Source organism: Staurois parvus, unplaced genomic scaffold, assembly GCF_062004578.1.
Source record: "Staurois parvus isolate SC_StPar_1 unplaced genomic scaffold, SC_StPar_1.0 ptg002113l, whole genome shotgun sequence".
In the NCBI taxonomy this organism is placed as follows: domain Eukaryota; kingdom Metazoa; phylum Chordata; class Amphibia; order Anura; family Ranidae; genus Staurois; species Staurois parvus.
This window is the reverse complement of record NW_028319909.1, coordinates 675,963-748,051: the sequence shown is the minus strand read 5'-3', so window position 1 is coordinate 748,051 and position 72,089 is coordinate 675,963. Positions and strand designations below refer to the sequence as shown.

Genomic DNA, 72,089 nt, shown 5'->3' with positions numbered 1-72,089 from the left:
ACACCAGCAGTGTGAAGAGACCTGAAAGTGGCACATGGCAGCAGAGTGTGGCGATGGAGACAGCAGCAATGGGAGGCCGTACAGGGACCCATGAGAGACTCTAGACTTGGCAGCAGCATGAGGAGGCGGTATATAGGGGCCCATGGCAGATTAGGGGCCTGGCAGCAGCTATGTGAGGCCCGTAATCTGCCTGCACCCTATGTCAAAAAATTTAACACACCAGCAGTGTGAAGAGACCTGAAAGTGGCACATGGCAGCAGAGTGTGGCGATGGAGACAGCAGCAATGGGAGGCCGTACAGGGACCCATGAGAGACTCTGGACCTGGCAGCAGCATGAGGAAGCGGTATATAGGGGCCTATGGCAGATTAGGGGCCTGGCAGCAGCTATAGGAGGCCCATAATCTGCCAGCACCCTATGTCAAAAAATTCAACACACCAGCAGTGTGTGAGGAGACCTCAAAGTGGCACATGTTTGAGGCATGATTCATGGCGGATTTAGTCAGTTGTGTCAGGAACTGGTGGTTTGAAATCCAGACTAATCCACGCCTGATTCATTTTCACAAACGTGAGTCTCTCCACACTTTGGGTGGACAGTCGTGTCCTCCGCGGAGTTACAATACCTCCTGCCGCACTAAACACGCGCTCCGATGCCACGCTACTGGCCGGGCATGACAGCCTTTCAAGGGCAAATTCAGCTAGTTGGGGCCAAAGGTCAAGTTTCGTTGCCCAGTAGTCAAGGGGATTGTCTACCTCGGTTGGCAGGGTGCTGTCCAAGTAGGCCCAAGCCTGTTGTTTGAGCTCCTGCTCCAGGTCCACCTGATGCTGCTGCTGCTGCTGCGGCTGGTTAGTAGTTTCCTCACTGCGCTGGTGAAGAAAGCTACTCATCATCGACTGCAGACTGAGGCAGCCACTGCTGGTGGAGCTGCCACTGCTCCTACCACCCCACCCCTCCCCTGCTGCCATGCCAGCGGAACGCGAGCGCACAGGGCCCACAGTGTCTGAGGATGGACGTTGGCGCACAAAGGCAGAGACCAACTGACTACATAGGTGGTTTTTATAGTACGTAATTTTGGCCTCCCTCTCAGCAGGTGTGAAAAAGGCCACCATTTTGGACCGGTAGCGAGGGTCCAACAAGGTGGACAGCCAAAAGTCATCCCTCTGTCTGATGGTTATTATTCGGCTGTCGCTACGCAAGCAACCGAGCATGCTATGGGCCATTTGTGCCAAGGAATGCGAGGGACTCCCTGCCTCCATCTCCACAGCATACTGCCACGGTGCGTCTGGGTCCTCTGTCTCCTCCTCCTCCTCCTCTACCAGATGCTCCTGCTCCTCCACTCCTGTCCGCTGAGTGGAAAAACCACCCATTTCACTCAATAATTCCTGAGCACAAATGTCCTCCTCTACCTCCTCCTCTTCTTCCTGTCCTGCCCCCACAGGGGTCATGTGGCGTTGAGATCTGTGCGCCACGTCTACCGCACCCTGACCAGCCATTGTTAACAGCATTTGTTCCAGGACGTGCAACAGAGGAATGACGTCGTTCATCCCATAGTCCTGCCGACTCACGAATAGCGTGGCCTCCTCAAAGGGCCTGAGCAAGCGGCAGGTGTCACGCATGAGCTGCCAATGGCTGACATCTAAGTTACACAGGGGAGTACCTTTATCCGCTTGTAACATCAGGAAATCGGTGATGGCCTTTCGCTGCTCGTAAAGGCGGTCTAACATGTGTAGGGTTGAATTCCACCTTGTTGCAACGTCGCAGATCAGGCGATGCTGTGGAATTCCGTTCTGCCGCTGCAGCTCAATGAGGGTGTTCTTTGCGGTGTAGGAATGGCTGAAATGCATGCACAGTTTACGTGACATTTTAAGGATGTCTTGCAGTGGGATGGTGGATTTTAGGAACCGCTTGACAACCAGATTGAACACGTGAGCCATGCATGGCGCATGGCACAACCTTCCTTGACGCAGAGCAGACACCATGTTCTTTCCGTTGTCAGTCAACATGGTTCCGATTTTTAGTTTGCGCGGAGACAGCCATCTGTCGATTTCTCTGTTCATTACACTCAGCAGTTCCTCCCCTGTGTGACTACGTTCGCCAAGGCATACCAGGTGCAGCACAGCGTGACACCGTTGCGCCCTGCACATGTGATATGCCGGTCGGGTAATGGGACTTGGCACGGGGGTGGCGGCTGAGGACACGGCGGAAAAAGAGGTGGTAGAGGCGGACATGCTTGCTGGACCAAGGACGTGCAAACGTGGAGGCAAAAGCGTCGTGACCTGTCCAAGTTGCTGGTGCGGCTGTGCCGGCACCACGTTCACCCAGTGGGCCGTAAATGACATGTACTGTCCCTGACCGTAGTTACAGCTCCACACGTCGGCGCTGCCGTGCACTTTGGCAGAGACCGACATGCTCAAAGACTGGCCCACCATCTCTTCTACATGTGAATGCAGGGCTGGCACTGCCTTTTGGGCAAAGAAATGACGGCTTGGCACTCTCCACCGCGGCGCGGCACAAGCCATCATTTCTCGGAAAGGTGCTGAGTCCACCAGTTGGAAAGGGAGGGACTGCAGCACCAGCAACTTGGACAGGAGGACGTTCAGCTTTTGCACCGTCGGGTGCGTGCTCGCAAACTGTTGTCTCTTGGATACGGATTCCAAGAAAGACTGTTGACGGAATCCGAGAAGAGGAGTAGCAGGAGAAGGAGCATCTGAACGAGCGGAAGATGCCAATGAGCGACAACTCCCCTCAGCAGAGGTGTTGGAGCCTTGACTGGCTGATAGAGGGCGATTGACGACGTCGGGTGACGGAGCAAGTAACGGAGCGGGTGATGGAGCGGGGGCTGGGGCAGGCAGAACCGCCGTATGTTTATCACGGTTTTCCCAGGCCACCGAATGGTGACGCTGCATATGCTGACGCAACGCTGTAGTCCCAACATGGGCCCCCTGGCCACGCTTGCATTTCTGGCCACATAGTCGACATACGGCTACGTTTACTTCCTCGGGCGGCTTGAGGAAAAATTGCCACACCACCGAGTAGGAAACTTTGCCCCCGCTACTCTTCACTGGCTGACTGCTACTTCCTCCGTGCGCACCGGCACCACTACTGGCCGTGGTGGTAGGCTGCAGTGGAGCTGGTGCTCTACTCCGTGGACGTTTGGCTCCACTGACACTGATGCGACCCTGCTGCTGTCTCCTGGGCAACCCACCGACTGTTTTGCTCGCTGCCAAGCTGCCACCCTCTTCTCCTGATGATGCGGAAGAAATTGCCTGATGACGACGAGGCTGCCAAGTGCGATCAACCTCCTCATCATCAAGTAGGGTCTCCGCCTCACTACTAGCCCCCTCGGCTGCGTCTGGGTCAGGAGACAGACCTGTCTCTAGACCGGCTACCGAGCCACTCTCCTCGCCAGTACTTGTTCGCTTGGCTGCTGAAAAGGCCGATGTCTCCCCCCGTTCCTGACCGCCCTCTGTTAGCTCTTCCTCACTGTACAGTGGGGCTGAGCCCACAGCATGCGATACTTCGCTTGGTGAGGGAACAGCAAAGGACAGGGGCAGGTAGAGGACACGTGATTTCAGTGGGCTTGCTCCCGGGCCATGCCAACTAACGGTTGTGTCTGACGTACCCACCGACCGTTGGCTGTAGGTGTCAGAGGTGACCTGGGAAGAGGAAGACGACCGAGCCAACCAATCAATGACGGCAGGGTTGTCGGTGGAGACACGACCGCTGGATGACACCGGGAGCACTGGCCTCTGGCTGCGAATACTGCTGCCTCGACCCCTTCCTCTGCTGCCACGTCTGCTCGCTCCTAAAACATTGCCTCCTCTGCCACTCCTCTGCATGTTGTCTGACATACTATTTAATTCAACGATTAGGTGTCCCTGAGTAACAATTCTCTGGCACTCAGTAACAATTCTGTCTGTCCCTGAGTATGAATTCTGTGGCCCTGAGTAACAATTCTGTGTCTGTGCGAGTAACAATTCTGTGTCTGTGCGAGTAACAATTCTGTGTCTGTGCAAGTAACAATTTTGTGTCTGTGCGAGTAACAATTCTCTGGCACTCAGTAACAATTCTGTCTGTCCCTGAGTAACAATTCTCTGGCACTCAGTAACAATTCTGTCTGTCCCTGAGTAACAATTCTCTGGCACTCAGTAACAATTCTGTCTGTCCCTGAGTAACAATTCTCTGGCACTCAGTAACAATTCTGTCTGTCCCTGAGTAACAATTCTCTGGCACTCAGTAACAATTCTGTCTGTCCCTGAGTAACAATTCTCTGGCACTCAGTAACAATTCTGTCTGTCCCTGAGTAACAATTCTCTGGCACTCAGTAACAATTCTGTCTGTCCCTGAGTATGAATTCTGTGGCCCTGAGTAACAATTCTGTGTCTGCGCGAGTAACAATTCTGTGTCTGTGCAAGTAACAATTTTGTGTCTGTGCGAGTAACAATTCTCTGGCACTCAGTAACAATTCTGTCTGTCCCTGAGTATGAATTCTGTGGCCCTGAGTAACAATTCTGTCTCTGTGCGAGTAACAATTCTGTGTCTGTGCAAGTAACAATTTTGTGTCTGTGAGAGTAACAATTCTCTGGCACTCAGTAACAATTCTGTCTGTCCCTGAGTAACAATTCTCTGGCACTCAGTAACAATTCTGTCTGTCCCTGAGTATGAATTCTGTGGCCCTGAGTAACAATTGTGTGTCTGTGCAAGTAACAATTCTGTGTCTGTGCAAGTAACAATTTTGTGTCTGTGAGAGTAACAATTCTCTGGCACTCAGTAACAATTCTGTCTGTCCCTGAGTAACAATTCTCTGGCACTCAGTAACAATTCTGTCTGTCCCTGAGTATGAATTCTGTGGCCCTGAGTAACAATTGTGTGTCTGTGCAAGTAACAATTCTGTGTCTGTGCAAGTAACAATTTTGTGTCTGTGAGAGTAACAATTCTCTGGCACTCAGTAACAATTCTGTCTGTCCCTGAGTAACAATTCTCTGGCACTCAGTAACAATTCTGTCTGTCCCTGAGTAACAATTCTGTCTGTCCCTGAGTATGAATTCTGTGGCCCTGAGTAAGAATTCTCTGGCACTCAGTAACAATTCTGTCTGTCCCTGAGTATGAATTCTGTGGCCCTGAGTAACAATTGTGTGTCTGTGCAAGTAACAATTCTGTGTCTGTGCAAGTAACAATTTTGTGTCTGTGAGAGTAACAATTCTCTGGCACTCAGTAACAATTCTGTCTGTCCCTGAGTAACAATTCTCTGGCACTCAGTAACAATTCTGTCTGTCCCTGAGTATGAATTCTGTGGCCCTGAGTAACAATTCTGTCTCTGTGCGAGTAACAATTCTGTGTCTGTGCAAGTAACAATTTTGTGTCTGTGAGAGTAACAATTCTCTGGCACTCAGTAACAATTCTGTCTGTCCCTGAGTAAGAATTCTCTGGCACTCAGTAACAATTCTGTCTGTCCCTGAGTAACAATTCTCTGGCACTCAGTAACAATTCTGTCTGTCCCTGAGTAACAATTCTGTCTGTCCCTGAGTATGAATTCTGTGGCCCTGAGTAAGAATTCTCTGGCACTCAGTAACAATTCTGTCTGTCCCTGAGTATGAATTCTGTGGCCCTGAGTAACAATTGTGTGTCTGTGCAAGTAACAATTCTGTGTCTGTGCAAGTAACAATTTTGTGTCTGTGAGAGTAACAATTCTCTGGCACTCAGTAACAATTCTGTCTGTCCCTGAGTAACAATTCTCTGGCACTCAGTAACAATTCTGTCTGTCCCTGAGTATGAATTCTGTGGCCCTGAGTAACAATTCTGTCTCTGTGCGAGTAACAATTCTGTGTCTGTGCAAGTAACAATTTTGTGTCTGTGAGAGTAACAATTCTCTGGCACTCAGTAACAATTCTGTCTGTCCCTGAGTAAGAATTCTCTGGCACTCAGTAACAATTCTGTCTGTCCCTGAGTAACAATTCTCTGGCACTCAGTAACAATTCTGTCTGTCCCTGAGTAACAATTCTGTCTGTCCCTGAGTATGAATTCTGTGGCCCTGAGTAAGAATTCTCTGGCACTCAGTAACAATTCTGTCTGTCCCTGAGTATGAATTCTGTGGCCCTGAGTAACAATTGTGTGTCTGTGCAAGTAACAATTCTGTGTCTGTGCAAGTAACAATTTTGTGTCTGTGAGAGTAACAATTCTCTGGCACTCAGTAACAATTCTGTCTGTCCCTGAGTAACAATTCTCTGGCACTCAGTAACAATTCTGTCTGTCCCTGAGTAACAATTCTCTGGCACTCAGTAACAATTCTGTCTGTCCCTGAGTAACAATTCTCTGGCACTCAGTAACAATTCTGTCTGTCCCTGAGTAACAATTCTCTGGCACTCAGTAACAATTCTGTCTGTCCCTGAGTAACAATTCTGTCTGTCCCTGAGAATGAATTCTGTGGCCCTGAGTAAGAATTCTCTGGCACTCAGTAACAATTCTGTCTGTCCCTGAGTAACAATTCTCTGGCACTCAGTAACAATTCTGTCTGTCCCTGAGTAAAAATTCTGTGGCCCTAATAACGTTTCTGTGGCCCTAAGTAACAATTCTCTGGCACTGAGTAACAATTCTGTCTGTCCCTGAGTATGAATTCTGTGGCCCTAACTAGCGTTTCTTTGTCCCTAAATAACGATTCTGTGGCCCTCATTAACAAGTCTGTGTCCCTGAGTAATGGTTCTCTGTCCCTAAGTAACTTCTCTCTGTCCCCAATTCTCGTTTCTGTGGCCCTAACTCTGTCCCTGTCCCTAGTACAGAGCGGTCTGCCTCTGTTCAATGACTGCAGGCAAATGAAGATTTCCAAAATGGCCGCTATATATACCTCGACCATTACACAGTGCTGGCTGGCTGGCTGCTGATTGGCTGATGCGATCACATGTCGTTGAGGAATGCATTATGGGGCAGCGCGCCTTGTCTGCGCGCCTTCCCCGACATCCCCGCTCCGTCGCCGCACATGTCAGCCGCCATTTTCTGAAAAATTTCGATTCGCGCGTCCGAATTAGGCTGTTTTTCGGATTCGGCACGAATCGAAATTTTTCCGATATTCGACTCGAATTCCACTTCGGATACTTCGATTCGCTCATCTCTACTCCCACACTCCAAAGACATGCTGGTAGGTTAATTGGCTCCTGTCTAAATTGTCCCTAGTATGTGTATGTATGAATGTAAGTTAGGGACCTTAGATTGTACACCCCTTGAGGATTAGGGACTGATGTGAATGTACAATATATATGTAAAGCGCTGTGTAAATTGATGGCGCTATATAAGTACCTGAAATAATTAAATATTTATGGACAGTAAAAGTAGCTAAATGGTTAGCACTTCCACCTGACAGTACTGGGGTCATTGGTTCAAATCCCAACCACAGCACCACCTGCCTGGAGTTTGCATGTTCTCTCTGTGCCTGTATGGGTTTCTTCCAGGTACTCCAGTTTCCACCAAAGACATGCTGGTAGGTTAATTGGCTCTGCCTAAAAATTGCAAGTTCTCCCTGTGCCTGCGTGGGTTTCCTCCAGGTACTCCAGCTTCCTCCCACACTCCAAAGACATGCTGGTAGGTTAATTGGATCCTGTCTAAATTGGCCCTAGTATGTGTATGTATGAATGTGAGTTAGGGACCTTAGATTGTACACCCCTTGAGGGTTAGGGACTGATGTGAATGTACAATATATATGTAAAGCGCTGTGTAAATTGATGGCCCTATATACATACTTGTAAAAATTAAATAAATATCACATTTGGAGCAATGGGATCTGCTTAGCTTCTTATATTGTCGATGTAAATATGATACTTACTAGATCTAACCTTAGCCAATCATTTTAAACTTCATAATTAACAGCAATGAAACCCAGTGGTAATATTAACCTAAACTGGGTGAAGCTTCTTAACCATCAATGTATTTTTCAATGGAAATAAAATGTGTAATATTAAAACAATAAGTCAAACAAGGCAAACTAAATAAAATATAATACATATGACATATATGATATGAACTATAAATATTGAATACCAAAAAGCACCCAAACTATCTGCCTCTTTTATTAATAAATGCTTTATACTCTGCAGTCTGGTCCTATAATATCATGAAAAGTGGAGTTATAAGTAGAATTTGTTACTTTGGTGTAGGATTTATACAGTCAGCTCTTTCTAGGCACAAATCTAAAAGATAAAAAGATGTAACTTTTATCCCAGTTAGAAACCTTGTTACATTTTCAGTGACACCGGGGGAGATTTACAAAAACCAGTGCACTCAAAATTTTAAATCTTTTATAGCTGCAAAAAAAATGAAAGGACCCGGAAACATTTTTGCCTTCTTGGGTATTTGTGTAATGCATGTATGTGTAAAGTGATGACCAGGGGCGGACTGACAACTCATGGGGCCCCTGGGCAATAGGGGATCATGGGGCCCCTGTGTCCTCACCCAAACTCAAACCACACCCAAAAAAGCCTATGAAAGGTACCAGGGACATCTCATGGGGCCCCCTACTGACCCCAGGCCCTCGGGCAGTGCCCGAGTTCTCCCATGGTCAGTCCGCCCCTGGTCATGACATTACTTACTTGGGTTTGCAGCTGTTGATGTTTATTCCCAAATCTTGGCTCTTCTAGTGAACTTTTCTGGTGATGTTGAGAGATATAATGTGATGTGTAATATTAAAACAATAAATCAAACAAGGCAAACAAAAATAAAACGTAATATATATGACATATATGATATGAAATCATTGAACATCAAAACGCGTCAAAACTATTTGACTATTTTATTAATAAATGCTTTATACTGTCTGGTCCTATAATATCATGAAAAGTGGAGTCGTATGTAGAATTTGTTACTTTGGTGTAGGATTTATACAGTCAGCTCTTTTTAGGCGCAAATCTAAAAGATAAAAAGATGTAACTGTTATCCCGGTTAGAAACCTTTCCTGTTTCACCTTGTTACATTTTCAGTGACACTGGGGGCAAAGAGAACAATAAAAACTGACAGGTGGTCTAATTAATCTCCAAGCTATCTACAACTAAAAAAAAAGTTTGCCTTTAGTTGTATTACCTGGGGGCCCCATGAGATGCCCCTGGTAACTTTCATAGGCTTTTTTGGGTGTGGTTTGAGTGTGGGTGAGGACACAGGGGCCCCATAATCCCCTATTGCCTGGGGGACCCATGAGATGTCAGTCTGCCCCTGGTCATGACATTATTTACATGGGTTTGCAGCTGTTGATGTTTATTCCCAAATCTTGGCTCTTCTAATGAACTTTTCTGATGATGTTGAGAGTAATAATGTAATGTGTAATATTAAAACAACAAGTCAAACAAGGCAAACAAAAATAAAATGTAATATATATGACATATAGGATATGAAATATAAACATTGAACACCAAAAAGCACCAAAACTATCTGCCTCTTTTATTATTTAAATGCTTTATACTCTGCTGTCTGGTCCTATAATATCATGAAAAGTGGAGTTGTACGTAGAATTTGGTATTTTAGTGTAGAATTTATACAGTCAGCTCTTTTTAGGCGCAAATCTAAAAGATAAAAAGATGTAACTGTTATCCCGGTTAGAAACCTTTCCTGTTTCACCTTGTTACATTTTCAGTGACAGCGGGGGAGATTTACAAAAACCAGTGCACTCAAAATTTTAAATCTTTTATAGTTGAAATAAAATCTCAAAGGATTCAGAAACATGTGTACTTGTGTAATGCATGTATGTGTGAAGTCATGACATTACTTACATGGGTTTGCAGCTGTTGATGTTTATTCCCAAACCTTGGCTCTTCATAGTGAACTTTGCTGATGATGTTGAGACATATATACACATGCTGAGTTGCAATAATGCTTACTAGAGGTTACTGAGCAATATGGGGAAGTTTACAACAACTTCCTTCTTCAAAGATCCTCCTTACAGCGGATCCAAAGCCAGAAGGTTTTTTTACCATTACCTGCATTAGGATTCAAAAAATGAAAAACTGTCCACTATTTGTTTTCTCTGCCACCTCCCTAAACACCTACCTGAGCCTTGTATCAATCCAGCACTGTGCCTGTCTGCCTGCAACTGGGAGCTATTGGCTCCTGCGGCTGTCAATTAAATGCTGTGAGGAGGATGTGAAGGGTGGGGCCAAGCCATACTGTGTGTGTGAGAGGGGCCAAGCCATACTGTGTGTGCGAGTGGGGCCAAGCCATACTGTGTGTGTGAGTGGGGCCAAGCCATACTGTGTGTGCGAGTGGGGCCAAGCCATACTGTGTGTGTGAGTGGGGCCAAGCCATAATGTATGTGCGAGTGGGGCCAAGCCATAATGTGTGTGCGAGTGGGGCCAAGCCATACTGTGTGTGCGAGTGGGGCCAAGCCATACTGTGTGTGTGAGTGGGGCCAAGCCATAATGTATGTGTGAGTGGGGCCAAGCCATAATGTGTGTGCGAGTGGGGCCAAGCCATACTGTGTGTGCGAGTGGGGCCAAGCCATACTGTGTGTGCGAGTGGGGCCAAGCCATATGTCACGGTATGGGAGCCTGCCAATTATTAATCCCCTTATTAATGCCTTGTATCACATGCCCTCAGCGTCCTGCTCTGTATTGTTCCAATTGTCCCCTGTGTCACTGGCCTAATGGTCTAATTAAATTACTCTGGACCCCTCCTCCCTTCCCCCTCATGCCAAATTCCTGAACTCTCTGAACAGGACCATTGCCATGGTAACCCGACAGGAAGTATCAGGTTACCAGCTCAATACTTAAGAGAGAGCAAGGAAACCCCCCTGTGTGTTCTCCTGGCTGGGTGTGTGAGGGACGGCTGTGCTGAGCGCCAGCTCCTCTCATCCCCCGTCCTCCTCCTCATCTCCTGGACTGTCTGTGTTGCCTGCAATCCCTGCACTGTGGAGGAATCTTCTGCTGTCCCCGTGAATCTGCCTGGATCTATCCCCAGCCTGGACTGAACCCCTTGTTCTCTGTGAGTACCGGCTTCCTCACTGCTACCTGAACTGTTACGGTGGTGACTCCTCGCACCCCTCTCCTGTGTCGGACTACCCCTGTTACAGGGACACCCCCTTGGCTCTCCTAGTGGACTATAAGTGGGTGGGGACCCTCGTTACCATTGAGTGGCAAATCCACCCTGTCTGCCACCCCCGTATTGAAGGACTGCCATCTGTTTGTCTCAATAAAGCTTTGTGCATCTGTCATCCTCTCTGTGTGTTCTGTCCTGCCTTTCCTCCGTCACATACTGGTTGGCAGCGGTGGGATCAGGACACTGAGGAGATGACAGACAGCGAAAGCCAGCGGATGCAGGAACAGACCCGGCACAGCGAATACAGGAAGTGGACTGTGGCATGTCTGCAGGAGAGGGCTGAGGAGCTGGCCCTTTCCTGGAGGGGCCTAGCCAAAGAGAATCTGATCACTGCCATTGAGGAGGCGGACCCCCAGGACGCCCCAGGAAAAAGCAGATCAACCCCAGCCTCCCCAGCACGCAAGGATCCAGGGCCCAAGAGCCCCTGGCTTACTCGGGTGGAGGAAGAGATCGCCCTCCTGGGGTCAGATGCCACAGCAGAGGACAAGCGAGAGGCTATCCGGAGGGCGCATGAAAGAGAGAGCCAAGGGAGCCACCGTGACCCAAGCTGCCCGTCCAGCCCCAGGGCCGCGGGATACCCCCCTCCCCGGGTCAGCCGCAAAGACTTTAAACCCTTCAACGAAGCCGTCGGGGATGTGGAGGGGTTCTTTCAGGACTTTGAGCAGCAGTGCCAGCTCATGGAGGTGCCAAGCACGGATTGGATACGGCACCTCGTGGGTCTGTTAGAAGGGGGTGCAGCTGCGGCCTACCGCACTCTGGACTATGTGGATGGCCGGGATTACGCCCGGGTCAAACAGACTGTGTTGGAATATTATGCGGTGACCCCAGAAGTGCACCGGGCGCGCTTCCGTGACCTTCCCTGCCATGCAGAACCATCCTATAGGATGTATGCGCACAAGATGTCGCAGTGCTGTCGGAGGTGGCTAGAGGGGGAACAGGCCCGCACCGCAGAAGAAATCATTCAAGCATTTTTAAAGGAGCAATTCTACAACCAATGCCCGGCGGAGGTGCGCGGATGGGTAAGAGAGAAAGCCCCTACCACCCTTGCAAAGGCCGCTGCCCTGGCTGATGAGATCCTGGCCATCAAGCCACACTGGAAACGGCAGGCCCCTGAACCGTCAAGGGCCCCGCCCCCCACCACCTCTGCCAAAACGGGCCCCCCACCTACCACTGCCAATCCCGCAGGGCCACCCCCCAGAGCTCGGTTCACGGGGCCCCCCATGGAGCGCCGCTGCTATGGATGCAACCAGCCAGGGCACCTCCAAGCTAACTGCCCCACCTCTCGAAGCCGGTTCACTACCTGGAACTTCATCCCGCAGAAGAACCACTGCCCCCGCCTCCCAGCGAATGGATGGGCCCCCCAGATGCCAACCAACCCTGGGGGGTTTACAGTGTCCACCCCCCGGGGGCTACATACTCCACCCAGAAACAACGCCACCTGCAGGCCGTGCGGGTAGATGGACATCCCGCCACCGGTTTTCGGGATACGGGGGCCTTCCTGACCATCGCTGATCCCCGAGTGATCCGGCCGGAAGCCATCCAACCCGGCCCTGGATTCGCCATCGAGCTGGCGGGAGGAGCCAGACATCACATCCCCAGGGCATCCGTGCGCCTCGACTATGGGTTCGGGGAGCAACAGTGCCAGATCGGCGTCATGGGCGGCCTCCCGGCGGATGTCCTACTCGGCAATGACTTAGGGGAGCTACGATGCCAGTATGTCGGGGCGGTGACCCGGCGCCAAGCAGGTCGAGGTCCTCCTACAGACGAAGCCACCACAGGACCTTTCCCCAGCATGGACTTGGTGAGTGAACCCCTACCTGACTCAGACCTTCCCCTGACCTGGGATCGGGAGACCTTTAAGCGAGAGGTAGCCACAGACCCCACCTTGGCTAAGTTTAGGACCCAGGCCGCCGCAGGGCGGCAGGAGGGAGATGGGGGCCAGCTTTGGTGGGAGCAGGGGTTGTTGTACCGCACAGCAGGCCCAAGCCGCCCGGGTCAACCCTCTGCTAGCCCCACACAACTGATAGTGCCCAGACGGTTCCGGTTCCCACTACTCCAGATAGCCCACGACATTCCAGTAGCTGGCCACCTGGGTAAGAGGAAAACGGGGCTGAGGCTGACCCAAGCCTTCTACTGGCCAGGTATCACCCAGGACGTAGCCCACTTCTGTCAGACCTGTGACATCTGTCAGAGGAGGGGACGCCCAGGGGACCACCCCAAGGCACCGCTCCGCCCCTTACCCATCATTGATGAGCCCTTTCAGCGGGTAGCTGTAGACATCCTGGGGCCCCTGGCCCGGCCCAGTAAGGCCGGCAAGCGGTACATCCTCACGGTAGTGGATTACGCTACCCGCTACCCCGAGGCTGTCCCCCTGTCCAGCATCTCCGCCCCCAAAGTAGCCGAGGCCCTAGTCACCGTTTTCTCCCGGGTGGGTTTCCCCAGCGAGATCCTGACGGACCAGGGTACCCAGTTCATGTCCGAGGTGGTCCAATCCCTCTGGCGCACGTGCGGGGTAAGGGCGATCCGGACCACTCCCTATCACCCCCAAACCAATGGCCTCTGCGAGCGCTTCAATGGCACACTGAAGAGCATGCTGAGGTCCTTCGTTGATGGGGAGGCGGACTGGGAGAAGCTCCTTCCACACCTGCTGTTTGCATATCGGGAGGTACCGCAAGAGTCAACGGGGTTCTCCCCCTTCGAACTCCTGTACGGACGGAAGGTCCGCGGTCCCCTATCCCTGCTCCGGGAACATTGGGAAGGGCAGATAGAGGACACGGGTACCCCCGTCGTTCCCTACGTTCTCGAGCTACGGGAAAGGCTGACCCGCCTGGCCACCATGGCCCACGGCCACCTCCAGGCAGCCCAGACACGTCAGAAGGTCTGGTACGACCGCAAGGCACGCGGCCGCGAGTTCACTGAAGGGCAGCAGGTGCTCAAGATCGTCCCCAACCCCCAGAATAAGCTCCAGCACATCTGGGAAGGACCCTACAAGGTCCTCCGCAAGATAGACGAGACTAGTTACGTCATTGGTCTCGACGCCCGCAACCGCCAACAGCGCACGGTCCACATCAACATGTTGAAAGAGTACCATGACCGAGCTCTGCCCGTGCTCGCTGTCTGCCCCGCCTCCACGGGCGGAGCAGATGAGGGAGCCCTGCCCGATCTCCTGCAAGCCACCAAAGTCACCACTCCCCTAAATCAGATTCCAACGGGGGCTCGGCTGAACCCCCGCCAGACGGCCCAGATGCGGGCCGTGATAGCGGACCGGGCCGTCGCCTTCTCGGCCACCCCAGGTCGCACCGGGTTAGCCCTCCACCACGTGGAGACCCACAGTCAGAAACCCATCCAGCAGGCCCCATACAGAGTCCCCGAATCTGTGAAGGCGGCCATCCGAGCAGAACTCTCCGAGATGCTCCAGCTGGGTATCATCCGACCCTCCCGCAGTCCTTGGGCCTCCCCGGTGGTGCTCGTGCCAAAGAAGGATGGGACCACCCGCTTTTGCGTGGATTACCGGAGGTTGAATGACTACACTGTCAGTGACGCCTACCCCATGCCCCGCATAGACGACCTGCTGGACCGTCTGGCCGGGGCCCGCTACGTGAGCACCCTAGACCTCAGCAAGGGCTACTGGCAAATCACCCTCACAAAAGAGGGTGTTGAGCGCTCCGCCTTCATTACCCCGTTCGGCCTGTATGAATTCCTCGTCATGCCCTTCGGCATGAAAAACGCCCCCGCCACCTTTCAGCGGGTCGTGGACCAGCTACTGGAGGGATGCCAAGAGTTCGCGTGCGCTTACCTAGATGACATAGCGATCTTTAGCAACTCGTGGGAGGAGCACCTGACCCACGTGGGGGCCATCCTAGACCGCATCTGTAGGGCCGGGCTGACACTGAGACCAGACAAGTGCCAGTTGGGAATGGCGGAGGTACAGTACCTCGGGCACCGAGTAGGGGGGGGGACACTGAAACCTGAGCCAGCCAAGGTTCAGGCCATTTATGACTGGCCCACTCCCCAGACCAAGAAGCAAGTGATGGCCTTCCTCGGCACTGCCGGCTATTACCGTAAATTTGTACCTAATTTCAGCTCCATGGCCCAGCCCCTGACCGACCTGACCCGGAAGAACAGTCCCCGGATGGTGACCTGGACCTCGGCCTGTGAATCCGCCTTCTGTGACCTCAAATCCGCCCTGGCAAGAAACCCCGTCCTGGCCGCCCCTGACCACAACAGACGCTTCCTCGTACAGACAGATGCCTCCACCTACGGTCTAGGGGCTGTCCTCAGCCAAGTCAACGAGGCTGGGGAGGAACACCCCGTTGCCTTCCTCAGCCGCAAACTACTAGACCGGGAAGTTGCCTATGCTACAGTGGAGAAGGAGTGTCTGGCCATAGTCTGGGCCCTAAAGAAACTACAGCCCTACCTGTACGGCCGGGAGTTCACCATCGTCACCGACCACAACCCCCTCACATGGCTGAACCGGGTGTCCGGGGATAATGGGCGCCTCCTTAGGTGGAGCCTGGCCCTCCAGCCCTACAACTTTACCATTCGATACAGGCGGGGAAGCCAGCACCAAAATGCTGATGGTCTTTCCCGCCAACAAGACCCACAGTAGCTAGGCTAGGCCCCACAAGTGCCTTCCAGGGAACCCGGTTGGGTCCCCCTTATCGGCACTTGTGAAAAGGAGGGGGGAGGAGTGTCACGGTATGGGAGCCTGCCAATTATTAATCCCCTTATTAATGCCTTGTATCACATGCCCTCAGCGTCCTGCTCTGTATTGTTCCAATTGTCCCCTGTGTCACTGGCCTAATGGTCTAATTAAATTACTCTGGACCCCTCCTCCCTTCCCCCTCATGCCAAATTCCTGAACTCTCTGAACAGGACCCATTGCCATGGTAACCCGACAGGAAGTATCAGGTTACCAGCTCAATACTTAAGAGAGAGCAAGGAAACCCCCCTGTGTGTTCTCCTGGCTGGGTGTGTGAGGGACGGCTGTGCTGAGCGCCAGCTCCTCTCATCCCCCGTCCTCCTCCTCATCTCCTGGACTGTCTGTGTTGCCTGCAATCCCTGCACTATGGAGGAATCTTCTGCTGTCCCCGTGAATCTGCCTGGATCTATCCCCAGCCTGGACTGAACCCCTTGTTCTCTGTGAGTACCTGCTTCCTCACTGCTACCTGAACTGTTACGGTGGTGACTCCTCGCACCCCTCTCCTGTGTCGGACTACCCCTGTTACAGGGACACCCCCTTGGCTCTCCTAGTGGACTATAAGTGGGTGGGGACCCTCGTTACCATTGAGTGGCAAATCCACCCTGTCTGCCACCCCCGTATTGAAGGACTGCCATCTGTTTGTCTCAATAAAGCTTTGTGCATCTGTCATCCTCTCTGTGTGTTCTGTCCTGCCTTTCCTCCGTCACACCATACTGTGTGTGTGAGTGGGGCCAAGCCATACTGTGTGTTTGAGTGGGGCCAAGCCATACTGTGTGTTTGAGTGGGGCCAAGCCATACTGTGTGTGTGAGTGGGGCCAAGCCATAATGTGTGTTTGAGTGGGGCCAAGCCATACTGTGTGTGCGAGTGGGGCCAAACCATACTGTGTGTGCGAGTGGGGCCAAGCCATACTGTGTGTGCGAGTGGGGCCAAAACATACTGTGTGTGAGTGGGGCCAAGCCATACTGTGTTTTTGAGTGGGGCCAAGCCATACTGTGTGTGCGAGTGGGGCCAAGCCATACTGTGTGTGCGAGTGGGGCCAAGCCATACCGTGTGTGTGAGTGGGGCCAAGCCATACTGTGTGTGCGAGTGGAGCCAAGCCATACTGTGTGTGCGAGTGGGGCCAAGCCATACTGTGTGTTTGAGTGGGGCCAAGCCATACTGTGTGTGTGAGTGGGGCCAAGCCATACTGTGTGTGTGAGTGGGGCCAAGCCATACTGTGTGTGCGAGTGGGGCCAAGCCATACTGTGTGTGCGAGTGGGGCCAAGCCATACTGTGTGTGCGAGTGGGGCCAAGCCATACTGTGTGTGCGAGTGGGGCCAAGACATACTGTGTGTGCGAGTGGGGCCAAGACATACTGTGTGTGCGAGTGGGGCCAAGCCATACTGTGTGTGCGAGTGGGGCCAAGCCATACTGTGTGTGCGAGTGGGGCCAAGCCATACTGTGTGTGCGAGTGGGGCCAAGCCATACTGTGTGTGTGAGTGGGGCCAAGCCATACTGTGTGTGTGAGTGGGGCCAAGCCATACTGTGTGTGTGAGTGGGGCCAAGCCATACTGTGTGTGTGAGTGGGGCCAAGCCATACTGTGTGTGCGAGTGGGGCCAAGCCATACTGTGTGTGCGAGTGGGGCCAAGCCATACTGTGTGTGCGAGTGGGGCCAAGCCATACTGTGTGTGCGAGTGGGGCCAAGCCATACTGTGTGTGTGAGTGGGGCCAAGCCATACTGTGTGTGTGAGTGGGGCCAAGCCATACTGTGTGTGTGAGTGGGGCCAAGCCATACTGTGTGTGCGAGTGGGGCCAAGACATACTGTGTGTGTGAGCGGGTGCAACAGTAAAGATACAGAGTCCGGTTGCAGATAAACTCAGAACTTGTATTGCCAAAAAAGACAACGACAAATGACCCCAGCTGGAGAGCGCCTTAAGGGTAACATTCCCAGTCCAGTTCTTGGCAGAGAGATAGTAGATAAAAATGCACCGACAGCATCTGTTTTCAGAGGGTGGAATGCGTGCTGGCAGGTCCAGTCCCAAAAGTGAGGCTACAGTAAGATTTGAAATCCCCAAACCTATTGCTACGCATAATGAACCTTTCCCTGCTGTTATCACTTTCCCTGACTGGCAGGTGGTATTTCCCTATCTTAACCACTTAACAAAATGTGCTCCAAAACCTGGGGGCAGTGAATTTATAGACTCTGCTGATCCAAAGATGGCTACCAAATGTCACTTGAATGCAGTGTAGGCAACCAAAACACTACCTCCAGAGGCTAGGGAATCTTAGAGAAACTCAGTTTCCCTTTACTTCTTCTCCAGGCTCCTGTCAGGCGCCATCTACAGGAGAGAAAGCACACTGCATCTGCCTACATGTGTGTCAATAGACACACGCCCCAGCTCAGGATCAAGCCCGCAGGTGCTCCCCCATTGGAAGCGTCTTCGTATGGGGGCACACAGAGCAGAGGAGGAGCCAACCTCACGGGCGGGAGACTCCAGAAGAGGAGGTTTAGGGCCGCTCTGTGCAATACCATTGCACAAAGCAGGTAAGTATAACATGTTTGTTATTTAAAAAAAATAAATAAATATATATATATATATATATCCTTTATAAACACTTGAATTAAACAGTATGTAAAGACAACTCTTTTTCTGAATATTGGGCAGGGAAGGGATATATGTATTTCTGCTGTGTACTTATCTGTGTGCCTGCAATTCAGCTTTAATGCAAAAAAATCAAGATAAATAGTTGCAATTTCAATTTGAAATTGATTTTTTTAAAGATTTTCTTTTTCTGTCCAATTTACATATCAGTGGGAAATAAAAAAACAAATACCTAGATAAAAGAAATAAAACATTTTTGGTAAATTGGGGAAAGTTAGAACTTGTGTTTTAGTCTATTTAGCTTTTGAAAGGATTTCTTCTTTCTTTCTCTTTCTTTCTTTCTCTCTCTCTTTTTCTTTTTTTTCGTTCTTTCTTTCTTTCTCCCCCTCTCTCTCTCTCTTTTCTTTCTTTCTTTCTTTCTTTCTTTCTTTCTTTCTTTCTTTCTTTCTTTCTTTCTTTCTTTCTTTCTTTCTTTCTGTAGCACTGCCCCTTGGGACAAGCTGGAATATATTATGGGTCCTGCGCTCAATAGATCCAACCCTAAGCAAACCCAATCCCTCTGGCACAACTGGTAATGAATAGCAAATACCCCGCCAAGAAATTTTCTGACACGGGGTTAAATGAAACAAGAACAATTTTATGGAGAATGAAATGCAGTGTAGAGGGGTGGGGTTCCCCTTTCAACTTCAAAACTTACTTTTCTTCTTTTATGCAATGCAGTAAATTTGGTCTGCCACTAGATGGCTTCACAGCCAAGAGTCTCCAGGTGGCAGAGTTGCACTTTAAGCAGAATACAACTGATATCAAACAAATAAACTTACTTATGCTCTATCAATGAAATGTATTACCCACACCGGGGTATGATTCTGCTTCTGAGTGGCGTCAGCCAAAAATCACCTCAGAGTCAGAACAGAATGCAATAAAGAGGTACCTCTAATAAAGCTACTAAGCCAGATTCCCCCACTTCAGTCCTTGTAACGGTGGAGCTCTAGTTGGTGCACGTTTAGTCCTTACAATGAAGTAAATAGCAGCTTAAGGCTTCTTTGGAGTTTCAGCTGGTGTGGGTTACATCAGATTTCACTAGGTTTCTGGGCTGAGAAGGTCCAACCTCAGTGTCTAAGCGCAACACAAAGCACCCCAAGACCAGGGGCAGTCGCAGGATGCAATCTCCCAGTATGTGTCAGTCCCCGGGGCAGACAGTCTCAATTACACTGGTGGTGAGGGGCAAAGCAGGCAGAGGGATCTGTGGCTTGCACAGGGCCCCGGATGGGTGAGAGCCCAGCAGTGGGGTGCGGATGTCCCAGTCTATATGCAAAGGTGTGAATGGTGTGTCTTACTCTCTCCAGTGGGACAGCTCACCAGACTCTGAACACACAGCAGGGTCCCTCTATCCGCGCTGGGTGCTGTAGTGCCTCCTCCTCTGCTTGGACGGGCTCCACATGTCCCTGTCTTTTCTCCAGCCTCGTGTCTCTCCGTTCCCCCCCTTCACTTCCTGCTTCCTTCCCCTCCCAGCGTTCTTTGCTGTGTAGTGGATGAGTCATGAACTTGGCAGAATGCCCAGGTTTTACAAATAGGAGAGAGAGAGAAAGGACTGACTGCTGAACATGTGATTCCATCTGAATCCTCTTGTACAAGGAGCCTGCTACATTTCTTTCTTTCTTTCTTTCTTTCTTTCTTTCTTTCTTTCTTACTTTCTCTCTTTCTTTCTTTCTTTCTCTCTCTCTCTCTCTCTTTCTCTCTCTCTCTTTCTTTCTCTCTTTCTCTCTTATGTCACCAAGATAGGAAGTATAAAGAACTCCATATTCCTTAGGGACAGGAACCCCATATTTCCTGGGGACAGGGATCCCCCCTGGGGACAGGAACCTCATCTCCCCTAGGGACAGGAACTCCTTATTCCCTTGGGACAGGGACCCCATCTCACCTAAGGACCTCATCTCCCCTAGGGACCAGAACTCCTTATTCCCTTGGGACAGGGACCCCATCTCACCTAAGGACCTCATCTCCCCTAGGGACCAGAACTCCTTATTCCCTTGGGACAGGGACCCCATCTCACCTAAGGACCTCATCTCACCTAGGGACCGGAACTCCATGTTCCCTGGTGACAGGGACCCCATCTCACCTAAGGACCTCATCTACCCTGATATCTGCCTGCAATGTGTAGTAAACATATATTTATTGAATAATAAGACAATTGGCAACTTACATGCATCAGAAGAATAAGCCCCTGTCAACAATATCTCTGTCTAGTGGTCTGCAGCTGGAACCAAAGAATCACAGATACAGGGAGTCCAGTCCACAATGTGCAGCTAGAAGCGCTGACCCAGAAACAACCAGGAAGCAAGGAAACTTCTCTGAGGGCATGGAAACATCGGACAGTAGAAGACTGCAAGGGAACGCTTTGCATTTTGAGGAAAGGAAAGAAAAAAAGGAAGGATCGATTTAAAACCTGAGGCATTTACTTGACATTACATAAAAGCATGAAGGCTGCATTCACACTGGTGTGGCTCCAAAGTCACTCAATTTCTAGTATGATTTTGGAGTGTGACTTTGATGTGACTTTGATGCGACCTTACACTCTCTGACATTCAAGTCACATCAACATCAAAGTAGTACAGTAACCTTTTCAAAACGACTTTTGGTCACATAGACCCAAACGGATGCCATTTAAAACAAGGGGATAAGACTTGTCATGCAACTTTATGTGTCCAAAGCAGGGGCGGACTGACGATTTGGAAACTCGGGCACTGCCCGAGGACCCGGGGTCAGTAGGGGGCCTCATGAGATGCCCCTGGTACCTTTTTCATAGGCTTTTTTTGAGTTTGGGCAAGGACACAGGGGCCCCATGATCCCCTATTGCACCAATGAGTTGTCAGTCCGCCCCTGGTCCAAATTCACATGACAAGTCACACCAGTGTGAATGGAGCCTTAGCTTGCCGAAATCTAGCACTAATCAAACACCTTGTCTACCTACACATCCAGGGTGGCTTGCAGCTAGGATTTTAGCTAAAGAGACAGCTCAGCAGCTTGCTTTCAGGCTATGTTTGTCTGATCACAACCTCTGATAAGATAAGTTCTTTGAATCACAACTTTTTCTTTTTTTTTCAGCACAGATGAAAGATAAATATGTTAATCTTGCGAAAATGAGCATAGACCTCTGCTAGCTGGATGGAAAAGCACACAATAATAATTCAATGTAATCATTGCCATTTATCCGCCTAAATCAAAAATATTTTTTTAAAAGTCGACTAAAAAGGAAATCTCTGCAAACTAAGGGAATCCCTTGGGGACCCCCAGACAGGGGTGTATTTACAAGGCAAACAAGGCATTTGCCTAGGGCAGCATTTTTCAGGGGGGGGCAGCACTTCCCCTGGGAAGAAGGGATGGAAGAAGGGACACACCCGGCATGGGGACCTGGTGGGTTCCGAGAGAGACTGCGGGTTTCATGACTGTGTATGCACAGCGTGACTCTCGTTCCTGGTGATGCCCGGAGCTGTGAAGGTGAGTCTTTTCCTGCCTTGCCATGGCGGGTGGTGGCTGGTGTATGGGGGGCAGTGGTAGTGGAAGGCTCTCTCGGGAAGGGGGGGGTCAGGGGTGTTGTTGGTCAACGTTAGGCTATCCCTGCGGACGGGGGGGGGGAGGGGGTGATTTTTGTGTTGCCTAGGGCAGCACAAAACCTAAATACACCACTGTCCCCGGGTCACCAGAACTAGTGTCCCCATTGGAAGATTTCTCCTCTATTACTTTTCTGGAGATTTTCTTTTACTTTCACTATCAGTGATAATGATAAACAGGACAAATAGAGAGGGGGAATCTCCCCAGCAAGCAATAAAAATCTGCAAGACAACATACAACAGAGGGAAAACCAGCCTGGTGCATTATCCCAAGGGTACTTTATTGTAAATTGATGGCCCCTCAAATAACACAGGTTACTATGGTTCAGTTATGAATGAACACAGTGAGTGATCGGTACCAATCACTCACTGTGTTCGTTCAGGAAAGGAAGGGCTGGTAAATGTGACATATTTATAGGACCCTTCCTTCACTCCCCTTCCTGAAGGATCCTATTGTATTCTTGCAGCTGCCAGTGGGTATAGGAGGAGGAAATACGGCAGCACTGCAGGGGTGAGGAGGGTACACAGGGGGGGCCTGGAGAGTAGAGGGAAACGTATGGTGCACAGGGAGGGCAATCGGCATGGCAGGGGGGTGGGGGGCAATTACTAGAACTGATCCCCTGTACGTCTCTCTCTGCAGCAGCTAAAAGCCGTCAGAAGGGAGAAGAGAAGAAGTCAGCTTTAAGCTGCTGCAGAGAGTGCCATACAGGGGATCAGTTCCAGTAATTGCCCTTCACAGTGCTGATCACCTTCCCTGTCCACATCTTATTCACCCAGCTGCCTGGGCCCCCCTGCTGGCCTGGGCCCCGTACATGAAGACCAGTGGTGCCCCCTTATCCACAGCTTTGCACATAACATGCAGGTACACAGCACATCAAGTGACTATCTTGTGGCACAGTGGCTAGTAGGACCCAGAGTGATCCAAGAAGACACTGTACGGGATCCAAAACCGACTTACGCGTTTCAAGGGCACACCCTCTTCCTCAGAACCCTTCTGCGAAAGTACCCTTTGGATAATACACTAGGCTGGCGTGCCCTCTGTTGTTTGCTCCTACATGGAAGAAAAATATATATTAAAAATATTCTTCCCAAATATATTGACATATAATTGAAATACTACAATTTTGGCCGTATTCAATATATTTCAAAATATATTTCAATAACTAAATATAAATATATATATATATATATATATATATATATACTGTACTGTATGCTGAAATGCTTTTTATTACAAAATACATGAAGAATATTTTTAAAAATACATTTGATCTACATATTTGGAATGCATTTACCAATATATGTTAAAATTACTTTTTTATATGTTAAAAAAAAATCTGAAGAATATATTTTAAAAAATATATTTTTAAAAATTTTTATAATATATTTTGTGATATATAAAAAACACACTTCAACATGCAGTATATATATGTGTGTTGAAATATATTGTGAAATATTTTGAAGGCAGGGTCTGATGTGAATGTGCAATATATATGTAAAAGCGTTGCGTAAATTGTGGGTGCGGTATAAGTACCTGTAATAAACAAATAAAAAATATGAATTTAGAAAAATGCAAAGCATTCTGTGAATGGTGCTTGTGCCTACAGAACCACTCCCCATGGCAGGACAGCCATTTCGGCACGGAACCCGGAAGATTGTGGCAACTCCCACATGGAAGGAAAATATCATTTAAAATATATTTTATAAACATTCTTCCCAAATATATTGACATATATTTGAAATACTACAATTTTGGTCCTATTATATATATGTATATATGAAAAGTATTTTTAATATACTGTATGTCTTTGAAAATACATTTAATCTACATTTTTGGAATGCATATACAAATATATGTAAGAATCTATGTTAAAATGACTTTTTTATATGTTAGAGTCTGAAGATTATATTTAAAAAAAATATATTTTAAAAAATGTTTTCCTATATTTTGTAATATATAAAAAATGCATTTCAACATGCAGAATATATATATATATATATATATATATATATATATGTATTGAAATATATTTTGAAATATATTGAATACGGCCAAAATTGTAGTATTTCAAATATATGTCAATATATTTGGGAAGAATATTTTTTTCTTCCATGTGGGTTGTTTTGTAGTTGCTATATGGACTACCCCAGGCACTAGAGGGCAGCAAGGCCTGATTCTACCCCTAGTGGTGCTCTAAAGGGAGGACACGTGAGCATCATCCCTAGTCCACTCAGGCACAGGAGGTGTTGAACCTTTTTTCTTGGAAGCAATAAAAACCTGGCAGGTGTTGTAATCCATCTCAACTTAAAAAAAAAGTTTTGCCTTTAGTCGTACTTTAAGGTGGCCATAGCTGGATCAAAATTCTTTTGGTTCAGCAGGGGCGAGCCAAACTTCAATCCATGTGTGGCCACTGTAGGTAATCAATAGATGATCTATCGATTGACTTTTGTTTAACTGCCCTGTTGGATAAAAGCTGCTCGGTCAGTTACTGCAGCCAATGGCTGCATCGCTAATCTGTGTACTCTGACAGTGGAGGAGTCCCCCTGCTGTTAGAATAAAAAAGTGTAGCAGGGATGGATTCTCTCATTAAATGTGTAGATGGGGAATCAGATCGGCAGCACCATGTGTGGCCAGCTTTACCCTCAATCCCTGTCTTGCTGACAACATTTTACCAAACAGGAAGAAATTCTAAAAAAGCAACAGAAATGTTTTTTTTTTTTTTTTAGAGTTGGGGAAGGCTAGAACCCCTGTCAGTTTTATTTCTGTCTGTGTCCCCCATTGAGGATTTTCCCTCACTACCTGTCTGATTAAACGTTTTCAGAAGGAGTGGGTGGGATGATAAATCTCTCTAACTGAGACCCAGGTAAAAATCCAACAGGGGTGCTGACATACAAACCAAAAAAAATAAATATTTGACTTGAAAAATACTTTAAAGCTTTCAAAACCTTTCATTTAAATATATTCTTTGAAAGCCACAAAGAACAGAAATCCACATTGTGTGCACCAAATACCTCTGCAAACACAGATATTACTTTGTAAAAGTTGCAGTGATAGCATCGTTGGGCTGCCTTGAAAGCAGAGCTGTGGGAGGGACCCAACAGACTCCACCCACTACAGAATAACTGCAGAAAACTTCAGGATGGGGGGCAGAGACAAGATCAGCCACCCTGCACAAGGAGAGAGATCAGCAGTGAGCGGTCTTTATTAAAAGGAAGGAAAAGTCTCACACTGGATTACTGACCTGGAAGAAACACACAAAGTACACCGAGATCCAAGTAAGAACACACATGATGAATATAAATGTTCTTATCCCGAGTTCAGTTTTACAAAATTTAGCAACTGTGGGTGACCCCAAAATAGTAAATGTGGTGTGAACTGCATGGAAAATGTTCAGATTAGATAGAAAATATTTTTCATGGTCATGGACGCAACACCTACATAGTTGTATTCATTTTAACTATGTCCGAAAAACCTGTATATTGTCAGGACATGCCTGATAGCACAGGCTGTAATATTATATACTGTACAGAAGGTGGCAGTATACAACCTCTATTTCACATTCAGGTTAACCTCCCTAGAGGTCTGATTATGTCAGTATTTCTGTGCTCAAAGTGGTACATTGTTTTCAATGGAAATATGTTGTTTTTTTATTGTAGGCTGTAATTCTTAGGAATAACTCACTGAAATCTGTCCGAACAAGAGTCTAGTAAACATCCCGGGTATGATAAAATTTTAAACACGAAATCATAAATTATAATATAATAAATAATCATAAAAATAATAATATAATATAATAAATTTAATTCAATAATATATTCGAACCAAAAACACTGAAATTTTAAATAGAGCGCCAAGTTCGCACATCACTGAGCAAAGTCACAGAATCGTTTTCAGTGTCTGATGACGAATTTCCCCCACGAATCATTATCAATCAATTCTGCAAGTGGTTCTGATTTACTATCGCTGTTCTCTAGCCGGTCTAAAACCGCTTTTGACCTAAAGGGACGCTTTTTGGACGCCATGGACGTTTCTCAGTTTCCAGGCAGAAAGAACAGTAAAAATGCAGGCAGGGCGCCGGACAAAGCAGTAGGGACAAAATGTATGTGAAATGGTTTGATATAGTAATGTTATACTATCAGATTTTAGTATATTATGTGTTTGTAAAACATTGACATATTTTAATTTCCTGCCAGTTCCGTCCCCCATACGTCCCAACGCTCACAGGGAACAGAACCCAGAAGACGGATGCCGGCATGGGCCTGGAGGAGATGGCTGGGGACGTTGCAGGGGGGACATCGCGGGAGCGAAGGACAAGGTTAGTGCTGGAGGGATCCCAGAGCAACGCTGCAGTGTATTCCCGAGTGTAGCTCGGGGTTACCGCTTCTGGTACTGAAAGTTAACCCCGAGCTACACTCGGGAATACCGCCAGGGAGGTTAAATCAGGGACTATGTCCATTTGGAGATTCGGATACATCCAGATCTCCAAAATCAAATTTTTTGCCTGAAAATTGATTTGTAACTAAATGAAATGCACATGTCTAGTAATAACCTGGTTTCCAGGAGCCATGAACCCATCAATGGTGACTACCTTGACCTCACCTTGCAACTGAAAATATAAATGGTCAGGGAATTCAGTGTGTGATATACTTTATTATTAGAAGGTTGTGAAAAGCTGACCATTACACCTATATAAACTTGTTGGCAACCAATTCCAATCGTCAACTGGAATTTGTGTTTTGTTTTCCCTGAAGAAGCGGGCGATGTCCCATGAAACGCATTGGAATTATCAATAAAGTGCTTATTCATGGCTCCAAGTGGAAGCTATATATCTACATGTCTATTAACACCTATAATATGATACCATCTGTCTAGGTGTCCCTATACCAACCAAGTATCACTCTATGACTCCAAGCTGTAGCCATGCACCATTATGTCTATTACTACTTATGATGTGACACCATTCATCTAGGTGTCACCAATCATTCACAGTTCATCCTTGGTGTTCTGAGGTTGTAGCTACAGTTTTTCTTGGTTAGGGTCTTATTTCATACAATTTTCTCCCTATACATGGAACCCATTCCAAAACCATGGTCAATAATATGGAGCCCCCACCTCCCTTTGCAGCTATATGATCCTCCTCTTTTCTTTAAAGAGACTTTTCAGGATGTCTGTGGGAAATTGTGCCCGTTCAACCAAAAGAGCCTTTGTAAGTTCAGGTACTGATTTTGGAGTAGAAGGCCTGGCACACAACCAGCATTCCAATTCATCCCAAAGGTGACCAGTAGGGTTAAGGTCAGGGCGCCATGCAGACCACTTGAGTTCCTCCACACCAAATCCATCCAGCAACCTAGCTTTCTACACAGGGCCACAAACATGCTTATACAGAAAAGGGTCTTCCTCAAAACGCTGCTCCACAATTGTCTACAATGGGTTTGCATGCTGTAGCATTAACAGTACCCTTCACTAGAAACTCAGTCATTTGGAGAAGCGTCTTCAACTTTTTTGGCCATATGTTGTATCGCTCTATACAAATTGTACACTGAGAAACAGAAAACAATAGAACACGATAAAATTGTTTTAATACCTTCTGTTAAAGGCATTGTATGGCAATCGCCACTGTAAAATTCCTTATAAGACAGAACAGGGACAATAAAACCTGTGAAAATGAGAAAAAAATTGAAAAAATTGGTAATGCTTCCTGTAACTAAAGCTAATTTCCTTGTATTTAAAGCTGAACTCCACACACATATCAAATACACAAACTACCACAGATCTGTAATTATATGTATTTTTTTAAGCAAGCAGTGTAAATATATATATATATATATATTTTTTTTATTATTATTATTATTATTATTATAATTTTTTAAATATATATTTATTGGGTTTTATTGTCAAGATTCCTATTCACGGTAATAACTTTTCAACAGTCTAGTCTTACAGATCTCTTTGCAGCAATATATTATAGACATAGAAGGGCTTATAATGGGCACTGAAAATAATACCATACCGTAACATACTATTAGAATAGATGTACTATGTAAGGTCATCAGGATCTTGTATCTATAAAAACAAGTGTTTATGGGTTTGAAACCTATCTATTCCATGTTTTATCAAAGGTGTGTAGCTTTTTTGCTAAGATTATAAGTAAGTCTTTCCAAGCCCCAAGGGATGGGGAGAGGACCACTTCCAACAAGTATTCACAGTAACTTTTTGGCATGTTTATCCGTCATGAATACTGCTGCCAGGCTCATCCACCAACCATTCAGTGACTGCTACCCCTCTCTGCCAATCCCTCCACTGGCCTCCAATCAGTGTCCTCCATACCTCTCTGCCAATCCCTCCACTGGCCTCCAATCAGTGTCCTCCACCCCTCTCTGCCAATCCCTCCACTGGCCTCCAATCAGTGTCCTCCACCCCTCTCTGCCAATCCCTCCACTGGCCTCCAATCTGTGTCCTCCACCCCTCTCTGCCAATCCATTCACTGGCCTCTAATCAGTGTCCTCCATCCCTCTCTGCCAATCCCTCCACTGGCTTCCAGTTGCCCAATGAATAAAATTCAAAATACTATCAACAACTTACAAAGTCATCCACAACTCTGCCCCCAGCTACATCACCAACCTGGTCTCAAAATATCAACCAAACCGCTCTCTTCGATCCTCCGAAGACCTTCTGCTCTCTAGTTCCTGTGCCACCTCCTCCCATGCTCGCCTCCACGACTTCTCCCGAGCTTCTCCCATCCTATGGAACTCCCTACCCCAATATGTCCAGCTGTCTCCTAATCTATCCACCTTTAGACGATCTCTGAAAACCTTTCTCTTTAAAGAAGCCTATCCTGCTTCTACCTAATAAACCGCCATTTATTTCCTCCATCAGCTAATCCCCCCACAGCTATTACCTTTTGTATCAACTCAATCCCTCCTCCTAGATTGTAAGCTCTGATGAGCCGGGCCCTCTGTTTCCTCTTGTACCAAATTGTATTGTAACTGTAATGTCTACCTTCATTTTGTAAAGCGCTGCGCAAACTGTTGGCGCGATATAAATCCTGTATAATAATAATAATGTTTAGAAACGGGTAAATCAGTAAAGACGCCCATTGAGCTGTTTTTGGGATGTGGGATATTGGGAAGTCCAAGTGTAGATCCATTGACCCTAAACCAGAAATGATGAGCAAATTGACAGGTCCAAAAACAATAGAAAAAGTCAGCATGTCCACATATGTGTCCAGGTCTTTGGAGCACAAATGATTTATCATTCAAGCAGGGGCGGACTGACAACTCATGGGGCCCCGGGCAATAGGAGATCATGGGACCCCTGTGTCCTTGCCCACACTCAAACCACACCCAAAAAAGCCTATGAAAGGTACCAGGGGCATCTCATGGGGCCCCCTACTGACCCTGGGCCCTCGGGCAGTGCCTGAGTGCTCGAATGGTCAGTCCGCCCCTGCATTCGAGTTTAACCAGATCTGGCATTCTAATATTGGTGGTGAATTGAAGAAACCTTCTTTAACAAACAATACCTAGTTTGGAATCACAGTAATTGCTAGGATAGATTACTGAATCCTGGTAAGTAAAGCAAATCAATTGATCCTGAAGAAAACAAAGAGCTAATGTCTCCTCAGTTAATGACAATATATCTTCATTTGTGGATGTGGTTCTAGTTTACACCAGCTCAGAGTCGAGGGTTGACCTGGTCTTACTCCTGAAGCTTGCTGGAACACTTTCCTCCATGAAAGCTTTTTCAAGCACTAATCGGAAAGTTTTACGTAATTTTGTTTTGAAGTCTCGCCCCATAAACACGTAGAGAACGGGATTGATGCAGCTGTTAATAAAGGCCAAGCTGGTGGTAAGAGGTATTCCAATGTGTATTACATCAGACAGATGACCATTGTCAGGATGCATTGCAGACAACTCCAAAAAGGAGAAGACATGGTAAGGAAACCAGCAGATAAAAAATGAAATGACAACAACTAAAATAATTTTAAATGGCTTGCCAGTTGTGTTCATGCGATTTCTTTGGATGCGGGACATAATTACTGCATAACACAAGATAATGACAGTGAATGGAATGATGAAACTGAAGATCAGTCGTATTATGATCATGCCCTTATGTATTGACGAAGCAACCACTTGATCCTCATGAAAACTGTTAAAGCAAACATCATGACCCTCATACATGGTTGTATCTCTGAATATAAAAGTAGGTAAACTGAAAATGAATGCAAAGATCCAAACTACCAGGGCTGCAAAGGAGGCCACTCTAGGGGTTCGGTGGTTCTGGCACCAAACAGGGAACATTACTGATGTACAGCGATCGATGCTGATCACGGTGAGCAGGAAGATGCTGGCATACAGATTGATTGCTACAATAGTGCTGTTCAGCTTGCACATGAATTTCCCTAAAGGCCAGTGAAAACCAAGAGCGGTGTAGGCAATGCTGAACGGCAGGAAAAACGTGAAGATAAAGTCAGCTATGGCTAAATTAAGGAACCACACGACGTTGACCGTCTTTTTCATCTTGAAGGAGGTGAAAAAAATGACCAGACCATTTCCAGTTGTCCCCAGAAGAAAGGCCACAGAATAGATTACTATAGAAATGATATGATACGTGTTCGATGTTCCTTCAGTGTCAACATACATCTCAGGTGAGTAACCATACTCTTCCTCTGGAGTGACAGTGGACTTCAGATATGTCATCGTAGAATCCTCCATTGTGCCGAAGCAAAACAGAGTCAAAGAAACCTGTGACAATGAAAAAAAAAAAACTTTTATGGAAAAAATGGTGATGTTTGCCACAACATTCCTTTACCGTATTTTTCGCCATATAAGACGCTCCGGAATATAAGACGCACCCAATTTTAAAGGAGAAAAATCTAGAAAAAAAAGATTCTGAACCCAATACTGTAGTAAAATATTTTATATCAACGTAATGTCCACTATTGCCCCCACTCATCACGTAATGTCCACCATTGCCCCCACTCATCACTGTAAAGTCCACCATTGCCCCCCACTCGTCATCACCATCACTGTTCCAGTGCAACATTGCCCCCACATTAGTAATAATAGCCAGTAACATTGCCCCCACATTAGTAATAATAGCCAGTAACATTGCCCCCACATTAGTAATAATAGCCAGTAACATTGCCCCCACATTAGTAATAATAGCCAGTAACATTGCCCCCACATTAGTAATAATAGCCAGTAACATTGCCCCCACATTAGTAATAATAGCCAGTAACATTGCCCCAACATAGTAATAATAGCCAGTAACATAGCATTGCGCCGCTCCTCACCTGTTGTTGTAGATCCGCGCTATGGTAGGATCCACGAGCAGAGGGGGTGATGACGTCAGCGCGCACCGCCGGGTGTACTAAGATGGCCGACAGCTCCAGAGATAGGCCAAAGCCGCGGCCTTTCCTACGGCCGTGGCCGCGCCTCCCGGATTCTCTCTCTATTCGTCGTATAAGACGCACCAACTTTTCCCCCCCAGTTTTGGGGAAGAAAAAGTGCGTCTTATATGTCGAAAAATACGGTACTTTAAACTAAACTCTAGGCAGACTTAAAAGATGCCAACAAATGCAGCCCTGGTTTTTTAATCAACTGTGGGAAGAATATTTTTAAAATATATTTCAAATTTATTTTTCTTCCATGTAGGTGTGTCTGAATGGGTTTCCTCTAGGTACTCCAGCTTCCTCCCACACTCCAACGACATGTTGGTAGACTAATTGGATCCTGTCCAAATCAGCTCTACTATGTGCATGTATGAATGTGAGTTAGGGACCTTAGATTGTACGCCCCTTGAGGGTTAAGCACTGATTTGAATGTACAATATATATGTAAAGCGCTGTGTAAATTGATGGCGCTATATACAGTGAGGAACAGAAGTATTTGAACCCCCTGCGATTTTACAAGTTCTCCCACTTAGAAATCATGGAGGGGTCTGAAATTCACATTGTAGGTGCATTCCCACTCTGAGAGACAGAATTAAAAAAAGAATTCAGGAAATCACATTGTATGATTTTTAAAGAATGTATTTGTCATGCACTGCTGAACAGAAGTATTTGAACACCTGAGAAACAGCAAGAATTCTGGCTCTCAAAGACCTGTTACTGCGCCTTTAAAAAGTCCACCTCTTCTCCACTCATTAATCTAACTTAGTAGCACCTGTCTGAGCTCTTTAAAGACACCTGTCCACCCCACAGTCAGTCAGACACCAACTACTACCATGGGCAAGACCAAAGAGCTGTCAAAAGACACCAGAGACAAAATTGTGGACCTCCACAAGGCTGGAAAGGGCTACGGGGCAATTGCCAAGCAGCTTGGTGAAAATAGATCAACTTTTGGAGCAATTGTTAGAAAATGGAAGAGGCTAAAGACTGTCAGTCTCCCTCGGACTGGGGCTCCATGCAAGATCTCACCTCGTGGGGTATCACTGATGATAAGAAAGGTGAGGAATCAGCCCAGAACTACAAGGAAGGAGCTGGTCAATGACATGAAGAGAGCTGGGACCACAGTTTCAAAGGTCACTGTCTGTAGAACACTACGCCGTCGTGGTTTCAAATCATGCATTGCACGGAAGGTTCCCCTGCTCAAGCCATCACATGTCCAGGCCCGTCTGAAGTTTGCCAATGACCATCTGGATGATCCAGAGGAGGCATGGGAGAAAGTCATGTGGTCAGATGAGACCAAAGTAGAACTTTTTGGTCTAAACTTCACTCGTCGTGTTTGGAGGAAAAAGAAGGATGAGTTGCATCCCAAGAACACCATCCCTACTGTGAAGCATGGGGGTGGTAACATCATGCTTTGGGGGTGCTTTTCTGCGAAGGGGACAGGATGACTGCACTGTATTAAGGAGAGGATGAATGGGGCCATTTATTGTGAGATTTTGAGCAACAACTTCCTTCCCTCAGTCAGAGCATTGAAGATGGGTCGTGGCTGGGTCTTCCAACATGACAACGACCCAAAGCACACAGCCAGGAGAACCAAGGAGTGGCTCCGTAAGAAGCATATCAAGGTTCTGGAGTGGCCTAGTCAGTCTCCAGACCTAAATCCAATAGAACATCTTTGGAGGGAGCTGAAACGCCGTGTTGCTCAGCGACAGCCCGAAACCTGACAGATCTAGAGGAGATCTGTGTGGAGGAGGGGGCCAAAATCCCTGTTGCAGTGCAAACCTGGTCAGGAACTACAGGAAACGTCTGACCTCTGTAATTGCAAACAAAGGCTTCTGTACCAAATATTAACACGGATCTTCTCAGGTGTTCAAATACTTCTGTTCAGCAGTGCAAAACAAATACATTCTTTACAAATCATACAGTGGGATTTCCTGAATTTTTTTTTTTAACCATTTCAATACCGGGCAATTTTACACCTTCCTGCCCAGGCCATTTTTCAGGTTTCAGCGCTCTCACACTTTGAATGACAATTGCGTGGTCATACAACACTGTACCCAAACTAAAATTTTATCATTTTCTTCACACAACTAGAGCTTTCTTTTGGTGGTATTTAATCACCGCTGGGGTTTTTATTTTTTGCTAAATTAACAAAAAAAGACCAAAAATTTTGAAAAAAAAACACATTTTTCTTTGTTTCTGTTATAAAAGTTTACAAATAAATAATTGTTCTTCATAAATTTAGGCCGAGATGTATTCTGCTACATGTCTTTGGTGAAAATAACCCAAATTAGGATGTATTTTTTAGTTTGTAGGAAAGTTATAGAGTTCACAAACTATGGTATAGATCTGAATATTGATCAATCCTGAAGTACTGACAGACAATCTAATTTCTTGAGGTCCAAGAATGTCAGAACAGTACAGATATCCCACAAATGACCCCTTTTTGCAGAGTAGACAGTCCGATGTACTTCATAAGAGGCATAGGGAGTTTTTTGAAGTTGTATTTTTATGTCATAATTTTTCGGAAAATGAAAAAATTAAAAAAATTATTTTCACAATTTTTTTTTTTACATGCTGTCACCAGTGCAGGACAGCGTCATCATATAACTGGCATGGCGGTTAACAGGGACACTGACTGGTGACAGTATGAAAAAAAAAAATATATTTTTTTTTTTTAATTTTTTTTTTTTTTATTATATATTTATTTTTTATTACATTTTTTTTTAATTTTTTTTAAGATTTTTTTTTCATATTTTACTATGACCAAAGTAGTACAATGTTACCATAGTAACACTGTACTACTTTGGGGAAGTGATCAGTATTTTTTTTTTTTACACAATTTGCTTATAGCAAAGAATTACTTTGCTATAAGCAAGCATTTACCTGAATGAAATCGATTCATTCAGCTTTTTTTTTTTTTTTTTTTTTTTTTGTGCTTAGCTGTGATTTGGTCATTACTAGTGCCATTCACAGCTAGGCACTAGTATACAATGGATGGCATTATGAATGAAGCCATCCATTGTATACAACTGTCATGTGACCTGCTGTGATTGGTCACAGCAGGTCACATGGTACCAGCAACGGGAGCCGGTACTCGGATCTGTCATCGGCCGTGTCCGAGGTGCACGGCCCGTGACAGATCCCGCTGCTGCGCCGCTCTGCATTACCGCAAACGGCGCATGTGCGGGAGCACGCCAAATGGCGTGCACCCGGAATGAAGAGGCACATCTGAAGCCGCCAAACGGCCATTGGCCGGGCGGCTAATGGTTAAATTCTGTCTCTCAGAGTGGGAATGCACCTACAATGTGAATTTCAGACCCTCCATGATTTCTAAGTGGGAGAACTTGCAAAATCGCAGGGGGTTCAAATACTTCTGTTCCTCACTGTAAGTACCTGTAATAAATAAAGCATTACTCTGCAGCATCCTCCTAAACATTACACAGTGGGGAGAGTATGGAATGCTTTTGAAGCAAGTGAAAAGCACCGAAAAAGGTAACCAGCAATTAATAAAAATTCTTTTAAGTTATGTCATGTTACTGAGAACATGTAACAAATATAAAGTAGGTGTTATAGTAATTTGGCTGCAAAAATGGGAATACACTTCAAAAATTGGTAGGACTAAATAGGAGTAATGTACAAGCCCTCCAGGCGTCCTCTGTTATCTTTCACTTCCCCATCTGTGTATTGCACATAGTCAAGAACTCGAGGTAAACGCTGTAACATTTCCCCTGCGCACAGTGCTTATGATTTTTCAATGCAAATCTTGTTAGCAAGACTACCATTTACTGACAGGCAATACAATTTACAATTCCCACCATTAGCCATGTTAGAATGAAAAACTGGGCTAAGAGACAGGAGAGATAGACCACTGAAGGCACAGAAAGTGCAAAGTCTGGAGAACAGAGCCAAGGAGAGGAAGGGACCCCGGTGAAGAAGTAAAACTGTGAAGATGGGATTGCACCGCCATTAGGATGCAGCCTGCGGGAGAAAGGACCCCAGTGGAGGAAATTAAGAATGCAAGAACACAGCCTGAAAGACAGAGCTAGCAGGAGAAGAGACCACAATGAAGACATAGAACAGTGAGGATCGCAGTCTGCATTACACAACAAGCTGTGCAATACAGAGACTGAATGGTTAGCTTCACTTCTGCCTAGCAGCACGAGAGTAGTTGGTTCAAATCCCACCCATGGCACTACCTGTCTGGAGTTTCCATGTTCTCCCTGTGCCTGTGTGGGTGTCCTCCAAATACTCTGGTTTCTTCCCACACTCCAAAGACATGCTGGTAGGTAAATTGGCTCTGGTAATGTGTATGAATGTGACTTAGGGACCTTTGATTTTACGCTCCTTGAGGGTGTCATATCCATGCATTGGTGCAGAACCCCTGTTAGCCCTGCTTGTGGCCGATTGGCAAATGCGCGTGCGTGATCGCGCACACAGGTGCATGCGCATGCGTGATGGCCCATTGGCGCCAGGTGGGCTATTTAAACTGGGCCAGTGCCTTGCATTAGTGCCATTTGGTCTTCTACTTCTGAGCACCCGTGCATCCTATTACCTGTGATTCCGTTGCTGATCTGATCTCTTGTTGACCCTGCTAGAACGCTGCCTGCACCGACCCCTGGCCTGCCCTTTGACCATTCTTCTGCCTGCCATTTCTGCTTACTCTGCCTGCTAGTTGCTGACCTGGACCGCCTGACCTTGCTTTACTCTGATCTTGCACCTGAACCGGCTTATCCTTGCCAGAATCCTGCTCCTGCACTTCTGCCTGAGTGTCATCTGCCCAGCCGTTCCTCTGCCAGTGTGCCAACCACCAGCTGCTCCTGCATTCCTGACGCACGTCATCATCCATCCGCAGAAGTCCTACCAGGCACTCGTGAACCTCTGTGCTCTGGCACTCCCTGTTACTCTACCAGGGCCCCTGAACCAGAGATGCAAGGGAGGTCCTCCTCTGCACTTCAGGTTCTACCACCAGGTACAGTTAGGGACTGATGTGAATGTGCAATATATATGTAAAGCACTGTGTGAATTGATGGTGCTTTATAAGTACCTGTAACAATAATAAGTCGGGGAAAGGACCACTGTGGTGGGTGTAACAGTGAGGATGAGAAGGTGCAGCAAGCGTTAGATGGTGGAGAAGTAGCATCAGCTTGGGGCACAGAGTCAGGGTGGAGAAGGAGCCCCAGTCAGTGGTGTATTTAGGTTTTGTGCTGCCCTAGGCAACACAAAAATAGGACGCCTCCCTCCTCCCCAGCAGAGAGAGCCTGACACCGACCAACACCAGACCCTCCCCATGGAGAGAGCCTGACAGTGACCAACAACACCCCTGCCCCATCCCCACCCCCACCCGAGAGAGCCTTCCACTAATACCCACCCACAGAAAGAAAGATACTCACCTTCACAGCTCTGAATATCCACTGGAACAACAGTCGGGCTCTGCATCCACCATCAAGCAGCCCGCAGCCTCTCTCAGATCCAACCTCATCCCCATGTCATATATGTCCCTTCTTCTTCCGGGGGGCATTGCTGCCCCCCCTAAAAAATGCCACCCTGGGCAAATACCTTGTTTGCCTTGTGGTAATTACACCCCTGGCCCCAGTAGAGGAGTGTAGCAGTCATCATACGAGGGTACAACCACTTATGCAAAGCCAGAGGGAGGAGAAGCCTCCCCAGAGGAGTGTAATAGTAGGGATGAGAGGGTAGAGCCTGCAGCAAGGAGTCGGGGGGGGGAAAGAGCTTAAAAGGGGCATGGAGCAATGAATATAATAGTACAAGGTCTGCACTTCTGGGGGGTGTTGGGGATGAGCCACAATGGAAGAATGCAAAAGGGGGGATGCATAGGTCACATCTTGCAGCACAAAGCCTGGGATTAGAAGGAGCCACAGTGGAGGAGTAAACCGGGAAAATGACAGCACATGGCCAGGAGGGAAAAAAAATTGCCATTACAGGAAAATAATAGTTCAGATGAGGGGCTATCATCAGCAGCACAGAGCCTTGGGGGAAAAGGGTCTACAGTAGAAGAGGGCAGATGGCAGTATACATGTAGCAACATGAAGGGAGATGGGAGATGACCACTGAAGCTGGGTAGCAGTGGGGGCAACAGTGTACCATCAGCAGTAAAGAGCTGGGGGTTGGGAGAAGAGAGAGCTTACAGTAGAAGTATGTAATAGTAGGATGAGTGTCTACCATCAGCAGTGCAGAGCCTGGGGTAAGAATGAGCTACAATGGAGAAATGAGACTGTGAGGATCAGGAGAAAAAGTCCATTGGAAACAAGGAACAGAGGGAGCACCAGCCTTGCACATATTTTTGTGATAGCTTCACAAACAACCTCAACAATAAAGGCACATTAGTGTCCACAATGTAATGGGATAGCTCCCTTGAAACTCAACAGATTTTGGAGAGTCTTCTTGCGTTTGGGACTTGCCTTGGTGACCAGGTCACTTTGAGTACATTGTGGACTCTGATGCGCCTTTATTGTTGAAGTCGTGTTTGAGTATATATCTATTTTATTAATATGACAAAGCTATCACAAAAGTAAGTCACAAGGCTGGTGCACTCTCTGTTCCTTGTTTTCCAATCTTTTTGCTGGGTCTCTCTAGCCCTTTGAAGGGCAGCAAAGCATGTGCCAGTACCAGTAACCCAACGTATAAAATTCAAAATACTAACCACAGCTTACAAAGCCATCCACAACACTGCCCCCAGCTACATCACCAACCTCATCCACAGATACCGCCCAAATTGCCCGCTCCGCTCCTCCCATGATATCCTCCTCTCTAGCTCCCTAATCACCTCCTCCCACGCTCGCCTCCAGGACTTCTCCAGAGCCTCTCCCATCCTCTGGAACTCCCTACCACAGTATGTCCGGTCAGCCCCCACCCTGTCTGCCTTTAGGCAATCTTTGAAAACTCACTTATTCAGGGAAGCCTACCCCACCTCCACCTAAGAACTTTACTTGAATCACCTCCACCAGATCATCCCCTGCAACTATCACCTTTTGTACCACCTCCCCCTTCCTTTAGATTGTAAGCTCCACGAGCCGGGCCCTCCTATTCCTTCTGTACTGAAATGTATTTTAATTGTACTGTCTCCCTTTATATTGTAAAGCGCAAACTGTTGGCGCTATATAAATCCAGTATTATTATTATTATTATTATTATACAGTATTTATAAAGCGCCAATAGTTCGCTCAGCGCTGTACATTACAAAGGGGGACAGAACATGTGACAGAACAATACCAATACAATGCAAAACATGAGGGGATCGAGGGCCCTGCTCTTTCAAGCTTACAATCTAGGAGGGAGGGGATGGTGGCACAGGAGGAGATAGCTGTGGGGGATGGAGTGGTAGGAAGAGTGGAGGAGTATAATAATAATAATCGGAACAGCCGAAGATCTGTGATCCATTTTTTGCCGTGCACTGCTCTTGAGCGCAGAAGGTTGTTCTTCTTGGTAAAGACCATTGCAGAGGACCTGGGGAATGCAAAAGCCTGGCTGGGAGAAGGATGGAATGACACACTGTAGAAAAAGCAGGAAAAAGAACCATAGGGAGGACACAGTCCACATCACAGAGAAGGCAGTAGAAGGAGCTAGATATGTGCGATTCGTTTTGTTACAAATCAAAATTCAGAAAAAATTTTTGTTATTCAGAGATTCGGATGTTTCCAAATGAACGAATCACAATAGTAACGAATTTCAACTAATCCAAAAGAAATAATAATAAAATAAATAAATATAACGAAACAAATTATCCAGATTCAAATTCAAACAATTTGAATTCAAAATGGAAACATTGCAACAAATAAACTAAGCTATAAAATGAAATAAGATTCCTACCTAGGCTGCTTTATAGGATAGAATAGAAAAGAATAGAATAGAATATAAAACAATAGAAAAGAATAAAACAGAATAAAATAAAATAGAATATCAAAGAATAGAGAAGAATAAAAAAAGAATAGCATAGAATAGAATATAAAGTAATAGAAAACAAAATAGAAAATAACACAACAGAACAGAGTAGAATAGAATAGAAAAACATAGAATACATTAGATCTATTTTAAACAAAAAAGTAGCTATACATGCGTAGACATGAATCATAAGTGACTTACTTGGCTTTGTTAAAGAGATGTTTCCTCCAAATCAGGACTCTCAAAAAATGTCTTCAATGTTGTTTTTGAGTCACATATACAGTTGCTCAGATATGACATATTTTGGTCAGTTTTAAAATGAAAGGGAAGGACGTTTACAGAAGTAACATATTTAGCTTTAAAGAGCTTAGATCTTCCTGATTACCGTATTTGAGATAACGCCTTCACTATCTAACCTAACAATCTCCTGGTAGTGCAGAACTATAGGTAAGAATCACTATACGTGAAGTCATGTGACTCCAGCTTCCTTCTCGCTCACTGAGAGGTTCATGAGAGGAGAACCCAGGCAAGAGGAATTGACATCTTTTTAGATTATGGCGCCCATGTATGTACTAATCTGTGATCCGTCTAAGTATGAGCAAGCGCAAACATAAATTACAATATCGAACAATGCCACTGTGCTGAAAGTAGGCCTTTGTGCCATCAGTTTGGCTGTGGTTCACCAGAATAAATGAGATTCATCAGATGGAGACTTTGATGGTCAACCATCGGGAGGTTCTTTGTAATAAAACATGGTTCTACAGGATGGACTTTACACGCTCTCCTGAATATAGGGAGATCATGGGCTCTCAGACAGCACTGGTCACCTAGTTTTGTGGCCACTGGGATTGCGCATTGTTTGTTGGCCCTCCCTCCATGACCCTCTAGATCAGTGGTTCTCAACCTTCCTAATGACGTGACCCTTTAATACAGTTCCTCAAGTTGTGGTGACCCCCAACCATAAAATTATTTACCCAGTAATTATAATTCATGAGTGTCGTTTTACCTCCAATACTGCTGCTTTCAACACAGTAGCTGCTTTTAACAGAGTAGCTGCTTTCAACACAGCAGCTGCTTTCTACACAGTAGCTGCTCTTTACACATCGGAAATATGTGTTTTCTGATGGTCTTAGGGGACCCCTGTGAAAGGGTCGTTCGACCCCCAAAGGGGTCGCGACCCACAGGTTGAGAACCACTGCTCTAGATTCTTGCCAGATGTCAGGCATTTTAGGTTCCCTTGATAACCCTGTAGAAGTCACGTGTTAGCGGGACGTAACGCGTAGGAATAGAGACGTGGTGACATCATTATGTTTGGACGGTAATCGCCATCTTGGGACTCCTTGTATGTACACCCGACTGTGGGTTACACATTACATGCCTGCTGGGTCTGTGACCCTTGTTTTTATGTGAGTAGCCATTTGGCTGGTTTAGATTTTTTAACCACTTCCAGTCCGGACACTTTTACCCACTTCCAGTCCAGGCCAATTTTCAGCTTTCAGTTCTGTCATACTTTGAATGACAATTGCGCAATCATGCAACACTGTACCCATATGAATTTTTTAGCATTTTTTTGAGACAGATAAAGCTTTATTTTGGTGGTATTTATTCACCAGTGGGATTTTTATTGTTATTGCTATGTAAATTAAAATGTCCAAAAATTTTGAAAAAAAGTGTTTTTCTTATAAAATTTTGCAAATAAATAGTTTTTCATCATAAATCTTGGCCAAAATTTATTCCGTTACCTTTTTAGCAAGATAAAAATAACCCAAATTAGTTTATAACAAAAAATTATAATTTTTAAACATTTTTTTTTATTATTTTTTTTTTATATTATTATTTATGTTTTTTGTTTTTTACATACTGTCACCCTAGCAGTACAGTGTCACCATGGTGACACTTTACTACTTGTGGAGGGTGATGAAGATTTTTTTTTTTTACACTGATTGCTTTTACACCCATAAAGGCTGTAAAAGCAATCATTTCTCCTTCTCTCTAGCTGCATTCTTGCAGCCATTGAGAACTACTATGTGAGCTGTGATTGGTCACAGCTGGTCACATGGTACAAGGCTGTTGTGAATAGCCCTGTACCATGTGACCTCTGTGATCATTCACAGATTTCACACCTAGTAATCAATGATGTCACAAGTGACATCTTGCTTACTACTCTGCATGTGATCACTGATTGGCCAATCAGTAATCACATGATCGGGACCTCGCACAGAGGTCCCGTCCGACCAGGGGCAGACTGACAACGTATGGGGCCCCAAGGCAATAGGGGATCATGGGGCCCCTGTGTCCTTGCCCATACTCAAAAAAGCCTATGAAAAAGGTACCAGGGGCATCTCATGGGGCCCCCTACTGACCCCGGGCCCTCGGGCACTGCCCGAGTCTCCAAATGGTCAGTCCGCCCCTTGCGTCCGATGATCGGTGATTCACTGTGTCCAGAGGACACAGCGGGCACCAGATCCCGGTGCTGCGCGTTCCCAGGGAGCGCGCACAAGCAGAGTGCGGGGAGGCCATTTATAAACGGCCACCCAACCCTGCAGTGCCACCGTTCGGCCGTTTATATACAACGGGCGGACAGGAAGTGGTTAAATAAATATCTAATTACTACACTATGGAAGTTCTATCTTTGACTTCTTTTTGAGCCATTTGAAGACCACCTAAAGATGTGTTTGATCGTTTATATGATTTCGGTGGGAGCTGTTCCTGTGTCCACTCAAAGGGAGAGATCCATCCAACCAGGGATCATCCGGGGATATTGATTGCTCTATGACTCCTTGAGGGTCGAATTTTTGAGGCGAGCGCACACACTAGAAGGTGATGGATAAAATTGGCACCATTAATATGAGCACACAACAAAAAGTGGAAATATAAAAGTTGAAGAATTTAAAAATTTGGATTTTTATATTATTTATTTTTTGTGCTATAATTATTTTTTTCACTTGTTGGGACTAATTTCTTCACTTTTTTGGACTTTTTAAATTTATTTATATCAATGACTCCTTGAGGGTCGAATTTTTGAGGCGAGCGCACACACTAGAAGGCGATGGATAAAATTGGCACCACTAATATGAGCAACAAAAAGTGGGAATATAAAAATTGAAGAATTGAAAAATCCGGATTTTTATATTATATATTTTTGTGCTATAATTATTTTTTTCACTTGTTGGGACTAATTTCTTCACTTTGTTCGACTTTTTTCATTTATTTATATCAATGACTCCTTGAGGGTCGAATTTTTGAGGCGTGCGCACACACTAGAAGGCGATGGATAAAATTGGCACCATTAATATGAGCACGCAACAAAAAGTGGGAATATAAAAGTTGAAGAATTGAAAAATCTGGATTATTTATAGTACATATTTTTTTGTGCTATAATTTTTATAATTTTTTGTGCTATATATTTTCACTTGTTGGGACTAATTTCTTCACTTTTTTCGACTTTTTTCATTTATTTATATCAATTACTCCTTGAGGGTCGAATTTTTGAGGTGAGCGCACACACTAGAAGGTGATGGATAAAATTGGCACCACTTATATGAGCAACAAAAAGTGGGAATATAAAACTTGGAGAATTGAAAAATTTGGATTTTTATATTATATATTTTTTGTGCTAGAATTATTTATTTCATTTGTTGGGAATAATTTCTTCACTTTTTTCGACTTTTTTTATTTATTTATATCAATTACTCCTTGAGGGTCGAATTTTTGAGGTGAGCGCACACACTAGAAGGCGATAGACAAAATTGGCACCATTAATATGAGCAACAAAAAGTGGGAATATAAAAGTTGAAGAATTGAAAAATCTGGATTATTTATAGTATATATTTTTTTGTGCTATAATTTTTATAATTTTTTGTGCTATATATTTTCACTTGTTGGGACTAATTTCTTCACTTTTTTCGACTTTTTTCATTTATTTATATCAATGACTCCTTGAGGGTCGAATTTTTGAGGTGAGCGCACACACTAGAAGGTGATGGATAAAATTGGCACCACTTATATGAGCAACAAAAAGTGGGAATATAAAACTTGAAGAATTGAAAAATTTGGATTTTTATATTATATATTTTTTGTGCTAGAATTATTTATTTCACTTGTTGGGACTAATTTCTTCACTTTTTTCGACTTTTTTAATTTATTTATATCAATGACTCCTTGAGGGTCGAATTTTTGAGGTGAGCGCACACACTAGAAGGCGATGGATAAAATTGGCACCATTAATATGACCACGCAACAAAAAGTGGGAATATAAAACTTGAATAATTTAAAAATTTGGATTTTTCTATTATATATTTTTTGTTATAATTATTTTTTTCACTTGTTGGGACAAATTTCTTCACTTTTTTTATTTATTTATATCAATGACTCCTTGAGGGTCGAATTTTTGAGGCGAGCGCACACACTAGAAGGCGATGGATAAAATTGGCACCATTAATATGAGCAACAAAAAGTGGGAATATAAAAGCTGAAGAATTGAAAAATTTGGATTTTTATATTATATATTTTTTGTGCTATAATTATTTTTTTCACTTGTTGGGACTAATTTCTTCACTTTTTTTAACTTTTTTTTATTTATTTATATATCAGTTGATATATGTTACAGTTTTATAATTAGTCACTTTGATTTTATATTTACTTTGGAATGTATTTCACTTTTAATTAAGGTAATAAGGATACACGAGGTTTATTAATATTCTTTCACTTTAATATTATTTATATTATGATTTGACAATATGGTATTTTAGTATATACAGTGCTAGACCATTTGTTCAAAATAATTTTTAGGTTTCCTGTTTATGTTTCTATCAGCCATCTCCACACTGCACCTCTGGAACCTCTGAAGAAGCTTTAGTGCGAAACGCGTCAGTATGTTGCACCCCCTTCCTGAGATATACCCCCTTCTTGATGTTTAGTGGTCTACTGGTGTGTATTATGTAATGGCATATGTGAGGAGGGGTGGTGCCTATCTGGGAAGCTATGTAACTAACGATTTTAACTTTTATTCTGGTCTTGTCTAGGGGACTTTGTTACCCCAAAAAAACTTTTTAAATGGTATCTTTTAATAAAACCTAACGATTTTTTTATTAATGTGTTTGTCAAATTTCTTCTGAGGGAGAGTATCAGCACCGATAAAATTTAATTTTCTTTTTTCTTTACTGATTGGTTTTTCACATAGGTTCCCTGTAGGGGTGATCTCAGTTAGGTATGTAGACCTTGGAATTGAACGCGATATCCTATAATTAACATGCTCTGTATAGCCTTTAGCTAATGATGGGGTATATTTGTTTACTATAGTAATAAGGGGTTCAGTGAGCGCTAACTAATACAGCAGCTGATACACTAAAAAGGAAAAACCATAAACCTTCAAATTGACAATATAACATAAATAGTGCAGCGCTAGAAGATATATGACTGCACCAGTGCTTATAAGGTGGTGCAAAATCCCTTGAATTAATATCAACTAGTATAGGTCACATATATTGTATGTGACCTTCCCAAACAAAAGTGAAAATGAAGTAATGACGTGTACCCCACACGGCTTCACTTCACAATAAAAACACACAATATGAATGCACAGTAAAAAGATAGTCCAATAATAGTCTAGTAGTCAAAAAAAGCCACAGATAGATGTATTATGATAAGATCCCTGTGACATATATAGTCCGGCGTTGTGCAGAAAAAATGAATAAATTGCGCACTCACCGGAAGCACAATTTAATTGTGCGTTTATATCTCATACACCAAGGATCACTCCAGCTTTGGATGGAAAGAAGCTCTGAACAGGTGATTCCGTGATGGGGGGTGCCACATCTGGGGGTCCCTTATGGTAGACCTGGCTCCAAACAGGATCAGCTGAATGTTACTCTGGGCCCTGGGATAGTCACCTTGTGGTCCTGAGGGATTAAATGCTCGATGTAGAGCAAAAAGGAATACCCATAGTGTAGTATTTAGGTCAAATTAAGAACAAATTTATTGAAGATTAGAACAAGAAACACTTAACATGAGTATGGAAGTAAAATCAATCCTTGTGCACAAAGGATGTCATAAAATACACACTGACCAGCTGGTATAGGAGAGTGGCCGCCGGACCTCCTTGATCCGGCGGCTTGACGTCACGGCTAGCAGGGGCTCCTCCTTTATTTTTGTTTACTATGTATGGTTTCATATGGACTCAGGAGTAATTGTCTGGCCAAGAGTGTTCTTTGCTGGTATGTAAGATGGAGTTTACAGCATATTTTGATTTTTGAGATGATACCTCCTGCATGTAAAAGTTAAAATAAAGAAATTAAAATATAGAAAAATGCAACTCAAAATGTATTTGTAGCACTACCCCCTTCAGAAGGTGCTACGTATTTTGGTCCCCCTATAGTCCTGCACAGCATTTTCCACAAACTTGCATCCAGAGTCAGTAATCAGTCCTTGAGCTTGTTGTTTTGATGGTTTATTAGGGGGATGTCAAGTTGGATGGGGTAGGGGGTATATGGGATGCCCAATGGGATGGGATGACCTATGAATTGAGGACACCTTTCTGGAACTATTTAAGTATCTGCTGTGATACAGTCTCTTTTGGAGAGCTAGCCAGCATCTCCGGTAGTACCATCCAGACCCCAGATAAACTCTTCTTCTTTACCCAGCTGTCTGGAGGTATCCCTGAGCAGAGGATCCAGTGCTTGTCGCTTTAATAAATTAGACAATCCAGTAGGTGGTGAATCTGGTTTCCCACCAGAGTGCTCCTTCCCCTATCTGGCCCAGTGGGTGAAGGTCTACTCAATCAGTCCTTCACCTGTGCGGCTAGTGGGCTGGTGGCTGCTACCAGGCCTTCTAGCTGGGTGCTCCTTCCCTGCTGCATAGGTGGTCCTCACTCTTAGGGCTGGTGAGAGTCTGAGTTTTCATCCTTCTTAGCTCCACTGTTGTAGGTGGGCCCCTCTCTCCATCTGGGCTCCCTCCCAAGCTCCTGCCCTCATTCTCACATTCTCTCTTTCTGTCACCTGAATTCTCCTGCAGCTAAGCAGGCTCACTCACTTTTAAGAGTTGTTCTGGCCCCTTGCCAAGCCTCCTGTTGGGGATTGGCCAGGCTCTGTCATGTACCTGGTGTGAGAGGCCAAAGGAGAGAGGGCTTCCCTTGCGGCTAAGTTCCAGACCCCCCTGAGAGTGGGACAGCAGGAGTCAGGCCTAAAGTGGCACAGGTTACCTGTAGGAGTGCTTGTTGGTGGTCCACCCAGGAGCACAGCTGATGCACTGAGATGAGGTCTGCAGACAGGTGGCGCCTGTGCGAGGTATGCAAGCCCTTCCGGGAATAGAAGATTACTGCATAGCCGGTTCAAAGCCAAGGTCAGGTACCAGGTGGGAATCAGAGCAGACGTAGTCAGATGGGATAGCCGAGGTCATACACAGAGGAGCGAAAGGGAATATCCGTTAGCCAAGCCGAGATCAGATCAGGGGTTAAGCAGAGCAGACAGGTTCAAGAGCAAGCCGAGTCGGTATCAGGAAATCACAATAGCACAGGAAACAGGAACAAGGTACTGGGAAGCCAGAGATCAACCAGCACCTGAGAGTAGGGCAGGACTTCCTTATAAAGGCCATTTGGAGCCAAATCTGAGTCAATGTGAACGTCTGCGGCCATGCAAGGTACTGGCAGGGGTGCCAGGTCTCCTAACACCTCTGCCGAGGACAGAGTCCTGACAGACTCCCTCAAAAGTGCAGATCAACCACTCCTCAGATCCACCCACCATGGTAAAAAAAGCCTGAAAAAGACTGCTCTAGACCAGGGGGTCTCCAAACCTTCTAACCAAAGAGCCAGTTTGTTGTCCTGCAGACTTAAAACTTAATAATTACCACTAATACCTAATGACCTAAATATTTCACCAACATTCCAGGCCGTGTCACATATTCCAATGGTGATGTTATACTCATTCATACAAATAAAACTAGTTGATCCTGCTATGGAGACCCATTCAGTCTACTTTCCTATTGGTTACTGCAAAGAGCGTGAACTTTCCTTTACACGCAGAACTTCTATTACTTGAAAAAAATGAAGAAAAAAGGAAATTCTAGTGAAGTACATGTTGAAATAAAGTCAGAGAACTGCAACCACTAAGGAAACTGAGCCAATTTGGTGTTTTGTAACTGTTCAAGTTGTATTCATTTTTTTTTTAAGGGCGTTACTACTTTGGCAGCCAAATTTGAGAAAAGCCCCCCCCCCCCCACACACACACACATACACTTTTTTTTTCTATTTGTTCCTATCCTTACAACACAACTAGAAGAAAATGTAAAAATACATCTTACCTTTTTAGATGTTTCTTAGGAGAAAGTGTCATGGCAGGCTGCAAGCATTTTTGAACAAGTTCAGCGTGAGTCTGTCTCAATGGAACGCATGCTGACATGCTCAGTTTTCTATTATTAATGCAGAAGCCCAGCTTTAACCCTTTGTGAGGACAGATGGTGTTCAAAACTAGTTTATAACTGATAATGAATTCTGCCAGCACAGTACATCCAGTTTTAAAGTGTTTGTAAAGGTTCAAGGTTTTTTTTTTTTAAATAACAAACATGTCATACTTACCTGCTCTGTGTAATGGTTGTGCACAGAGCAGCCCCAATCCTCTTCTTCTGGTGCTCCTGCTCAATGTCCCTGCAACCGAGCCACCTCTGTGTGTCTATAAGATACACAAGGTGGGGCTCAGCCCTGCCCCCAGTCCCTCCACACTGGCTCCAAATTTACACTGTGACAGACCCAACCGGGACAGGGGCTTTTGGAGGGGACTAGGCTAGCCTTCTACCCCCTGATTATGGCCCAGGAGACTATGGGAAGGGAAGGTAGGAGTACAGCTTCTGCTTCCAATCGCCTAGGTGATCACAGCAGACGTGGGAGTGGGTACCTGTGAATTTCGGGTACCTGCTTCCCAAAGGTGCCAATCCTTAATGGGAGCGGGGGACCAGTCTTTAAAGTGGAACGTCCTCTTTTGGGTGGAGCTCCGCTTTAACCTTGTACAATTTAATGGTCAGAGGAAATATGGGGCCCTCCTGCAGGCTGGGTTGGAGAAGCTCCCCATATGGAAGAAAAATATATAGTATCATGAAAAATACAGAGGGGCATACAGGGCAGCACAGTGGCTAAATGGTTAGCACTTCCACCTGGCGACACTAGAGTCGTTTTACTAATGCCTAGAAAGATTTGTCAGTACGTCTGAACCAGGGGCGGACTGACAACTCATGGGGCCCCCGGGCAATAGGGGATCATGGGGCCCTTGTGTCCTTGCCCAAACTCAAAAAAGCCTATGAAAAAGGTACCAGGGGCATCTCATGGGGCCCCCTACTGACCCCGGGCCCTCGGGCAGTGCACGAGTTTCCAAATGGTCAGTCCGTCCCTGGTCCAGTGTTTCTCAACCTTTTTTTAGTCAAGGTACCCTGTAAAAATTCTGCACAATCTCAAGGCACCCCATTATAAAATGTAAAAAAAAAAATGAATAATGCAGAAACATCCACACACACATGTAGGACACCCAACATTAGAGGTGATTTATTCTTCCAAAGTAAATACACCTTTGCAATGTTTCTGTCCCTCACTCAGCTAATATGACCCCAGTGCTGATGGTGAGGGGCCGAGGAGGGGAGAAGAAGGATGCTGTGTAGGTGCCCCGGTGTCTTCCTTATCAACTGGTGATGTAATTGGCTGTCAGGACACTGGTGGCTGGAAGGTTGCAATGGTGTACAATGAAAACCTGTGGCTTTGAGTAACTAAAAGGCAGGTTTGATCCACTGAATGTCTTGTATACAATTCTGTAGCAATTTATAGGTATTTTACCAAGGCTCCCCTGAAGAAACCTGAAGGCACCATTTTGAAAAAGGCTGTGTTAAACCATAGAGATGATTGGAGACATTCCGGTCTCTGATAAGCCAGAACCTGGTGGGATGGGAGAGCCATGGGAGGCCACGGGTGTGAGGGGTTGTCCCCTCCAGACGCTTGCAAAAGCAATCCAGTGGGTAATTAGCTACTAGGATTGCTTTTACAAGTAAGCCAACTGCCAGCTGGAAAAAAACAATACCGGGATAGCTGCAGGCATCATCCCGGTTTAATCACCCAAAGTCCAGCAAAGTCCAGCAATGGATGGGTACGTCGCAGGTCCCAAATTAATTACAGTATATGGACACTTCTACTATTACTTTATTTGAATTATTTGAAATATTATTTATTTGAAGGTATATGGGGATCTAATGGAACAGTATTCATTGTGAGTGTCACAGAGCTTCCTCATATCCCATATGAAGGAAAAATATATTTGAAATATATTTTAAAAATATTCTTCCCAAATATATTGTCATATGTTTGAAATGCTACAATTATGGCCATATTCAATTTATATATATATTTCATTATATATATATATATATACATACACATATATACATACACACACACACTGCATATTGAAATGCATTTTTATTACAAAATATATGAAAAATATTTTTAAAAATACATTTCATATATACTGTATGTCTTTAAAAATACGAATCTACATTTTTGGAATGCATTTACGTATATATGTAAAAATATATGTTAAAATTACTTTTTTATAAAAATATATATTTTTAAAAATTGTATATTTTGCAATAAAACACATTTCAAATATATTTTTCTTCCATGTGGGATGCGGGCACAAAACGTTTGTCAGGTGTGGTATATGGTATTGACTTTTTTTTATAAGGTATTAGCAGTGGATATAGTGGATATATATATATATATATATATATATATATATATACTCACATAATTAACAAATGATGGTCACAGAGAAATAATAAATCAAATCGTATAACACAACAAGTATATATATATATATGTATATACACTGTATATATATTTGTTTATTATTGCTCTGTGTCTTTAATTTTACCATACATACCTCACAGCCAGGGGCGGACTGACAACTCATGGGGCCCCCCGGGCAATAGGGGATCATGGGGCCCCTGTGTCCTTGCCCAAACTCAAAAAAAGCCTATGAAAAACGTACCAGGGGCATCTCATGGGGCCCCCTACTGACCCTGGTCCCTCGGGCAGTGCCCGAGTTTCCAATTGGTCAGTCCGCCCCTGCCTAGACTGCAACTATACCACATTATACGGAACCTTTACTGCATTTGAACCACATCTACCTTGCACCTATGCTGAGACTTTATTATACCTATACTGTATGCAATTTCACTGGGATAGTTGTTAAGTGCACTAATGTTGTTAAAGGGCCCCAACGATAGCCGGGAGGAGAACATCTCAGAGTCCCGCCACTCCCATGATAATTATTCTGCAAGCCCCTTTGTTCCCCTCCCCTATCATCCTCATTTTTCTTTTGGACAGTCGTGCCCAGTCAGTCTAGGACTGGCATCACTATCAAAAATGTGTTCTGGCAGTATAGTTCCAGCACTTTTTGGATTATATTTTACTACTTCTCACTGCTGCGCTTGAGGTGTCCTTGCTACTGTTTATGCCAATCTGGATGCCAAATTTCATCTTATTCCCAGTCCCTATTGTTAATCACTTTGTGTGATAAATTTTATTATTACCATTATTAATCCATTTTATATTTGCCTAGCTACCAAACAAAACCAAAATTGGTGGGTCAGAGGGGCAGAGGTACTTGAGAAGGTTGGGGCAAAGTGCCCGAGTTTCCAAATGGTCAGTCCGCCCCTGCTCACAGCACATGTGTTCTGGAAAAGGGGTAACCTACCATTTGCCATCCTTGAAAGCTCAATGTTTTCTTACTATTATTCAAATAGTTTACAGCATTTACTGTGTAAAAAATTCCTTTTTTGTGATACAGTGTGTAAAGTTGACATTTTGTTATATAACTGGCACTCAATTTCTTCTAAAACATTTTTCGGCACACCATGCTCAAGAGGTTGCCTACCCCTGCTCTAAATTTTCAAAATTTGTATACCTTTAGAAGAGACAGTAATTGGCCAAACTTTAGTTCTCTGTTTTTTAGTTCCAAAAAGAATGATTCTCATATAAGCATCTTTGCTGCCATCTATGGTTGTTTTAGGGAATTGCACTTGATTTCTTTTTATTTCTGACTTACTATCTTTTACTGTATAAGATATTCTTGGCTGTATACAAATTTCTCACCTGTTTTGTTTTTCCTTCAATGCCTCCTTATGAGTTTAGAATTAGAGTTGTTGTTTTAATTTTTACATGTTAAACCACAGATTATCTATCACTCAAAAATAATTATAAAAAGGTTCAGTCCACCCAACCCATGCAGGACAAAGTTACAGATCTGCTTTAATTCTCACCTTCCTCACCAGCACAATTTTGCTAAGTGGAGGGTTCTAGTTTTGATCTAGTAGTTGGGCCCCTGCAGAGAGATTACTGCTTCCCTAAATCATGCTGGCAGAGAACAGGCTTTCCTATTCAGGCTGTGGTTGCTTTCTTCTACAATATTTTAAAATAATTTTTCATAAAAGTATAATGAGGCACATAGGCTTGTAGTTCACATAAATGTAATACATTTGTTATGTTGGACTAAATGACTCGAGTCAAGTGACTGACTTACTGCCAGCATCCCAAAAAAATGAATAGAAAAAATTGCTCCCGGAAGCTGGAAGGAAGACCGGGTGAAGATGGAAGCCTCTGCAATGGTGAGATCATGTCGCTGGAAGGCTTCGTTCTCAGGTAAGTCTTTCATCATGGGCTCATATGTGATGCATACAAGCACATTATGACATTACTTTGCAGGGGAAAAAACCTTTATTTATTTATATATATATATATTTTTATTTTTTTTTTGTTTTACATTTACTACCACTTTAATAAACCTATATAGGTTCTCAAACGTGTGCTGAGAGTAGAGATGAGCGAATTTTTCAAAAATTCGATTCGGCTGATTCGGCGAATTTCAGGAAGAAATTTGATTCGATGCAAATTAATTCGCTACGAAGTTAACTTATAAAAAGGGTTTCTAGGCTTCAGAGAGCCTTTAAATTAGTGCAGAACACTGTACCTTTAATTTAAATGCCCTTGGAGATGAGGAAGGAGAAGGAGAAGGAGAAGGATGAGAAGAAGGAGAAGGAGAAGGATGAGAAGAAGGAGAAGGATGAGAAGACGGAGAAGGAGAAGGATGAGAAGAAGGAGAAGGAGAAGGATGAGAAGAAGGAGAAGGAGAAGGATGAGAAGAAGGAGAAGGATGAGAAGAAGGAGAAGGAGAAGGATGAGAAGAAGGAGAAGGATGAGAAGAAGGAGAAGGAGAAGGATGAGAAGAAGGATGAGAAGAAGGATGAGAAGAAGGATGAGAAGAAGGATGAGAAGAAGGAGAAGGATGAGAAGAAGGATGAGAAGAAGGAGAAGGATGAGAAGAAGGAGAAGGATGAGAAGGAGAAGGAGAAGGATGAGAAGAAGGAGAAGGATGAGAAGAAGGATGAGAAGAAGGATGAGAAGAAGGAGAAGGATGAGAAGGACAGTTCTGTGACAGTTTCTGTCTATTTCTGACAGTTCTGGGACATTCACTCCATACAGCGGTTGAAACATTGTATCTATTTGTTTCCATAAATGACATTCTGCAGATACACTTAGAGGAGCTCTGCAGATACACTTTTTGCCGGCTTGGAATTATTCTTATTTTCATCCTACTTCTTCTTCTTCTTCTTCTTCATCCTCATCCTCATCCTCTTCTTCTTCTTCTGAGGATGAGGATGAGGATGAAGAAGAAGAAGAAGAAGAAGTAGGATGAAAATAAGATTAATTCCAAGCCGGCAAAAAGTGTATCTGCAGAGCTCCTCTAAGTGTATCTGCAGAATAGAGGAGCTCTGCAGATACACTTTTTGCCGGCTTGGAATTATTCTTATTTTCATCCTACTTCTTCTTCTTCTTCATCCTCATCCTCTTCTTCTTCTTCTGAGGATGAGGATGAAGAAGAAGAAGAAGAAGTAGGATGAAAATAAGAATAATTCCAAGCCGGCAAAAAGTGTATCTGCAGAGCTCCTCTATTCTGCAGATACACTTAGCGGAGCTCTGCAGATACACTTTTTGCCGGCTTGGAATTATTCTTATTTTCATCCTACTTCTTCTTCTTCATCCTCATCCTCAGAAGAAGAAGAAGAGGATGAGGATGAGGATGAAGAGGAAGAAGAAGAAGAAGTAGTATGAAAATAAGAATAATTCCAAGCCGGCAAAAAGTGTATCTGCAGAGCTCCGCTAAGTGTATCTGCAGAATAGAGGAGCTCTGCAGATACACTTTTTGCCGGCTTGGAATTATTCTTATTTTCATCCTACTTCTTCTTCTTCATCCTCATCCTCATCCTCTTCTTCTTCTTCTGAGGATGAGGATGAAGAAGAAGAAGAAGTAGGATGAAAATAAGAATTCCAAACCGGCAAAAAGTGTATGTGCAGAGTTCCTCTATTTCTGACAGTTCTCTGACAGCTTCTTCACATGTACAGCGGTTGAAACATCTGTATCCTAAATGGAAACTAATAGATACAATGTTTCAACCGCTGTACATGTGAAGGAACTGTCAGAGAAATGTCAGAAATAGCGGAGCTCTCTGCAGGGACACTTTTGCCGGCTGATCGGGAAAAATCCGATTCGCGCACCCGAAGTAGGCAAATATTCGGATTCGCCGTGAATCGAATTTTTCCTGAAATTCGTATCGAATTCCGGTTCGCCTGGTTCGATTCGCTCATCTCTAGCTGAGAGCATGTTTTTATCATGTGGCTATGGTGGAAATAAAGTTGTATTTTGGTTTTCTATATCAAGTAATCTTCAAACCACACACAAATAGAAAAACACATCGACACCGCCAAAAAAAAATAAAATCTGTTTCAGTGATTTTGTAGATCTGTCCAACAAAACAGATAGAACAATTACAACAAAGAAAACCCCCGGGGACTTTAGAGGCAGAACCACATATGAAATTCATCTTTAAAGGCAAGTGCCAATTTTTATTATAGGAAAAAAAAGGACAAAAAATCATAGAAAACCATTTATCTCCAAAAGAAAAAATAGCATAGTAGCTTTTTCAAAGTGATAATACAATACAGTACAATAAAAAAATAGATCTAAACCATCCTATTAGGTTACACCCGACCGATGCTTGAGATAATATAGCAAATCAATTTGGGTGAAAACTCCAGATGAATCCCAACATGTTTTAGAAAAGTATCCTTCTTCGGGGGGGAGTCTGGGTACGGGTATCTCTACGATATAGCATATCAACAAATTAATCACAAAAAAATCTCATCTTGAGAGTTGACAGCAACAGATTCCAAATGCAAATAGCACACTTGAAATGAACTCTGGACCTTTTATCTGCTCATTGTAATTGGGATAATGAGGGAATAACACACACCTGGCCATGGAACAGCTGAGAAGCCAATTGTCCCATTATTTTTGGTCCCTTAACAAGTGGGAGGCATATATGCAAACTGTTGTAATTCCTACACCGTTCACCTGATTTGGATGTAAATACCCTCAAATTAAAGCTGACAGTCTGCAGTTAAAGAACATCTTGTTTGTTTCATTTCAAATCCACTGTGGTGGTGTATAGAGTCAGAAATGTTAGAATTGTGTCGGTGTCCCAATATTTATGGACCTGACTGTATGTTTCTCAAATGTGAAAAAGTACACATGTGCAAAAATAAGTTAGGCCGTAGGTGCTTGTTTATGTCCTAAAATATATGCATGAGATGTACAGAAAAGTATAGTTAGATTGGGCTGATGTTCACCAAAACACACCAGGGTTGGCTGCAGGGCCCCCAAGAGTCACATCACAAGGACCTCCCAAATGGCACAAAAGGGACGAGGTCTATAGAAGTAAATCCCCATTTAGGACTATGTTAGAAGGTGAACATGTCAATACATTCAACACCAGCAAACATAAAGATGTAAGTGAACCAAAAGCCCAGTGAAAAATTAGCTATAACAGAGTAACAGAAATCCTAGGTATCGAACTAACTATATACAATATATACAAATGGGGATCACAGGAAAAAGTATAAAACTGCAGGTACACAGAACATACAGGTAGGTGGAGCCAAAGCTTGGGATCAGTAGCAAGGGGGAGTAGAAACAAGGCAGCAGGATACAAGGTAAAGGTACTAGACAGAGAGCACAATCAAAGAGCAGGAATTAGATCATGGCTAGCAGCATCTGACAGCAAGCAAAACACTGAAGCAAGGTATATCAGAAAAAGGGGGTCTAAATACCCTCCCAGAAGTCAGCATCAGGTGATGCTTGATTACTGGGATCAGGTGGTTGCTGGGAGGCACTCGCTGGTGGACATTGGAGCTACAACCTTCTGATTTTGGAAGAGCCAAAGCTTGGGATCAGGAACAAGGTGGAGCAGAAACAAGGCAGCAGGATACAAGGTATAGGTACTAGACAGAGAGCACTTTCAAAGAGCAGGCATAAGACATGCTGGTAGGTTAATAGGATCCTGTCTAATTTCTAAATTGGCCCTAGTATGTGTATGTATGGATGCAAATTAGGGACCTTAGATTGTACACCCCTTGAGGGTTAGGGACTGATATGAATGTACAATATATATATATGTAAGGCGCTGCATAAATTGACAGTGCTATATAAGTACCTGAAATAAACAAATAAATAAGATAATGGCTAGCAGCATCTGGCAGCAAGCAAAACACTGAAGAAAGGTATATCAGCAGAAGAGGAACAAAATACCCTCCCAGCAGCCAGCATCAGGTGAAGATTGATTACTGGGATCAGATGGTTGCTGGGAGGCACTCGCTGGTGGACATTGGAGCTACAACCATCCAATTTTGGAAGCAGGGTGCCACCAACAGATCTTGACAATCATACTGGCACACACACTGACCTCTACACTTTGGGGTCCATTCCTCCAGTAGAGGTCAGCGTGCGTGTGCCAGTATGATTGTCAAGACCTATTGGTGGCACCGTGCTTCCAAAATCAGACGGTTGTAGCTCCAACGTCCACCAGCGAGTGCCTCCCAGCAACCATCTGATCCCAGGAATCAATCTTCATCTGATGCTGGCTGCTGGGAGGGTATTTTGTTCCTCTTCCTACCACTCCATGCCCCACAGCTATCTCCTCCTGTGCCACCATCCCCTCCCTCCTAGATTGTAAGCTCGAAAGAGCAGGGCCCTCGATCCCCTCATGTTTTGCATTGTATTGGTATTGTTCTGTCACATGTTCTGTCCCCCTCTGTAATGTACAGCGTTGAGCGAACTATTGGCGCTTTATAAATACTGTATAATAATAATAATAATAATGATGCTGGCTGCTGGGAAGGTATTTTGTCCCTCTTCTGCTGATATACCTTTCTTCAGTATTTTGCTTGCTGCCAAATGCTGCTAGCCATTATCTTATTTATATGTGGTTGTTGTGTACAATCTGACACCCACAGGAGTCTCACTTATGCTGTTGAAGTATTTTTCTTTGGCAGTGTCCGAGTGCTCGAATGGTCAGTCTGCCCCTGGCTACAACCTTCTGATTTTGGAAGCACGGTGCCACCAGCAGGTCTTGACAATCATACTGGCACACGCACACTGACCTCTACACTTTGGGGTCCATTCCTCTGGTAAGCCTTTGATTTATATGTGATGGTTGTGTACAATCGGACACCCACTGGAGTCTCACTTATGCTGTTGAAGTATTTTTCTTTGATAATTTGTATACAATATTGAAAGACTGCCTCGGCGGTTGAAATCTCTTCAAAACTCTTCCCTGAAGAAGCCCTTGAGGGCGAAACATGTAGGGAGTAACTACAATTTTATATAATCAAGTTTGAATTTCGTTTCCACACTTAGTACTGAAATTGTTTTTATGTTTCTGTATTTATTTCTTTGTTTCGAAAATATGAAATAAAATTATATATCTTTTTAATATGTTTGGTATTTATGTTCATGCACCCTGAAAGTCCCATCCTTTCTATTGAATATCCTTAATTCTAAGCATATCTGGTCACTCGCTCACCACTTTACTGTTACTAAATGTAATATTGAAAGGCATGAATAAAAACAAAATATCTTTTAAATCTTCTTGATGAATGCACACTCTGTCTTATCAGAGATGAGTCCCTGTACAGAGAACATGAAACCTCTTCCTGACCACATAGAAGGTAGAAATAACCCATCTACTCATCTACAGATCAGATAGCTATACACTCGTATGTACAGGAAGAGCAGATGAAGTCGCGGTTCTCCTGTAAATCACACAAAGTTCCTGGGGCATGTTTGTGTTTCTGTTTCAAAAAAATATAAAATATCAGAATAAGACGCTATAATACCCGCCAAACTGCATTACAGCAAATCCAAACCCAAGAACATCAATGTAATATATTGCAGCTTATGAGCCCTTAGATGTGGCGGTTGTATTCATTTTATTATTCTTTTTATTATTATTATTATTATATGCCTCGCCCAGTGATCCTGCCAATGGCACTCCTCCTGTCCCAAGGTCACTCTAGGTCTGGAGCAGGGGCGGACTGACAACTCATGGGGCCCCCGGGCAATAGGGGATCATGGGGTCCCTGTGTCCTTTCCCAAACTCAAAAAAGCCTATGAAAAAGGTACCAGGGGCATCTCATGGGGCCCCCTACTGACCCCGGGCCCTCGAGCAGTGCCCGAGTTTCCAAAAGGTCAGTCCGCCCCTGCCAACAGCATACGCAAATGTTTTCATTAGTCCTTGTAATCTTAGTTGTTTATTTTTAATTAGTCTGTATTCTGAGAGGATGGTAAAGTAGCAAATGGCAAATCTGGTGTTCTGAGACAGGGTATGATCTTCTTCAGCAATTGTCAGATCCAATATTTGGCAAATCTCATAATATTCTCTGCTTGAGATAATAAAGCATTAGGAACAACATTTTAGAATGAACATATTCTGAAAATATTCTCAAAGCCAATAAGGTCTCCGTGGTCTGTATTGTTCTATAAATGTAGTCCCATCTCAGACCAGCTGAGAATCGGACATTGGTTTGGTTTTGCTCTTGGAGTCCGTTTGGGCAGATTCCTCGGTGAAAGCTCTCTCAAATATTGACCGGAGGGGGCTTTTGAATGCCTGTGTGAAATCTCGACCCATAAAGACATAGAGAAAAGGATTGACAGAACTGCTTATATATTTCAAGCTGGAGGTAATAGGCGATCCAACAAAAACTAAAAAAAGGTGATCATTTTCAGCATACATTGCAGTAAGCTCCAAAAAAGAGAAGACATGGTAAGGAAACCAGCAGACAAGGAAAGAGATGATAATGGCTAGGATAACTTTGAAAGGCTTGCTTGATGTGGTCATGTGATTTCTTTGGATACGGAAAAGAATTACTGAATAGCAAAAGATGATTATGGTGAAAGGAAGAAAAAAACTGATGATAAATCCAAAGATTACTGAAGCCTTGTGCATTGAATAGGCAGTGTCATAATCCTCGTGAAATGTATTATAGCACACAACATAATCTTCTTCAATATCATATATAGCTCGGAAAAAAAAATATGGAAAACGGAAAATGAATGCTAAGATCCATACTGCCCCGGCTACTAAAGAGGCCAATCTCGGAGTTCGGTGATTCCGACACCAAACAGGAAACACAACGGAGATGTATCGATCAACGCTGATCACGGTGAGCAGGAAGATGCTGGCATACAGATTGATGGATAGAATAGTGCTGTTCAGCTTGCACATTAATTTTCCAAAAGGCCAGTGAAAGTTAAGAGCGACATGGGTAATGCTCAACGGTAGGAAAAACGAGAAGAGAAAATCAGCTATGGCCAAATTAAGGAACCACACAACATTGACAGTCCGTTTCATTACAAAGCCGGTAAAAAAGATGACCACACCATTCCCGATGGTCCCTACTAGGAAAGCCACAGAATAGAGCACCATGAAAAACACACGAAGAATGAATGTTATACGTTCCAGTCTTTTTTCCTCTTCAGAATAGTCTTCATCAGTGATTGCATAGAAAGCCCAAGGGATTGTAGTCTCATCTTTAAGAGTAACATTAGAGTGTGGATAGGCCATTGTAAAATTCTCCATTGTCCACAAAATAGATTAGAAGTTGAAATATTCTGTAAAAAGAAATGTAAAAGCTTTAAATCCAATCTTATTATTGACCAGTTACAAGAATGAAAACAAAAATATATTCTACTGTCCACTTGCAAAATAGGGCAGTGACTGCAAATGTTTGTAAAATTGATCTGAAAATGTATGCAAAACCAACATTTTTTTTAGTTTTAAATAAAGTAGGGAAGGCTTAGAATATATAAGATTTTCAAAATTGTCTTTGTCCCCACTGAGAGATTTTTCCTCTCTTTGGTGACCAGGCCACTGTGATGGAAAGTGCCTGAAATATTATAATTCTGAGTCCTCACCAAAAATGGACTAAAGAGGAAATCTTCCAGTGGAGACACTTGTTCGAATAACAACTACCTACGAGGCAATTTCCCCTCTCACTGCTCTTACTTGCAGTGGTAACTACAGGACAAGAAAGGAAGACAAATTTGGGGCACAGTTAAAAAAAAAGAAAATGTCAAGGGTATAAACCAGTCCTTACTTCAGCCAAAAACTACCAAAAAGTTGTATCCTTTAACCATTTCAATACCGTGCAATTTTACACCTTCCTGCCCAGGCCATTTTTCAGGTTTCAGCGCTCTCACACTTTGAATGACAATTGCGCGGTCATACAACATTGTACCCAAACTAACATTTTATCATTTTCTTCACACAACTAGAGCTTTCTTTTGGTGGTATTTAATCACTGCTGGGGTTTTTATTTTTTGCTAAATTAACAAAAAAAGACCAAAAATTTTGAAAAAAAAACACATTTTTCTTTGTTTCTGTTATAAAAGTTTACAAATAAATAATTGTTCTTCATAAATTTAGGCCGAGATGTATTCTGCTACATGTCTTTGGTGAAAATAACCCAAATTAGGATGTATTATTTAGTTTGTAGGAAAGTTATAGAGTTCACAAACTATGGTATATATCTGAGTATTGATCAATCCTGAAGTACTGACGGCCAATCTAATTTCTTGAGGTCCAAGAATGTCAGAACAGTACAGATATCCCCCAAATGTCAGAACGGTACAGATATCCCCCAAATGTCAGAACAGTACAGATATCCCCCAAATGACCCCTTTTTGCAGAGTAGACAGTCCGACGTACTTCATAAGAGGCATGGCGAGTTTTTTGAAGTTGTATTTTTTTTGTCATAATTTTTCGGAAAATGAAAAAATTAAAAAAATTATTTTCACTATTTTTTTTTTACATACTGTCACCAGTGCAGTACAGCATCATCACATAACTGGCATGGTGGTGATCAGGGACACTGACTGGTGACAGTATGAAAAAAAAATATATATATATATTTATTTTTTTAATTTTTTATTACATTTTTTTTTATTTTTTTTAAGATTTTTTTTCATATTTTACTATGACCAAAGTAGTACAATGTTACCATAGTAACATTGTACTACTTTGGGGAAGTGATCATGGGGAAGCAAGCATTTACCTGAATGAAATCGATTCATTCAGCTTTTTTTTTTTTTTTTTTGTGCTTAGCTGTGATTTGGTCACAGCTAATCACATGACATGTGCATGTGATTAGCTGTGACCATTCACAGCTAGGCACTAGTATACAATGGATGGCATGAATGAAGCCATCCATTGTATACAACTGTCATGTGACCTGCTGTGATTGGTCACAGCAGGTCACATGGTACCAGCAACGGGAGCCGGTACTCGGATCTGTCATCGGCCGTGTCCGAGGTACACGGCCGGTGACAGATCGCGCTACTCTGCATTAGCGCAAACTGCGCATGTGCGGGAGCACGCACCCGGAATGCAGGAACACTTTTGAAGCCGCCAAACGGCCATTGGCCGGGCAGCTAATGGTTAAGTGATCCCCCAACGCAAAGCCAGCCCTATAAAGACATGGTTTGATGGGTTTGGTGTGGAGAAAATCTAATGGCCTACAAAGAGTTCTGACATTAATAGGTTAGTTCCCCTTTATGGAAAAAACATAAGGGTGAATTAACACCGAGCACTTCCCCCACCCCTGGTCCCCACTGTACTTCCCTCTGGGGTTGTCAAGCTGTCAGCACCCCCTGTAGCGGCTCCCGCTGTCCAGGAAAGTCCACTCCCTTCTTGAATTTCTCCATGCAGCTCTTCCAGGATGGGCTAGATTGAGCCCCTGTGACAACACTGGCCAATTAGAATCGATCTGGTCCAGCAACCCTGGAGGTAAGTACAGTGGGGACTGGGGGGGTGGTGAGGGTATTCAATATTAGCTCACCTTTACATTTTTTCTGTAAACATGAACTAATTTGTTACCCTACTGAAAACCTTTGGGATTTGATGGAACACTGGTTTTGGACCAGGTCTTCTCATCCAACGTCAGTATCCGACCTCACTAATTCCTGTAGACACACTGCAAAATAATGTGAAAGCCTATCTATAGAAGAGGAAGCTGTCATGTCTGCCAAGTGGTATCTTTATATTATTGACTATGGTTTTGAACTGGAACGTCCAACAAGCTCATATAGGTGTGATGCCCATGTGTTCACAATACTTTGGCCATGAAGTGTATAAGAAAGTGGGATTGATTTACTAAAGAAGTAAAGGAAGTTCACTTTGCAAAGAGAATATTGGTGAATAAAGCAAACCTGTGTTTACATTCAATATCCAATCATGTCCAAGAGAAATTAAATGAAGATTGGGTCTTCAAAGTGAACAAAGGTTTCCCCTATTACCCAACATTCACTCAGCCAAGTGAATAGCTTCTACTTCTTTAATAATTCAACCTCAACATGTATACCCACATACTGTATATGTATTATAAAGGTGTTTTGGTGTAATGTAGTTTTGTTAGTCATCACACTTGTTCTTTTATGTACAGTTGTGCTCAAAAGTTTGTATGTCCTAGCAGAAATCATGAAATTTTGGCATTGATATTGGAAATATGACCGATCATGCCAAAAAACGGTCTTTTATTTAAGGATAGTGATTATATGAAGCCATTTATTATAACATGCTTTTAATGTTTGGCTCCTGTTTAAATCATAATGATAACAAGTGGTGCTGATCAAAAATTTCAATCTCCTGGAATGTTTGGCCTTGGTACAGACACACCAGGTGACACACACAGGTTAAAATGGAAATTAAAGGTTAATTTCCCACATCTATGGCATTTTAAATTGCAATTAGTGTCAGTGTATAAATAGTCAATGAGTTTGTTAACTCTCACCTGGATCCACTGAGCAGGCTAGATACTGAACCATAGGAAGGAAAAGAACTGTCAAAAGACCTGTGTAACAAGGTAATGAAAATGTATAAAGATGGAAAAGGATATAAAAAGATATCCAAAGCCTTGAATATGCCAGTCAGTCCTGTTCAGTCACTTATTAAGAAGTGGAAATTTCAGGGATCTCTTGATAGCAAGCCAAGGTCAGGTAGACCAAGAAAAATTGCAGATACAACTGCCAGAAGAATTGTTCAGGATACAAAGAAAAACCCCAAAGGTAACGTAAAGAGAAATACAGGCTGCTCTAGAAAAAGATGTGTGTTTGATTGAAGGAGCACAATCAGGGGCGGACTGACAATAGGGGATCATGGGGCCCCTGTGTTTTTGCTCAAACTCAAAAAAACCTATGAAAAATACCAGAGGCATCTCATGGGGCCCCCTACTGACCCCGGGCCCTCGGGCAGTGCCCGAGTTTCCAAATGGTCAGTCTGCCCCTGAGCACAATACAATGATGCTTGAACAAAAATGACCTGCATGGTCGAGTTGCCAGAAAGCAGCCTTTTTAGCACAACTGTATTTGTCTGAGTTTTACTTCCCTTTCATAAAATTTTTTTGATAAGTATTGATGTTGTCAAGAACCCACAGAACCGACTTGTAAGGACACTAGGAAAGAGGATGTTGAGGAACTTTTTTTTTCATGGTTTGTGGAGCAATGTTCCAGTGTCCAAAATCCTGCTACACAATGCTGACCTGAAGATTATTGCAATATCTAGAACAAGAAATGTTTCCTAAACCATGTTTATATTATGTTTACACCAAATGATGACACAATGTACAGTTTATACATTTTAGTTCTCTTGAAATTAAGTGTTGGTTTAATGGACAAGGATTTATATTACACTGATGATCAGTTAAGAAGATCCCCCTTTATGTTGGTGATAAATGAAACATACCCCTTACATTGGACAACAATGGAACAGTAAAAAAAAAATCATAAATGGCCATCAATGTCTCAATTATACTGGGGATCAGTAAAAAAAAGACTCTTTTAACTGACTTTTAATGCTGGGACTGGTCTAGTGATAGGTATTAGGGTGCTGTTTTGGTCTCCTAGAGTAACTCACACACCCCAATCAGCTGTGAGCCCCACTTAGGCAAGACAAATCTGAAAACAAGGGTTCCCATCTTCTTGTTGGACAAAGGTATACAAGTCCAAATGGGCCAAGCATTTGGCCCTTCATAAGCCCAGGATAACAGAATGGAGGCACCACTGACAGCAAGGATTTCAATAAGGGTCATTCACTTTACTGAAAGCATATCTAGAGCTAAAAACTGTTTTAGGTTAGTATAGAAAAAGGAATTCAAACCTCTTCCAGTTGTTTTTCTTTTGTTTTTTCTTGCCCACCCAGATGAGTTCTAGTTATGTCCTGCCCCAGGCACCCAATGGGAACTCTGTACAAAGTAAGACAAAATCCCCCATTGGGCAACAGTCATTGGAATATTTTGGATTTCCCATCCTTTTCCAGTGACAATGGTCACCAGAAGACGATGAGAGGGTGAATCTTCCCAGAAGCAATACAGAGAGCAATATATACTCAACAGGAATTTCAACTCTTTCCCACACTCTCCAAAACTTAAAGACTTTTTGACTTTAGAAATATTATAAAAAGCTAAGCTTGCCCACTACGAACTCTGCTCCAACCGGGTCCTCTGGGTCTTTTTTTTTTTTTGTTGCCCACCCAGATGAGTTCTAGTTATGTCCTGTCCCTGGCACCCAATGGGAACTCTGTGCAAAGTAAGACAAAATCCTCCATTGGACAACTGTCACTGGAATGTTTGGATTTCCCATCCTTGACTTTTCCAGTGACAATGGTCACCAGAAGACGATGAGAGGGTGAATCTTCCCAGCAGCAATACAGAGAGCAATATATACTCAACAGGAATTTCAACTCTTTCCCACACTCTTCAAAACTTAAAGACTTTTTGACTTTAGAAATACTATAAAAAGCTAAGCTTGCCCACAATGAACTCTGCTCCAACCGGGTCCTCTGCCTTGGGGCTCAAAGCAATAAAATGGGCGGCTATAAGCTCACAAATCTCATATTTACTGCTTTGCCTGAATAACAAACAGAGTGAAGTGTCACAAATTACTATTCAGTTGAGCGTCTTTTAGCAAACTTTTTTTTTTTTTTCACAAAACTATAAATATACTATATATATGTGTATCGGTTACTTACTTGAATATTCCTAGTCCCGATGTTCCTCTTTAGATCCCTCTATGAATGTCCCTTGCTTCTGCTGCTGAGACACATTTATATATGCAGATGGGTTTGACATCACTTGTAAGTTTATAGGGAAGTTCCTGTAACATCCTCTTTCAAATATGTTATTTATTGCTGTAGATTGATCTATAGTGAAGCCTCGTCTATGTCACATACACTCACTAGCAGGGGCGGACTGACAACTCATGGGGCCCCCGGGCAATAGGGGATCATGGGGCCCCTGTGTCCTTGCCCAAACTCAAAAAAGCCTATGGAAAAGGTACCAGGGGCATCTCATGGGGCCCCCTACTGACCCCGGGCCCTCGGGCAGTGCCCGAGTTTCCAAATGGTCAGTCCGCCCATGCTCACCAGCCATTCTATTAGGTCCACCTTGCTAGTGCCAAGAAAATCTCCCCGACACCACCAGCAGCATGAACTGTTGATCCAAGGCAGGATGGATCCATGCTTTCATGTTGTTTACGCCAAATTCTGACCCTACTATCTGCATGTCGCAGCAAATGGTCTGTCCATTCTCCTCTGACATCAACAAGGCATATTCTTCCACACAACTGCCACTCGCTGGATATTTTCTCTATTTTGGACCATTCTTGGATGGTTGTGCGTGGGAATAGATCAGCAGTTTTTGAAGTGCTCAGACAAGCCCGTCTGGCATCAACAGTCATACCACGTTCAAAGTCACTTAAATTCCCTTTCTTCCACATTCTTATGCTCAGTTTGAACTTCAGCAAGTAGTCTTTACCACGTCTAGATGCCTACGTGCGTTGACTTGCTGCCATGTGATTGGCTGATTAGCAATTTGTGTTGCCAAGCAATTGAACAGGTGTACCTAATAAAGTAGCCAGTGAGTATATAGCATTGCCCTGTTTGCACGGAAGGTGGGAAACCTACATGTACCTTGAAAAATGTGCAATTGGTTCAAATTGCTTGTAAGAACACCAATTGAAGGGATAATTCCATTATAAATCATTCTATGTGGACCAGCTAATCATATGTGCTTGATTCTTGTCAGGGCAGGGCTGTAGCACGGACAGGTAGGCCTGGTGGCAGGGTAACGCACTGACTGACGACAACCACCACCAACAGACCGAAGTCCCTCAGGGTGCGGAGTCTAAGTCCCAGGCTGCCCTTCACCAGGGCCCCTGATGATGGGGATGGACTTGACGCAGCCAGGAACCAGGTTGCGGCCCCCGAGACACCCCGACTGTGGTAATGGCCACCGCCAATGGCGTGTAACTGGTAAGAATGACAATAGCGTAGTCAGGCAGGCCGGGTCGACAACAACGGGACAAAACGGTACAGAACAGTAGACAGAGAATCACAGGTCACGGGCCGGGTTCAGCAACGGAAGGTCAGATCGAAGGAAAACACAGAGAATGGTCTAGTCACAAGCCGAGTCAGATACCAGAAGAGTCACGAGAGTATACACAGAGCTGTAGCAAGACCAAGACACAAGACACAAGTGCAAAGAGCATGTGCGGATCACAAGCTTATATGCACTCAGCCACACCCCTCTGGGGGATGGACCTCAGAGACCTGAAGGCATAAAAGATTCCCACCATGCTCAGCAGAAATCCAAGATGGATGCCAGCACATGGAGTAACAATCTCTGGGAAAAGGTAGGACCTTGGCAATTCTATGTAGGAGCAACTGTCCAAGCATCGTACCATTGGGGGAACTCGCACAGTTACAGGTCAATCATTTGCTGATCTCTGTGGTCCAGCCAATGGATGAAATATGGACATATCCATTTTTCTTGGACAAATAAATGAGTAGTCTCTGCTTGTTTAGAGATAAAAAACCAACAATCTCTGGTCAATGACAGAGACTTCTCACAGTTCTCCTAACAAGGGACAACATTGCAAACATTGATCAAATTGGGAACAATAATGCACTGGATAATGGAGAACATCAATGAACCCCATATGTTAGGTGATTTGGGGGGGGGTTGCACATTTATAGGAGTGAAGTGGCATACAGGAGCTTCCTTGAGGCAGGATTTTTGGCCCCATAGACTTTTATTGTGGGAGCACCTAAAAAATGGGCATTATTACATTTACTAAGTGCCGGCAACTAAAGTCTTGATGAATAAGAGCTCTAAAAACAAGTCAACTTTGTACTAGATCCTCCAGTGTCATTCCCACAGTTGTAGTCAATATGTCCAACCCAGGGGCGGATTGACCATTCGAGCACTCAGGCACTGCCCGAGGGCCCGGGGTCAGTAGGGTGCCCCATGAGATGCCCCTGGTACTTTTCATTGGCTTTATCATAGCCTTTTTTGGGTGTGGGCGAGGACACAGGGGCCCCATGATCCCCTATTGCCCGGGGCCCCATGAGTTGTCAGTCCGCCCCTGGTCCAACCACCTAGTTGTCGGTCTTTCTCTTTGCCTGTTTTCTTCAATCTTCCCAAACATTATTTCCTTCTCTGGTGACCAAAGCCAAAAATGCCCCATTTTGCTTCTAAAGTAGCTCACCTCACACCTGAGTTTCAGGCTCAAATGTGAACAATAGAGACCCAGGCAGCAGCAAAAACCTAAATTGCAAACAAATCCATCCAGCACCGACCCTTGTTTCCACTTATTACAATGATGACACATTGATAAAAGGGTCAGCCATGGACCCGAAATGTTGATGTATGATGTATATTTTTTGCACATTTTGGTATCATTATTGTTTATGACCTCAGTAAATTGTAAGTCTACGGGTGGAGTGCTAGATTTTTCTTTTTTAGACATTTGACCTAATCATAATTTACAGAGCTACAACTGTCAGTAAAAAGCAAGATTGGTGAAAGTGGTAGTCTGTCACTTTTTAAAACATTTTTTAGCTCTCCCCCCTTCCATTACTGTATTAAAAATAGATAGTTGACCAAGCAACACCTACTCTAAACTCCAGTGCCGTCACCAACTTCCTCCATCGTCAGATCTGTTCGGGGTGGCAAAATAACTAGCATCATTCAACCCATCACCCATGAGTTCATTCTGTCAACCTGCGCCCTGGGTGCGCATCATCATGCAGCCTGGGCTCCCAGTACTCATGAGAATGCCTGTATATAAGAAACTCTCAGTATAAGAATAAGGACTGTCCATTGCAACGAGGAGAAGAGGATGGACTTATAACATTGAATTGCACTACACGACTTGAGCTATAATATATATATATGTGTGTGTGTGTGTGTAATTATATATATACGTTATGTATATATATCCCATAGCACCCAAAAACCTCTGAAGAAGATGTTTTGGCCTCGAAACACGTTAGCCAGTTGGTCATCCAGGGTTCCATTGTATGGACTCAGATGCTGCTTGGATTTATCATCCTGTTCGGTGTGATATGCTTGTGTTTTTATGTTCATTGTGAGTATAATACTTACCTTGTTCTTTCAACAAATATTTTAAACAATAGGTAGGTTGGTGCACCCCTTTTTGTTTTTCTATTTGCATGGGTCACTTTTCCTCCCACTGACACCTATGATGGGGCAATATTCCTCCCACTGATACCAATGATGGAGCACTTTTCCTCCTATTGATACCAATGATGGGGCACTATTCCCCCCACTGATACCTATGATGGGGCACTATTCCTCCCACTGATACCAATGATGGAGCACTATTCCTCCCACTAATACCAATGATGGGGCACTATTCCTCCCACTGATACCAATGATGGAGCACTATTCCTCCCACTGATACCAATGATGGGGCACTATTCCTCCCACTAATACCAATGATGGGGCACTATTCCTCCCACTGACACCAATGATGGGGCACTATTCCTCCCACTGATACCAATGATGGAGCACTATTCCTCCTACTGATACCAATGATGGGGCACTATTCCTCCCACTGACATCAATGATGAGGCACTATTCCTCCCACTGATACCAATGATGGGGCACTATTCCTCCCACTGATACCAATGATGGGGCACTGTTCCTCCCACTGATACCAATGATGGCACACTATTCCTCCCACTGATACCAATGATGGGGCACTATTCCTCCCACTGACACCAATGATGGGGCACTATTCCTCCCACTGATACCAATGATGGGGCACTATTCCTCCCACTAATACCAATGATGGGGCACTATTCCTCCCACTGACACCAATGATGGGGCACTATTCCTCCCACTGACACCAATGATGGGGCACTATTCCTCACACTGATACCAATGATGGGGCACTATTCCTCACACTGATACCAATGATGGGGCACTATTCCTCCCACTGATACCAATGATGGGGCACTATTCCTCCCACTGACACCAATGATGGGGCACTATTCCTCCCACTGATACCAATGATGGGGCACTATTCCTCCCACTGATACCAATGATGGGGCACTATTCCTCCCACTAATACCAATGATGGGGCACTATTCCTGTCACTGACACTAATGATGGGACACTATTCCTCCCACTGATACCTATGATGGGGCAATATTCCTCCCCCTGATACCAATGATGGGGCACTATACCTCCCACTGATACCAATGATGGGGCACTATTCCTCCCACTGATACCAATGATGGCACACTATTCCTCCCACTGATACCAATGATGGGGCACTATTCCTCCCACTGACACCAATGATGGGGCACTATTCCTCCCACTGATACCAATGATGGGGCACTATTCCTCCCACTGATACCAATGATGGGGCACTATTCCTCCCACTGATACCAATGATGGGGCACTATACCTCCCACTGATACCTTATGATGGGGCACTATTCCTCCCACTGATACCAATGATGGGGCACTATTCCTCCCACTGATACCAATGATGGGGCACTATACCTCCCACTGATACCAATGATGGGGCACTATTCCTCCCACTGATACCAATGATGGGGCACTATTCCTCCCACTGACACCAATGATGGGGCACTATTCCTCCCACTGACACCAATGATGGGGCACTATTCCTCCCACTGATACCAATGATGGGACACTATTCCTGTCACTGACACTAATGATGGGACACTATTCCTCCCACTGGCACCAATAATGGGACACTATTCCTCCTCCTTCTAACAGGGATGCAGTGTAATTATTTTAATTTTTTGCTCCCACTGTCCACCAAGCTCGAGGCATTTTAAACTCCCAATGGTCACAGTCTGGCCCCCCTAAGTCCTGAAGGACAGTAAACTAGCCCTTTGCTTAAAATGTTTGGAGACCCCTGGCTTTTAGGATAGGCCTTCTGTAGATGATCTGTACTCCATTTCAGCCCACTGGGTGCTGGAGAAAAATTCTGACAAATAATATCCTCTAAATTTTCCAAATTTGTATACGTTTAGAAGAGACAGTAATTAGTCAAACTTTAGTTCTCCGCTGTTTTTTAGTTCCAAAAAAAAACCAATTATTCACTTATACGCATCTTTGCTGCCATCTATTGGTTGTTTGATGGGACACTATTCTCATCGATTTGGGGCATCTTGTTGAAGGATACTTGAAGGATACTTGAAATAGATTTACTGCATGAGCAGACCTTATTCACCGGACCCATTCCACCTCATCTCAGGTTTTGGTACTTATCCATGGGATTGGTGAGCATTGCTTTCATTGACATGTCCACCTTCTAACATAGTCCTCTATGGTGATTTACTCCTAGGCATATGTACTAAATTTGATAGATTATTATAGACCCTGTACCAGGGGCGGACTGACCATTTAGAAACTCAGGCACTGCCCAAGGGCCCGGGGTCAGTAGGGGGCCCCATGAAATGCCCCTGGTACCTTTTTCATAGGCTTTTTTGAGTATGGGCAAGGACACAGGGGCCCCATAATCCCCTATTGCCCGGGGGCCCCATGAGTTGTCAGTCCGCCCCTGCCCTGTAAGGGATCATGGGGCCCCTGTGCTCTTGCCCACACTCAAAGCACACCCAAAAAAGCCTATAAAAGGTACCAGAGGCATTTCATGGGGCCCCCTACTGACCCCAGGCCCTCGAGCAGTGCCCAAGTGCTCAAATGGTCAGTCCGCCCCTACCCTGTACTCCCCCCTTTTGTGCCACTTGGGAGGTCCTTGTGATGTGATTCTTGGGAGCGGCCAATGCTGGTGTATTTTGGTGAACATCAGCCCCATCTCACAATATTTTCTGTACATCTCATGCATATATTTTCAGACGTAAGCAAGCACCTATGGCTTAACGTATTTTTGCACATGTGTACTTTTTTACATTTGAGAAATATATGTTCTCTTTTTTTTTAATTAATTGTTGACATGTTATATTGTAGAGATACCCGTACCCATACACCCGTCCCTGAAGAAGGATACTTTTCCGAAACATGTTGGGATTCATCTAGAGTTTTTACCTAAACTGGCTTCACTATATTATCTCAATCATCGGTCGGGTGCAACCTAATAGGATGGGTTAAATCTATTATTGCATTGTACTATATTGTATATGTGTATGTGTAACACTTTAAAAAAACTGTATGTAAAAGTATAAAAGTGCAGCGCTATGATATAATGAAATTAACATAAATGAATATGAAGTGAGATACATTTTTTATCTCACTTCATATTCATTTCTTGGAATATTGATACATCTAGCACTTTATATTTATATTTATTTCATCATTTGTGAATTTTATGTTAATTTCATGATATCATAGTGCTGCACTTTTATACTTTTACATGCTGTTTTGAAGGTCATTGGTTCCTTTTGATGGTGCATTAGCTGCTATATTATTGTCAAGCGCTCGCTGAGTCCCCCCTTTTTTACATACTTTAAAAAAACTACTACTATGCTATTTTCTCTTTTGGAGATATATGGTTTTCCATGAATTTATGTCCTTTTTTTTATAAGACTTGGCATTTGCGTTTTAGATGAATTTCATGTGTGGTTCTGCCTCTAAAGTCCCGGGGGGGATTCTTTATTGCATTTTATTCCATCTGTTATGTTGGACAGATCTACAAAATCACTGAAACAGATTTTATTTTTATTTTTATTTTTTTGTGTTTTATGTGTTTTCTTTATGTGTGGTTTGAAGGTTACTTGGTATAGAAAACCATCTCAGGGAAAAATAGGATTTTTTTTCCACCACAGCCACATGGTAAAAACATGCTCCCAGCACAAGTTTGATAACCTATAAAAGTTTATTAAAGCGGTAGCAAACGTAAGAAAAAAAAAAAAATTTCCCCCTGCAAAGTAATGTCATAATGTGCTTGAATGTGTCGCATATGAGCACTTGGTGAAAGACTTGTATATATAAAAAAAAATAAATTAAAACAAATTATATATAATATTAAAAAAGATATATAATATATAAATTATATATATATATATATATAATTTTTTTTTATAATATATATAATTTGTTTTAATGTATTTTTTTATGGATGGC

At 44.1% G+C, this 72,089-nt stretch overlaps 3 protein-coding genes across 3 annotated transcripts; 1 reads left to right on the top strand and 2 right to left on the bottom strand.

Moving 5' to 3' along the window:
- Positions 1–11,256: 11,256 nt before the first annotated feature.
- LOC149432678 (uncharacterized) lies at positions 11,257–16,121 on the top strand. The gene is made up of 2 exons (XM_089665016.1): positions 11,257–12,356; positions 12,458–16,121. Exons 1-2 carry the CDS (start codon positions 11,257–11,259, stop codon positions 15,672–15,674), a joined length of 4,317 nt encoding a protein of 1,438 aa, XP_089521142.1. The 3' UTR covers positions 15,675–16,121.
- A 12,947-nt stretch (positions 16,122–29,068) lies between these two features.
- Positions 29,069–30,675, bottom strand: LOC149432677 (chemerin-like receptor 1). Its single transcript, XM_089665057.1, has one exon. The coding sequence runs from the start codon at positions 30,673–30,675 to the stop codon at positions 29,626–29,628; it is 1,050 nt and encodes a 349-aa protein (XP_089521183.1). The 3' UTR covers positions 29,069–29,625.
- A 27,092-nt stretch (positions 30,676–57,767) lies between these two features.
- LOC149432676 (chemerin-like receptor 1) lies at positions 57,768–59,255 on the bottom strand. Its single transcript, XM_089664951.1, has one exon. It carries the CDS (start codon positions 59,253–59,255, stop codon positions 58,173–58,175), a length of 1,083 nt encoding a protein of 360 aa, XP_089521077.1. The 3' UTR covers positions 57,768–58,172.
- Between the last annotated feature and the right edge of the window lie 12,834 nt (positions 59,256–72,089).

Bases quoted from the DNA above. Each gene is read 5' to 3' on its own strand.
- LOC149432678 (XM_089665016.1), top strand. From the start codon at position 11,257: ATGACAGACAGCGAAAGCCAGCGGATGCAGGAACAGACCCGGCACAGC. The intron at 12,357-12,457 runs GTTCACTACCTG...GGGGGTTTACAG, and splicing joins TGCCCCACCTCTCGAAGCCG to TGTCCACCCCCCGGGGGCTA.
- LOC149432677 (XM_089665057.1), bottom strand. From the start codon at position 30,675: ATGGAGGATTCTACGATGACATATCTGAAGTCCACTGTCACTCCAGAG.
- LOC149432676 (XM_089664951.1), bottom strand. From the start codon at position 59,255: ATGGAGAATTTTACAATGGCCTATCCACACTCTAATGTTACTCTTAAA.